The sequence below is a fragment of the Anguilla anguilla genome, chromosome 8 (genome assembly GCF_013347855.1).
Source record: "Anguilla anguilla isolate fAngAng1 chromosome 8, fAngAng1.pri, whole genome shotgun sequence".
NCBI classification, from domain to species: domain Eukaryota; kingdom Metazoa; phylum Chordata; class Actinopteri; order Anguilliformes; family Anguillidae; genus Anguilla; species Anguilla anguilla.
The window spans coordinates 27546577-27616603 of NC_049208.1; the positions used below are offsets into that span (position 1 = coordinate 27546577).

The 70027-nt window shown below is 39.3% G+C and overlaps 1 long non-coding RNA gene across 1 annotated transcript; it reads right to left on the bottom strand.

The window, feature by feature from the left end:
- Positions 1-4842: 4842 nt before the first annotated feature.
- On the bottom strand, positions 4843-54884 carry LOC118234422. Its single transcript, XR_004766664.1, has 3 exons — positions 54789-54884; positions 39661-39704; positions 4843-4994 (listed from the first exon to the last, which is right to left on the bottom strand). It is a non-coding gene; the product is annotated as an uncharacterized LOC118234422 (long non-coding RNA).
- Positions 54885-70027: the final 15143 nt, after the last annotated feature.

Below are 70027 nucleotides of genomic sequence, written 5' to 3' on the forward strand. Positions count from 1 at the left end.
ATTCTTTGGATAGGAAAGAAAAAAGCCCTTAAATCCGAGGCCTGAGACAATGTCCCAGCCTGGCCAGTCATGTCTTTGCCTGAAAAAGTGAGTCGTTGACCTCTGTAGTCTCTTATATTAGATCCACAGCAAGACCTTGTTTTTATTTTTGATGAGAAAATGTCATGCTGTCTCCTTTGGTTGTCAAAAAAACAAACAAAAAAAAACAACTGATGATTGCACTTCCCACATGTAGGTAGGGTAGAACTCTGGAAAACAAAACTAAGATCAAAAGCGAAAACAAAAACAAACAACTGTTTGACGTCTCTGAGAGCAAAGCAATTATATCACTCAACGAGCAATGCTGCATCCAGCCAGACCACCTGGGTTTGTGTACAGGGTGTGGCACCAAATGTCATTTCTAAGAGCCAAAATGATTTCTGTCTTTTGATTCACCGTATTGCTGGATTAAAAAGAATGATCCAGGTGCAGAGGTCTTTGAGCAAAGGGGACCATGGCATTTCACTTTTAATAATGGCTCATATGCAGGGTATCAAAATCTAAATACCAATGCAGGGCTGAATAATTACTTACTTATTTTTTCCCTTACACAAGAATGCAGAAGCAATGCTAACAATATTCATTGTAAGAGTGGCAATACACATTGTAAGAATTTCTATCACTTTCTAACATTCCTGTGTCCCTACCAAGGTTATGTTTAGAGACAGAAAAATTTCCATGAAATATGCAGAAATATATATCACATTACATTACAGATATGTTGCAGATGCTTTTATCCAGAGAGACTTAATGTATAAATAATATAGTCTGAAATGGTTTAAGTAGCAGTAAGCCTGATTGTGTGTGCGTGTGTGTGTGCCCGCGCGCACGCGTGCGTCCGTGCGTCCTTGATCTTGATCGTTCTTGCTCATAGACCCAAACTACTCCTTTAGGCCATTTTAATAGGTAACTATTGTTCAGTGATAGGGAGACTTTAGAACCATAAAGTGCAGAAAACAACAAATGCAAGATTGATGCATTGCACAGAAAAGCAGATAACTCTGGAGTAAGAGTACAGTCAGTCCATCTGTGAAGGATCCGTGGCTAAACTCCACAGGTGGTGGCAGTAAGTTAACCCCTGAACAAGGGAAGGTCATGCCATCGCACGAGAAAGGGAGATGTGGGCCAGATCCTTGAAGCGGGGTGTGTTCAAAACAGACCTTCCTCTAATTGGTAGCAGAAGAGAGACACATCCAGCCAGTTGAGATCGCAAATTGCCTTGACCTGCGCTTCAAAAAGAAACCTTTTATAAGGAAATATTCTATCTTTGCAAGAACACTTCTACTGGTTTTTTATGAAAAGATGAAAGGGATATTGTGACAAAGTGGAACAAAATATTCAACCTACACAAACCCCCCACCCATCTTTCCTCTCCAGCTATTTTCTTGTCAACCCTTAAGCAGTATTTGCAAAGAAAAGTTGAGGGAAAAAAGTGTCATTGTTTTAATTACCTCCATTGTTTCTTCAGAATTAAATGAATCATTTACTCTTTTAAATGTCCATCTTAATTTAACGGTATGAAAAAGGTTTTCATTTCGCCATAAATGATTTTAATCATCCCCTGTATTCTTGGAGAGAACACAGCAGAACCTTAACTGGGGGACCATGAATTTGGAGAAGGGGGAAAAAGAGTTTTTGGGATGGGGGTGTGATGGACTGGGAATGGGAGAGTACATTAAACAGTATGAATCATTTATCAGGCCCTGGAAACTGGCAGCTCCAAAAGACAGTTTTGCAGTTTTGCTCTATGTTTGGTATCTCTTTCTGTTTTTACACTGAACACATAGCAGGTGTCATGGTGACTTTTCCAAGAGATGTGACCCCTCTGGGGACATTGGGGGCCAGACTGTTCTGCAGGCAAAACAAAAGGGAAGGACAACTATCGGCCAACAGGAGTCATGCATCCACAATGCACAAAAAAACAAAAAAAACAATGCAGACTAAACTGCATGCATACGCACAAGCAATCATATATGCATGTATACACATGCATACATTCATGCACAGACATCCATGAGGGTCTTGTTGTTTTTTAAAAAATCCTGCTGCAAACCTTTCAGCATGCATTTGATCATGAAAATGTTAAGTGCAAAAATATGCATACGTGCAGGACTGGATCCAACACCATAACTTACCAACATACAGAACTATTCAAGCCACATTCTTCAAATGTTTTGAAGAACTCTGAATACAAAACCAACAATTTCTCATGTATGCTTCCATCTCTTCGAAGAGAGCACATTTTTAGAATTATTTACAAATAGTGTAAAAACTGAGGCGGTGCTCTGGGACTGCCTACAGCTGTGGTTTGACTGAAGCCTGTCAGTGCTATGGTGGTCCCATGTCTGCAGGGAATGTCATGAGGTCAGCTGACTGGTGGGGGTGTGGGGGGGGGGGGGGGGGTGTCAGTGACGGATCCCAGGAGGATGCAGTCATCAGCGAGATGCCATCTTCAATCTCCAGTGTGCCGGCTGATGTCCCTCATCCAGGCAACAGTAGCACAAGCGGAGCTCAGACCCAGAAAAAAAGCCTTTGGGAAAGATGAGAAAAAAGCAAAATGTAGCGCTCAAGCCTGTGAGCTGTTTTTGCGAGACAGACACCTGTCCCAGGGAGAGAAGGGCCAGTGAACCGGAAGCTTTGTAAGCAGAGCGTCCTGGTGTGAAAATGAATGGGTCAGAAGCAGGCAATTTAGTTCCCGAAATATTTTTCTGAGATGACAGTGGACGGGTCACGTTAAGTGGGCCAGAGTGAAAGGTTCATCGTGCTAGTTAAGGACTCTTTTCTGGGGCATCACAAGGTCCATGTCTTTAAAAGAAAAAGACAAAAAAAAAAAAGCTGAGGGACACCGCATAATGCAGTCAATCAGGCAACCCCATATAGGAACCCCACCTGTGTGACTACAGGTTTGACTCCCAGCTGTGGCACTTTCTGCACTGTAATCCACTCTGTATCCATAACGCTCATTTCACCGTCTGTAAAAATGTAAATAAGTAGGGCAGATTGTTCACTGTTCTTTAAAGAAAAGGCAAAAAGCACAAGGTTGTATTTGAACATCAAGGCATGACAGAATTCAATCTAAATGTCTTGAAGAAGCTGCGTGATAACTGAAGACACCCTTGTCAAGGGTAATGCACAGTGAAGGTAAAGCTAGGACAAAGAGCGTTTGATGTAACTTGTATGTGTTCAATGGCCACACACTATGCATGCTAGTCTGGCACAAATATTTGTATCATACAATACATTTTTAACAACAACCAGCAGTAGCGATTAGTACACCATACTGTGAACCAGAGACCTGCAGGTTCAAACCCTGGATTGGACACTTTGACATTGTATGCTTGAGGAAAGTACCCTGAAACAATCAATTCTCATGAACAAAAAAATTAATGAATAGAAAATCTGTAAATTCATACACTGGGTTAAACAATTCACTATGGACAATGACCTTTATTCTACCAATGGATTTACTTTGTAACTTTGACAGGCACCACACCCTTTGGAGGTAAGCACACTTCAGTTATAACCTTATTGATTTTGCCATGCCTTTTGGCTCCGAGGAGCCAGAATGCTTTGCTGCATTGAATTCTTCCAGGGAGGCAGATATTGAATAGCTGGAGGGAAGAACAGGGAGCAGAACTCCAGGTCCCAGGACCTCCCCTGAACCAGACCTGTTTAATAAGCTTATGAGGGTCTGGTTTAATGACCAGACAACATCATCTTTCAGGACCTGAACTGAAAACCCCAGAGCTTCGGTAACATTACAGGACTGTTACCAATGTCCTTCCCAGAGCTTCGGTAACATTACAGGACTGTTACCAATGTCCTTCCCAGAGCTTCGGTAACATTACAGGACTGTTACCAATGTCCTTCCCAGAGCTTCGGTAACATTACAGGACTGTTACCAATGTCCTTCCCAGAGCTTCAGCCACAGAAATACCCAGTTTCTTTTTCAGATCACGTTTCTCAGGGTGAGCTATTATTTCCAGTCCTCTTCTCAGATGACAAAGCAATGTTTATTTGTTGTGAAATGTACCCATTTATTTTCTCCCTGCCAGTGACTCATCGGTAAACGTGGGACTTAATTAGGTAACATTAATTAAATCTCAGCTGTTCAACTTGTGTGTTCCTTTCATGGCAAATTCAGATTTTGCCCTCCGTTGGTTTTTGATGTCAAAGGCGCATGCTGACTAATTTCTTCCACAATTCACTCCTGATGAAGAGCAGCTTTGCTATGAGTAACCTCCCTCCCATCCTGTTGCCTAGCACAACCAACACTGTCTTCCTCCTCCATCTCCATCTGCTGTTGTTGCCAAGATATGTTAACCATCTGATCTCCACTCCTTCAGATCTTTCACCTCCACACCCTCGCATGGCTATCTTCTGCGTCACTGGGGAGGTCAGGATCTCCAATTTAGGAAAGGGTGAAAAAAAAAATCTGAAGGCAGATACTGTGACACGACTGTAACCCAACAAAAACGGAATATGAATCTGAGTTAAGGAGACACAATTGATTGCTGCACTGCAAACAATAACTGACACCAAATAAACACATACATATACCAGTTTTTTTAATGCAGCAGGATAGTGGCTTTGTCCAGTGTGATGTCCAGGTTTGCAGCATTTGTTTTCAGTTTGCTCTTGCCAGTCTGCTCGGCCATCAGGATTGAATGGAAAGTCCCATGGTTGAATGTCCCATGGTTTTATGGGTCAGGCGGCAGACCCCGGGAACAGCGTGCATGTGTCGGACTCCTGCGCAGCCGTGCGCCATCTGCTGTCTCGGGGGAAACCTACACGTGACCGCACGCGGGCGTGGAGACCGCCCTCTTCCAAATCCGCACGAGGGGCCCAGACTGTGACCATTCTGTCTCATCACGTTGGGGTGACGTGGTGCTGGGGTGAGAGGCACAAATGTGACAAGGAGGTTCTGCAGGTTCCTCATGGCCAAGGGAAGCAATCTGTTGATTGGAATGGGGTGCTTGTTGATGCATGCAAGCGGCAATGTGATAGTGGCTTATGCTCAAGCTACTTGGAGACAAGTGGAACTCCATGCTGGAGCAATAAAATGGAAATATGATGTTTGGCGTCCTGGCATGTGATGTGTGTGTGTGCTGCTGTGCATGGGTTGTGTGTGAAATGTATGGATTGTGTGTCTGCGTGTAGGATTTGATTGTGTGTGTGTGTGTGTGAGAGAGAGAGTGAGAGAGAGACAAAAATAATACTGTATTTCCCTTTGGAAATGACAGGTTCCATCCTTCTCCAGGAATCCTCTGTCTCTTAGCAAACAAAGCGTATGAGTGTATGTGTTGTGCTGCCCCTGTACAGCTCCACACATTGCACCATGCTACACCCCTAACTGCCCTAACATTCAGCAGAGCATTAATCTGTTATACAGAAAACTGTTCTACCTTTGAAACATCCTCTAAAACCTCCATACTTACTTTAACTGCAGCCTCTGAATGTTCAGATGCAAGAATCTCAAGAACACAGAATTTATACAACCCTTGCCTACTTTTTTAAATGGTACTTTTTAAACGCTAGGAGGAACCTCATTAGGAATCATTCTTTTATTAATCAGCATTTCATGTAAAAGTATACTTGGAAAGCAGTGATCAGCCCACACAGTCAAGAGAAAACACTCCGCTGCAAGAGAATGATCAACCACCAACTTGCGTTGCAGTTTTCCATTAAATATTTTAATTTTTGTTGGAGCATATCTGAGGGTAAAGGCACACTCAAGAACGAACAAAGAAATCTCCATAGGCTAATTATAGTTGCCTGAATGTTTTCACTTAAAACAAATTGACCTCTGGGATGCAAGCCCTGTACATCTCTCATTAAGGCAGCGTTTTCCGCTGCAGAAGAGTTTCGCCTAGCTATCCCTCAGCTTTGTAATGAGCTCTCCATCCCGCAGACTGCCTTTTCTGACAGTGCACCATGGGTGATTGATCACATACTGAGGCACAACGTCAGAAAGTACAAATAAAGACACAAGCATGTTGCATCGTTAGGTTGCTCCCCATCTCTTCATTATTATGAAGCATCTGCGGCCTGCCCACGATTCCACCCTCGCGAAATGGCAGCCGCCTCCCACCCCCCGCTAGGCTTCGCGCTCATGCGAAAGAGATTAGTCTGCGTTTTGCGTCGCACTGATTGGACATTTAGCATAATCAGTCGAGGCGGCGAAGTTCGCCTCCGTGAACCGCAGAGGCCGCGCAATAGCGAAGCGAGGTTGCTCAATCCAGCGTGAAATGACTTCATTGGGTTTTCACATTAAAAGCATTGATAGAATACTTTCTTATTAAAGGCCTGCCTTGCCGGAGGGAGTACATTCACAGGCCGCTAGTGAAGCAGAGAGGGAAACAACATGACGCTCTATCAAAGGTGTGCAGATGCATAATGGAGACGGCAAACTTAAGAATGTAACTTCTTAAAAAACCGGTTCTGCAATATGCAGTGACCGTGGCCTGTGTGTTGACATGGCAAAATAGAAATTACATACCAACCCCCCCCACGCAGAACCTGGCATATTTCTATTTCAATGAAACATACGCAAAATCATACTTCCATGCACATAATACATTCAGACCTTCTTGTAATATAGATTCCCACTTACTTCAAAGATTCTTTTAACAAACCAATTTTTTTTTCAATGCCTAGCACAAACTGTACAGATTTCTGTACCCACTTATATATTTTTAGACCTTTTCAATTTTTAATGTTTCATTTTAATGCTGCCCTAATGATATAATTTCAGCAGTGCACCACTATCCTTCCATTCAATTTAAAACTAAAGCTATAATGATTAAAGCAATCAGGTTTATTAATAAGCCTGAGATTTGGCAATAGTCTGGCATTCCCCTTGTTACCAATTGCAGAGATGGGAGAGTCACAATAACTTTGCTGAATCAATAAATCTGGAGCAAATTACATTCATTTTTACTGTTTTACTTTTATTCTTCTGCTATTTTCCCATTTCTTAAACAGGCTTTTAAAATATTTGTAATAATATATATTTTGCACTCCAAAATGCAACATTAAGGAGTAATATAAATTTTGTCCTGAATTCACCCTTATCTTTAAAAATAACAAGACAATTTACTTATCTATTTAGTCAGTTAATTAGTCAGTTAGTTAGTTAGCTATGTTTGCTATGACTGAGGCAACTATGCCCAGCAGTGTCTTTTACTTGTGGACTGACTGCCTGGTACGCAGCGAGTAGTTGCTGAAGTAATTACAGTATGTAACACCATTAGATACACTAGGAGGCAAAAGGCCAGCAGCCAATAAGCACATTACAAGTTAAATTTGTGTTTTTTTTTTACTAAAAGCAAGTCAGGGTCATCGGAAATGTGATGCCGCAGGTGAGTGTGTTGGTGCAATTCCGCTACGAAGACTGCATTAGGGCCTGATAATGCTGCAAAGTTCTCCTTTAAATGAGGCGTGCACTTTGCTGATGACATGGCGAGGGCAATGGTGAGATCCCTCAACAAATTCAGATCTGTACTGCTGGAGGGGAGACAGTCTGGGAGGTACAGAGCATCATATGTACATTTCCCTTTGCTCATTTCAAGTATTTAAGGTGAACAACAGACCAGGCGATCGGACTAGAGAGTTAAAATAGCTCAAGGTAACCGATGTAAGCATATATATAAAAAAAATGCTAAATACAGTGTATATGTCACATCCATTCACAGTCTAAACATGCAGTACAGTACATAGCATCCCAAAATATGTACATGAACATTCTTTGGACTGGGAGACCTTCGATCAGAAATGAAGTTGTTATATGTAACAATCTCTTTACACCCCCTCTTTTTCTTTTATTTTATTACATCTTTTGATATAATACAAGAAAAATAAGTATTTTCAGAGGACTCCTGTTCAGATCTCCAGCTGGGTTATCTTAACTACATCAGCAATTCCCAGGCCTGTAATACACTTAGCCTGGCCCAGAGGCAGTCCTATCCACACAAACGGTATCGCTGTGGCAGCCTTCGCCTATACGAGTGAAGTGTACATGGAGTAAAGCTTCTGGCATCACAAGAATGCCACTGGCTCAAAGGGCACTTGACGATGTCTAGCTCCAATTTTCTGCCTAATAACCAACTGAGGAAAATTGATATTGCTCCTTCTCTTTCTAACAAGCTTTTTCCTTACTACTTTTTTGTGGGGGCTTTCATTCTGCCGGATATACTGATACCTGATTTAATCACAAAATCAAAGAGACCGGATTGCCATTGGGGAGAGTTTAGATGAATGGAGGTAAAGTTCTCCTTAACTTACTGTATGAGACACATACAACACAAGCATATTTCCACATTGACACAGCCATGTTTATATGTTCAATAGGTATCGATATGAATGCATCAGTAACTATAATAAACAGTGGTGTTGACATCATGGGGCCCCGCTTACCTTTTGGAATGAGATCATCAATTTTGTCTGAAAAGGTTTATACACAATCTACATAAAAAATGATATAAAAATGAAATGACCTTTGACAATGCTAATCAGCCATTTATTAAGATTAGAAGGTTTTAATTAGCTTAACCCAACTCTTTATCTTGATTTAAAAAATATATATATAATCTGTGTCTTCAAATAACTCTGAGTCTTGTGTGAAATATTCATTAAATTTGAATCTGACAATACTCTTTTTTTCAGCTGAAACAGCTGGGGCCTGAAATCAAGATAACCACAATTTACTTTGTCCTTACTGCTGAGAAACAAATGTACCTTATTGTGATCTGGAGAAAACATAATGTACTGAGCTCAGTGATCACATAATTTATGAAAAGTGTTGGAAAGAACGTTAAATGGCAACGCTTACTTAGATTTGTGGCAAATATGGACTAAATTGGCCTCACTTTAAAAATCGTTTTGGAAAATCAGTATCATTCATGCTTATTTGGTTTAATTCAGCTACATGCAATGCAATGGTTCATCATATTTCTTTGTGCCACTTCAGTTATGTACTCTTACCTAACTGAATCACAGTTATGTTGAAGAATTACATTTTCCATCACATTTTACGAGCTTGAGATTACTACAGCATTTCTCCAGTATGCAAAGAACAGATACTAAAATATTTAGTATTGTTTTTAAAGATTACCTGAATTTGTAGTCCATGTATTTATAACACTGAGTGAGTTTAATGGATGAACAACAAAAGCATTATAATAAGCTGCAAGCAGGATCGATTTGTATCTTTTTCACTGTCAGCAGCAGATGGGATTTGCAAGGAAATTAAATGGTCAATGTATTTGCAAACCCATTAGAGGAGTGTTTGGAAGGCAGTGAGTAGACTGTTCAGGTAGTTTACAACTCCAGAATGTGAAAATTCTTCTCATTCTTTAAAAGCTATAGCCTAAATGAAGTCCTCACTCAATAACAGGAAAACCTCTATTAATAAAAGCAGTCTAGTGAAAAGTTAAATACATTAAAAAAAAAAAAAGTAAATAAATAATAAAACATTTTTCTTTGTGATGAAGGTCTTTGCTAGTAAACTGTTTTCTGTACTGAAGGTCTTTGCAGAGCAAAAAGAAAAGGGACCTTTCTATACATTGCATTACATTACATTTTACTTAGCAGATGCTTTTATCCAAAGCGACAATAAATGCATACCGAAGGTCATTGGAACAACTACAGAATGCATGTCCGTTAATATACGATTCTCATTAAGTATCAGTTATCCATAGCCATGAACATCAAGTCTAGTTCAAGCAGTAAGTGTAGGCTAAGCCAGGAAAGTTATGACCAGTCAAACTAGAAGTGAGGTATGATTACAAGAGATATGAGAACGAGCTACGGCATCAAAATGATAGTACAAGTGCACCACAAATGTACTGTACTAGATGAAGATACAAGTGTAACATAATTCAAGTGCTAGTATATCAAAATAAAAGGATAAAAGTGATATAAGACAATGATCCAAGAATGGGGGTAACCCTGCGGAGGAGTAGTGTTAGTCAAGGTACAATCTGAAGAGATGTGCCTTCAGACCACGGTATAAAATGGGCAGTGACTGAGTTGTTTGTAGAGGAATGGGGAGTCTGTTCCACCACTAGGGAGCTATGGGTGGAGAAGCTCCATGGCCAGGACCAGCAAAAACCATTTAACCGGGTGGCAGGACGTGCAAGTCGCCCTTTCGTCTTTGTGAAAAAATCAGAACGAATCAAGAACAAATAGAGCAGCTAAAAAGTAAGGAATGACATCTTTTGAGTCATTTTTCGGCATACTGATCTATAACTAATCAAATAAAAATGTCATTCCTTAATATATACCATTATTTTTAATCCAAAGCAATAATTAATTTCTACCCACTTCAGGATCTGGCGAATCTTGAGAAACTGCATGAATTGCTAAAAATTCAATTCTTAAACCTCTTTGGCAATATTATTTTTTTTCAATTGTACTACTGTACTGTATATTGGGGTTAACCTAGTAAACACGTCTCTCAACTTAGATTTACACCCCTCTAGACATCAAAATTCAGGATTTTACTCACTGAGACATTATAGTTTGCAGAACATCAATCACAGATAAGACTCATCATCTGCAAACTGCACAAATGGTAGGAAGGGATTTTACAAAATGCAGAGAGAAGCGCAACCAAATGAAATGACTAAATGATCAATTCCAATCAATTACATTTATTTAATGTTTACTTAAATAAATAAATAAATAAATAAATAAATAAATAAATAAATAAATAAATAAATAAATAAATAAATAAATAAATAAAAATAAAATAAGAAGAATCCAAAAGTCCACTCTATATGGTCCTTTGCTCCATTTAAAGGCACATATCAATGCTGGTATTGAAACCAAAAACAAACAAAAAAAAAAAAAGACTGGTACTGGTGGCCTCCCCTCCACTTTTAAAAGGCTGCTCGTTCAAACATAGATATGACATCATTATTTGAGCTGAGTTGGCTATTTTTAATGTGCCGGTGATGTAATATGTTTTAGTTAATTGGCTTTGCAATCTGTTATCCTGAACCAGGGCCAAAGATTCAAGGAAACAGCACACACTATCAAACGGAAAGTAAGACATGGACAAATCCATGCCTGTCCACTGCCAGCCCAGGCAAACATTACCAGAGCAGCGAGTGTGAAATTATCTCTTACACTCAGTGAGAATCAACCCAGCGCCACAAATGCAGAGCAGTGCGTTTAATCAGTGCTGCACCTATGCTGAATATTAGGAGTGCTTTTGGCCCACTTTAAAATAGGAGAAAGAGGGCTGGTGCCCTGTGTCTGTTTTACTGGGGTGTTTATACACAAGCACCTGTTGATTTATGAAAGCTTGAGGTTTCACTTTGCACTGCATTTTTGCAAATAATGTTTGAATGTTTTATTTGCCAATGATCCCAGCTGACAACAACTGACTGCATATCCACTGTAAATGTAGATAGTAGCACCTGCCAAGGAGAATGATATATTGCACCTTAAAGATTAGCCTTTTTGTGCAGTTTAGTTTCATGGGAATTTCAGTGAATCAAGGAGTATAGTAAGGTTTGTTCATACTTACTATAAGTTCTCTTATAATAAGTATCATTAGATGCAACAATAATATTTCTCTTTGGAATTAGATGAAATAATGGTGTACATGCTGTGCCCTAAGGCCAAAAAATATTTCTGAAGCTATGTTTTCATTGAAAAACCTGTTTTATGACAACTATTAGAAAACAACACAGCAAAACTCCAGGACACATACAATGACTCACACGTTTGTGAAGTAAAATATTTTCAGTTGCATTATAACAAATTTTATGAAGCTATATACACTTTAATGCTAATTAGTTTGTAAAAACCAATTCGTTTCTAGCTACAGATCATCATCTAAACAGGCAGCTATCCAATGAAACATAATGTCTTGTCCAATCCTCAATGGAAAAGTGAGTGTTTTTGGTTGGACCACAAACGGCCATAAACGCGAATGTCTGTGCCTGAGTGACTGAGTGATGAAGTTACACCATTGGTCGGCCGGTCCAGCCATATACTAGGTTTTGACCTGGCCCTGTTACCAAAAAGATGACTGAAGGGTTTTCACCCGTTTGTAAAAATCCAATCCAACATAAAATAATTTTGGAATACTCTTAGTTTAATGTTAAAACGAACGGGTACATCTCATTGTTCCCTGCTGTTAGGCAACAGATCTCTGATCTGGTGACTGAAGCACAAGGAATTTTTTGTAAAAATGATGAGATGTGCAGAAGATAATTTATCAAGTCACATATCACACTTGTTTTGTTCATTTTACAAAGTACGGGAAAGGTTGCAGGCAAATTAACTTATAACTGAAAAAATGGCCAGAGACGCCAATAAATCTGTAAAAAGGATTAAGGTATGCACCTAATAATAATAAATCATAGGCATAATCTATAGCTCACTGTTGAAAATTCCAGCTAAGATCAGGGATTCTAAACTGATTATTTAATTTGTGTTTTTGACACTTGGTTATAGGTAGTCTGTGGGTAGTCAAAGCTGGTAGAGTAAGCTGGTGATCAACTGGTGGACCAGCTGACTATATATGCTAGTCAGCTGGTGAACAGCTAAAAATGTCAAGAACACAGCTTAAGCCAGCTTGACAAGCTTGAACAGCTTGCTGGTTTAAAATGGAATTTTCGCTGGGCTGATGTATAATTTAACTAATTTTCATTTTGCTTTGTATTTTTTTTTTTTAACATAAGTCGAGATGTATTCTGAAGTTTTGTGAAGAACTCCTGTGATGCTGAAATAATACATATGATGCTTATGCAGTGACTTCCAGATTTACTCACACCCCCAATTAAATAGGAAAAATGGCATTGACATTAAACGACAGAAATTTACATACTGAGTATTTTTCCTGCTGATGTCTTCAAATATTATATACCTAAATTTCAACAGCGTGATATAATTGTCATTGTAATTGCCTCACAAGTTAATGCAATTTTCAGTTACAATATCTGAATGCTTTAAATGACTTAAAGATTTGAACACCATTTTTTGGTCAAAAATCTTTGTCAGCCTGAATAATTTTATATAATTTTTGGAGTTTGCATGTTCTCCCCGTGCCCGCGTAGGTTTCCTTTGGGTACTCCGGTTTCCTCCCACAGTACAAAAACATGAAGGTAGGCTAATTGGAGACTCTAAAATTTCCCATAGGTATTAGTGTGTGAGTGATTGGTGCGTGTGCCCTTCAATAGATTGGCGGTCTGTCCAGGGTGTGATCCTCTAGCCCAATGCATGCTGGGATAGGCTCCAGCACTCCTCACCACCCTGCTCAGGATAAGCGGGTTTTGATAATGGATGGATGGATGGACATTTACTTTCTGAAATACTGAAATTTACTCATATTCTAGTGCGCAACCCTAGATAACTTTAAAGCACTGTCTGAAAATGAAATCTCAGCAATGCTGATTGCTGTAGAGTCAGATGCATGACTGAGAACAATGCGGAGGTTGGCATGCACTTCCAGCGAGGAGGGCCAGATATTCCACATTTGTGTATCATGTACATGTAAATGGTTTCTGAAGTTTTCACTACAGTATTACTGTGTAATGAACAGATCCTTACTGTAGTGCATGTACACAGTATGTAGCTGTAGACCTTTGAAAAAGACTTGGGTGTAATAGTTGATCAAAGCCTTTCAGGTTTTAGGCACTGTGCTGAAGCAGTAAAAAAGGCCAAAAGGATGCTGGGGTATATATCGTACCGAGTATAAATCCAAGGAAGTTACTGTATACTTATCTCATACAATTGTTAGACCACACTTGAAGTATTGTGTGCAGTATTGGGGATGTAACTCCAAAAAGATTTAGAGGCTCAGGAAAAGGTTCAAAGCAGGGAAACCAAATTGATTCCTGGTATGAAAGATAAAAGCTATGAGGAAAGACTTAAGATGCTTAATTTCTTCAAGCTTAGCAAAAGGAGAGTTAGGGGTGATTTGACTGAGACTTGTAAATTCATAAAGGGGATTAACAAAGTGAACTGCAAGGGATTCTTCAGGTTGAGCTCTGTTAGTAGAATGAGGGGACATAAATGGAAATTAGCAAATTTCATACAGACATTTGGAAGAATTTTTTTCACACAGAAAGTAGTCAATGTGTGGAACAGCCTGCCAGGTCACGTAGTAGAGGCATAAACCCTAGGGATTTTCAAGACCAGGCTTGATACAGTGCTAGATACTATCTAAGATATAGGTAATCAGAGCACTAGGGACAATATAGTTAGGAAAAGGTGCGTAGGCACCTAATGTAATTGTCATAATTTTCACTATGACTATTATTATTGTCGTTTTTGCCATGGCAGCCTATAGAACAGCTTGGTGGATTTCTGTGAAATTTGGCACGTTGATAGAGGACAGGCCAAAGTATCCAGAAACCAAGCTTGGGGTCAGTTCATCCACCCCTCTAGCACCACCAACAGGCCAAATCTGACATGAAATTTTGTCTATTGATTTGTTAGACTGATACAGAAGTGATTAATTATAAACAATAACCTCACAACATATATGTTAATGGTAGACGGGTCAGAGTCATGGAGTTGTCAACAGGAGATTGAGTCCACCTTTTCTCTGCATACAGTGCTTCTTTGCCGTTTTTGTTTCCTTTACCCTCCCCTACAGCAGTTAAGGTTGAAGCTAGTACAGGTGCCATGAATTCTGTCCTGTTTCATGTTCCCTTTCTTTAGACGGCAGCATTAAACACAACAGATTGTTACCAGTACAAAGCAATGACCGCATGTTCTCTTTCTCATTCTTTCATGAAGGTCACAATAAAATAACATCATATCCAACCATTCTCCTGTTGCATACAATTGTTCCTAAGACATAATTCTTTCCAAATCAATGGTGAAAATTTGTGCCAGCAGGCAAATAAACATAAATTATGAACTGAAAATAATTATCTAAGCGGGGCATGCTTGAGTAAAGGTAAAATATACCGAACAGCTATTTCATTTCTGATTTCATGTTAAGTGCCAAAGTGCTGTTATTCTAATCTATAGAGATACACGATACAATTTGTGTCTTCCCATGTCACTTCCATTAGCAACCAGCGCAGAGTTATTGCATTCAATAAATTATTTAACATGCCAGCTGTTCTGGGCAACTTGTACATACCAAATTCAGATTCCTCCCAGGTCTTCCCCCCAAAAAAAATAGGATTGGCAACCATTTCTGTTTTTTATAGCTCCACCAAAAAAAGAAAAATGTATTTCTGGAAATTTCCATAAATATTACAATTAAAATATCAGTTTAATCTTAATCACTATAACAAACCTTTTAGAAATGGATCAATCACTCACGTCTTAGTCACAGGTATTTATTAATCTGACAGATGCTTTAAAAAGTAGGATGACTTTAAAGCATCTGTCAAATGGCAGGGCCGTCATGAAAGAGTATAGTATAAAGTGCGTACCATAAAGAATAGAAGTGCAAGAACATAAATAGGCACAGAATAGGAAGTACCACATGGTGTGAGGAAGCAGTACACAGAGTGCCAAGAAAAGCATACAGTATAAGCAATTATAGAGAAGCATATGCTTCATATTAAATGATTGCAGGGAAAACCTTTCCTAATTGCATTTGCACAAAACGTGCATAGCACAGAACCACAAGTGTAACCTCACAAGTGACGTGAGGGCAACCATAAGTGCTGAGTTTTACATTCGCATAGTTCTTAACATTTTCCATTAACTACTCTTGTCTGGTTTTATGCATCTCAGGCATGTGGCCAGATATTCATGTAGACAGCATATGTCGGTAAAAATTGGAATCATATCCTTTTATAGTTGGCACTGACAATTATTTCACCTTCAAGCTCATTAAGGGACCCGTCTTTTATATAATTTATATCAGACAGGGAGAGCAGATCCAATAAAAATTAACGTTCTCTATAAATTCTGATAAATTGACTTCATTTAAAAAATAAGGAAACAAATTGTCTAAAAAATGAGTAAATTAAATCGTAGTACTTGGCTAAAGTTAGGACAGCGAAAACATTTTTTTGATTTGAATTCAATAGTGACTGGAGCTCAAATCAAATGAACAGAGCCAGCATGCCCACTGACTAACTGTGAGGGGTGGCACTGGAGGATGCCAGCCCAGAGTCCAGCACAGCCCTCCTAGAAAGCACCTTTTACAGTAGCAGCAGTGTCATTAGCTAGCATTGTGGCACCACACTCCCAGGAGAGTTTGATCAATTAAAATGTCAGGCAATCAGCTACAAATTTTCCTACACTAGAAAGTATTGTGAAAAAGTATTTTTCCCCATCCTGATCTCTTCTATTATTGCTTATTTGCGCCACTCAATGGTTTCAGATCATGAGACAAAATGTAATATTAGACAAAGGGAAACTGAGTAAACAAAACAGTTATCAAAAAAAGTTATCACCTATTTGACCCATCTTAGAAATGTAATTGCCCCCTTAGTTACTCAACCAATCAATCAAATTTAACTGATAATTAAATTCAGCTGATTGAACACAGCCAGTCTTGATTGCAGCCAGCCCTGTTGAATGTAAAGATCGTACATATTGAACCTTACCATCAGTAAGAGAGGAGTAGTCACTGCAAAGCGCACTATTCCATGGTCAAAGGAAATTCCAGAAGAGATGAGAAAAGTTAAAATGTATCATTCTAGAAAGGCTTACAAAGCCATTTCTCAGGCTCTGGGACTTCACTGAACCACAGTGAGCCATTATCTCCAACATAAAATTCTTGGAACAGTGGTGAATCTTCCTAGGAGTGCCAAAAATTTCTCCAAAGGCACAGCATAATCTTATCCAAGAAGTCACAAAAGATCCCAGAAGAACATCCAAAGAATGTTCCCTGGCCTCAGCTAAAGTCAGTGTTCATAACTCCACAATAAGAAAGAGACTGGGTAAAAATGTGATTATTGGGAGAGTAGCAAGGAAGAAAGCACTGCTAACCAACAGAAATATCAAAGTCTCACAGTTGCAAAAAAGAACTTGGATGATTCTGAAGCTTTTTGTGATAATGTTCTATGGGCGATGAGTCAAAAGTGGAACTTTTTGGTTGACACAGGTCCCGTTATGTCTGGCGTGCAGTAAATACAGTATTTCACATTAAGAACTTCATATCAACAGTCAAACATGGTGGTGGTAGCGTGATGGTGTGGGGATGCTTTGCTGCCTCGGGACCTGGACGACGTACCATTATTGAAGCAACCCTGAAGCCTGCTCAGTACCAAAAAAAATTCTTAAGGAGAATGTCTGGTCATCTGTCTGTGAGCTGAAGCAGCAGCATAATTAGGCTATGCAGCAAGACAATGATCCAAAACACAAAAGAAAGTTCACAACTGAATGGTTGAAAAGAATCAAAATTAAAGTTTTGGAGTCGAGTCAAAGCCCTGAATTGAACCCAATAGGGATGCTGTGGCAGGACCTGAAATGAAACTTACCAAGTCGTCTGAATTAACACAGTTCTGCAAAGAAAAGTGGGCTAAAATTCCTCTGCAGTGATGTGAAACACTGATATCAAATTATAGGAAGCATTGGGTTGCAGTTATTGCTGCTTAAGGTGGTGCAACCAGTTAAGTTTAAGGTTGCAATTAATATTTCTCATGAGTGATACAGGTGTTTGATGACTTCAGTTTAAGTTATTCTGTTGATTACTTTCTTTTGATAACTTTAATTTATATTATTTTGTAAATGAAATAATAATTTTAAAAATGTGTTTTGTGTTTACTCATGTTCCCTTTGTCTAATATTATATTTTGGCTAAACATCTGAAAACCATTCAATTTAACAAATATGTAATAATAGAGGAAACCAGGAAGGGGGCAAATACTTTTTCATGGCACAGCATTGGTGACAATTTCTGTGTGTTGCCTCAGGTTCTTGTTTACTGTTGCAGATTTGTATTACTTATTTCCCCTGAGATAATGCTTTTGAAAACAGACTCACTCCCTTAATGTTTAAATGTTTTGTAGGTATACTGCATCAATTGCTAATTTCATATTGTTTGCACTGAAATAAATATACAAACAGAGCACCCAATATCTTTGTTAATTAAAGTGGAAAAAACAATTCTATGAGGTGTCAATACGGTCTAGTTGAAACTCCCGTGACATAACATGGATTTTTGCCCAACTCAAAAGAAATATAAGCCTGGCTGGTACTACATTAAAAGAATGGCATTTCTCTCACTGTACAGTATATTTTCAGAGACAAAACCTAAATGCAATAAATGTCCCAAATCAACAAAGGTAATATTGAAGCACATACATTCTGAGTGATGGGATTGTTCCATTATTACACTCAGCATACTGCACTGTTATGGTCAAAACAATCTTGCTTCAGATTGAAGAGTTTTATTTTCTCTCTGCTATCAAAGTCCCTCAGCTCGGAAGCTGCACAGTAAAATTCCTACTCCCCATGGAATATCCTTCTGGCAATGCTCAAAAGTGGCTGGGGGATGAGAGATATATTTTTTTTCCCCCAGAAGTTAGAGATTCAACCAAAGGCATACTAAACGGCAATGGTACACTCACAATGTAAAGTTCACTCACCAACAAAAGGTCTCTGAAGTGAGGCGTTTTGGCACTCCCATGACTATTGCTGCAGAAGATCAACATAGCCTTCGGCTTCTCAGACTTGCATGGAAACAGAAAACACTTAGATTTGATTATGAGTGCAGCGTGGAGCAGAGAACAGGCCTGTAGGGGAAATATATGTGCATTTCCCAATCCTGCCATTGGGGGCAGACCATGAAAGTGCAAGCTTCAGGGAGCATTGCTCACAAGGGGTGCATTCAAAGGGCTGATTGTTATAAACATTTCTGATGGAGCGCAATGGGAGGTGAAATCCAGAGTAGGATATTTTTTGAAGCGTACTTGGCATGCGCTGAACTCCCATAAATCCTTGCAAAATGTTCCCACAACTTCTTGACTGGAATGTACGGTGAAAATAGAAACATATATTTTTTTATTGCCTTATCTGGTTGGGGTAGTCTATAGTTTAAAATCATAAAAATGTCCCCGAAAGAAAAAAAAAAAAAAACGAACAATTTTCTCACAAATTTTTTTTCAGATGTCAGTTTAAGCAAGTATTGTTGATGGTATATGTGCATATTTTCTTGTTTGTTTTCTTGTCTTGTTGTTCCATGAAAACAACCACAAACAAAAATCTCTAACGAGGAAAAAAGCCTGAAGAACTGCAGCACAATATGTCTGGAATAAAAATAATTTGACAATAGTTTCTACATTTCCAACCCACTCTTCACAGAAGGCAAGAATACTGCTTTTGTTGCTAATGGCAACATCCCATTAATAACTAAATATTTTTTAGAGGTTACTGAAGAGTGGTACAGCTGGTCATGAACTAAGAAGGTATAAACAATCGAACTCCCCAGAGACATTGGGTCTCCATTAAAGGCATTACTTCACAGAATTAAATGTGGAGTAGTATTTTTAGTAATATATATATATATATATATATACACACACACACACACAGACACACACAAATACACCTGGTTTACTTTTGGAATTATCTTTATTTTAATGATTACATTTGTGTATCTACCTGACCTCCACATATGTTCACTTCACATATTTCCCACAAATATGTGAAGTGAACATGTTTTGCTTTCATACAGTGACAATGGCAGCAGTAAGACATTTTCAACTCAGTTGAAAATGTGGGTTTATTTATATTCATTCCATTTTTTACAGTCTGGTCACACAATACACCATTTGAAAGTGTTAAATCTCACAGTATCTCTATAAACTATTTTACCATACCGGTGTTTTAGCGACAATGGTTCCTTATTTCATAATATGTGGGGTGGCAGGACAAGCTTGGGGGATCATCATCTTTGCATTTCGGAACTCCACAGATGACACAAATCACAATAAAGTAATATGCTTGTCAAGGCAAAAATCCAGCGAACGAAATCGTTGTCATATTTAGTCCCCAAAATGGAGAAACTAACAGATAGGTGGAGAGGGGAGGGGAGGGGAAAGGAGATGGAGTGGGAGGGGGAGGTGGAGGGTGGCCGGTAGTGGGAATGCAAGCTACTTTTAGGCATACTTCTTCCACAAGCATATAGTATACAATATGCAGAATTTTACACTTCTGAAGACCCATAATATTATTTGGTTACAGAGTGTCCTTTTGAAGTCTCCAATGGCCTTTTTGGAAATCTGCCTAGACATAACTCAGGAAAAACAATACAGAATGCTCATTTTTGGTGGTATAATAAATTTAATAAATTTAGCATACGGTGCGCATCTTTCTTGTTTCTTCAGGGCACATTGATATCCATCCATTTTCTTAACCAATTCCTGGTCAGGGTCATGGGGGGGCTAGTGCCTATCCTAGCATACTGTGGGGCGAGAAGCTGGAGTACACCCTGGACAGGTCTCGCACATTCATACCTCCAGGAAATTTAGAGTCTCCAGTTAGCCAACTGCATGTATTTGGACTGTGGGAGGAAACTGGACTACCCAGTGGAAATCCAGGAGAACACCCAAACTCCACATAGAAAGGCTCTTGGTTGGGATTTGAACTCGGTAATGTCTTGTGGCAAGGCGACAGTGATATCCACTGCACCGCTCGGCAGATTGATATTCAGTTCCAAAATGTAAAAAAAACAACACACTTCTATGTGAATCTGACAGTGGCCTGTTACATATCCGCATGCATACATTTATTTGTTTATTTATTTATGACACACCTTATCTTATAAATGTCTGAATGTGGACAAATAACATTCGAATCGTAACTATTTTTTGCTGGTTACTGGTGAATCATGTTTCCAATACAGAATATCCATAACAGCTTATTTTGCTGTATTTTCATTGTTACTATGCATCCTGGCAAATAAAATTACAGTTGTGTCACAGCTAATATGCATAATCACATTAGTTGAGTGTGCTGCTTGCTTAGTCTTAAGTCAAAAGCTGCAGTTTATAGATACGCAGACTCATAGAAATATTCATAATTTTATGCAAAGTGTTTTATTTTTGTTGCTAGGGTGTGTGTGTGTGTGGGAACGTGCATGTGCTATAATTCATTTTAATAACAATGCTGCTCATATTGCACATCGCTTTTTTGGCACAGATATTTAAATATTAAAAGAAAATGTTATGTGCAACACTTTATATTGTGTGTATAAATAATATTAAAATATGCATTGAATTTGTCAAAAGGCTTGGTATGAGGCAAGTTTAATATACAAGTGAGGTTTGGCTGAACCAGATTTGTGGTACATTTACAGCTTACATTTTCTTGGAATCATAAGATAAAAGTGGGAGGCAGTGTAGCTTAATTGGTAAGTAGTTGGTCTTGGAACCTAAAAGGTTGCAGGTTCGATTCCTCGCTAGGGCACTGCCGTTGTACCCTTGAGCAAGGTACTTAACCCGCATTGCTTCAGCATATATATAATTGGATACAATGTAAATGCTATGTAAAAGTTGTGTAAGTTGCTCTGGATAAGAGCATCTGCTAAATGCCTGTAATGTAAGTGTATGTTATGAGTTTGATTCTGCTTGTGTGTTATTCCAGGAAGAAAACTAACTCAACATTGGGCCTGCTATGGAGCTGTGGACCAGCTAGACCAAGAACATGTGTTAGAGGGTGTAGAGGCCTGAAACATATGAATATGTATGTATGTGTGTGCGTGTGTGTGTGTGTGGGTGTGCATGTACATGCGTAAGAGGGAAATGAGACCTCAGAATGATTCAGTTATCATGCAATTCACATATGAATTACATGAACTTTGTAGCCAGACCACACCCCATCCTTCTGATCTGTTTGTTTAAAAGTTACATGAGCACTCGGACCAACAGAAATGCCACTGTGTTTCAAGTTAGTTGGTTTTTCTGAACCCAATCAGCGCACTGCGGAGTCTCCCTTTATTGGTTCTGACAGTTTCTGCATTTCGTAATCATTTCTAAGATGTGGGGGGTTAATGAAACAAACATGATTCCAAAGGTGGGGGGGTCGTAAGAAAATGAAAACCATAAATATAAGATGCGGAAAGCTGTTTGTAGAAGCATCATTTGCCCTCTGTAACCAGCATCTCATTTTATGCTAATTATGGCTGTCATGTTGCCAGCTCAGTTTCTTTTGATTGAACTGCCCCATTTTCTTCTTTGGCTCAACAGAAAATTATGAGGGGAATAACATTAAGTCCTGCAGGGTTTTTTTTAAGTAGCAATGGGGGGATTCATTCTTCAATGGGCACATTACTTTCTGCCGTTCCTACCACCTCAGGACAGACTGGTAAACTGAAGAAACTGGAAAGGAAGCTAAGATACAGCCGAGGAGTTTCTAACAGAATCTGATGACTGCATGCCCGACTGGAATCGAAACCTCAAGGAATAAAATGGCAGCCAGGCTTTTGAGAGGCGGTAGGCAGGTTTAACGGCCATACCCAGGGGCACGGTCTTCTTCACTCTTTTGTGACTAACGACGGCCCCAACACCGCTCAACTTCCTAACAGCAGGCAACCACCCCTGGGCACTTTGGCTGTGTCCAGAGCAGCTATATCAGCTCACACCACAAATCCATCAGAAGTCGATAGAGAGCCCATAATGCATGCAAGTCACAAATCCGTAAGCATGCTACATACAAGCAGCTCATCTGCAGCTTGCAGCAGACTTCCGCACCAAGTGTGAAACATGATAAATCTGTTCGACAGAGGAAACGGATTTGAGGATTCAATTTGGCAGACTGGAGAGAGTGTTCCGCCTTTGAACTGGAGTGTTTTATTTGTTCTCCCCCTGTCCATTTGCTCTGTGAAACTGCACCACTCTGTACATTTAGAGAGTGAAATCCTCCACCGGTGCAGATCATTACCAGCAAAGTCATTATACTCGCCCCTGTCTATATGGGAGAGCGCATTAAGTCTGGGGGTCACGTTGAAGGAGGGCTCCTGAGATCTGAATAAAAGGGAAATATTCATCTTTGAGATGGATGCTGGTGTTAGGTGTGGGGAAGGGCTGCTCCGCCTCGGGCCGCGGCGGTGGGCGGACGTTCGCTTCACCTCGCGCCCCGGCGGTGGGAGGCAGCGCTCCGCCTCGACTCTGGATGCCGGGAGCCGCCCTGGGCCGTCACGGCCAGGTGGCGTTTAATCGATGTGTCAGAGGCCCCGCCTCTCCCTAGGCATCGTCTCAGTCTGAATACTGTTACGCTCGTTACATCAGTCAACATCCCCAAAAATGCCTCCCTGCTCCAAACACGGGCGCCGGGATGCAGCTCCATCAAAATCCCATCCGTGGACAGCGACCTGGTGATGGATGCTTGGAGGGGGCTAGTCTCTCCCTGGGAGATGCTTCCTCCCAACCACTAATGTATGGTAAGATGTATGGCTCCTCTTATTACCATCTCCATCACTGCGCCCCTCACTCTTACGATTGCCTCGGGACACGTCAAAATGCCCCTTATTAATGACTCGTGATCCGGTGCATTTGCAAGCGGGGACAGACTAGCCACCCTGGCTGTGCACACTCTGTTTTATGTTCTCCGTGGGTCTTTAATCATCAGAGATCATCAAAGTCACATCAAATGACACACTGGCCTGGACGGAGTATGATTTGCATGTGATATTGGGACACTGTGCCGACCCATTGATGGGACAAACTCCAAAGGAGATGGAGAAAGAAAGAGCGGAAGAGACAGAGAGAGAGGTGGTGTGATGGTGGAGAGGGAAGGGAGTGGGGTGGTGGAAACATACAAAATTTGATTTGGCATTTAGCAAGTAAATGGTCTGCATGTTATTTGTGTGTCTATTTTTAAATTTATTTATTTAGTTTATTTGAACAGGGACAGCGTACAAAGAACATTAACCTTATATTAAACAAGGAGAGATGTAATGTACCGGGTTATAGCAATTTGCTAATTTCCACTATGGCGCATCAAGGCAGAGACTTTTCTTTTGAAGAGAAGAGAATGAAAAAAGGACTGTGAATTCAGACAGCGGATTATTATTCAGTGTGGCAATCAGATTTTGAGAGTCCTCAGTCACGGAGCCCATGCATCACGCAAGGGAGAAAAAAAATCATAATAAAAGGCTTGGCAGCTGCTGATGGGCTGCCAGAGACTTCCGCCATGCTCGGTTCATATGTGTAAATGCTGGGCTCCTCCACCAGGCCTCTGTGGTGGGGCACATCGTATCTGGGGCCTCTGGCTGCTGTTTTCCTGTGACATCTCTGCTCACTGGACCAATGAACAGGTTAATAGTCTGCAGAAATACTGTTGCAGACCTCTGCCTTTGCTTAATGAAGGAGTATTCACTGTAGAACTTCACTATACATAACTTGACTTACAATAAATTGTTTCTGGAAATCCAAATTCAATTTGGCCCTGAGAATTTTATGCTTGGTGGCCAAACACTAATAGGAGTATATTTACCTCACAGTGTAGATGGGAGGACCTAGATATAACTCATTTACCAAAAGCCTGTTGGTGGATGTGCCACAAAAGGAGAAAAAAAAAAAATCTCTGATATATTCATACAGATACAGGAAAGAAATATGTGTTTATATATCAGTATTTATGAGCGAGGAGAGGCTATAGATGTTGTCATTTCTCATCAAGATAGCATGACTTTGTGTATATGAGATTCACAACTGAGACAGACAGGGACAGATTTGAAGCAGAGTGACTTAATAGCCAGGGTCTAATGTGATACAAAGAACACATTTTCCTTTATCCTTCATGTTCTTTTAAATAAATTTTAAAAAACTGCAGCAACCTGCAGTGCTATTCCTAAAACTTTAGATTGTGCTGCCACTGCTTACGCACCCTGTCTGTGATTTCTTAGGATTAATGTATTCATAACGGATTCTGTTGAATGTAAAAAGACCTATTGGTCATTGGTGGTATTTTCACTCTCTCACTCTCTCCATCTCTCTCTCTCTCGAATGTCTTACCATTATGAATGTCATTATTCCTTTTATATTGATATTATGGTGTTATTTTCTGCTAATTAGAATGTGGTGCACAATTAGTGGTGCTGCAGTTATAGAAACCTGTAGAAAGATCTTGTTTACCCAGTTCTGCTCTTAGAATCAGGACTGAATGTTCTATAAAACCATAATAACCAGGAACTGTTTCATTAGTGTTCCCTTCATCTGAATCAATGTGGAAATGGAGTCATCAAAGAGCTCCATTGACTTTGTCTGCAATAGTGTTTATTGCATCTATGTGTGTGTGTTTGTGTGTTTATATGACTGACACACTCTTTGAAATATATCTAACACATTTGATCTTCATTGTGTTTGTCATAGAGGCTTAAGGTTGCAACATCCTTGCAATGCCTTTAGCCAGAAGGGAATCTGTCCCAGCTAGTTAAATCGAATAAAGAATAAATTGTATAACAGCCATTCACAAGAACACTGGAAGAAATGCAAGTTCCCTACATCTGATAAAATTGCACTAAATACCCTCCTCCTACCCACCATCAAAGTGTGATCTCTGAAATGGCTCGAAAAAGCATTATGATTGGCCTCTTGCTTCTCTCCCGGTAAATGGGGTGAAAATGGTGTGTGCCCTCTTCCCTTTCAAGCTTTCTGTACATCATTGCAGCAGGACGAAAACGTATAAATGGACCTTCCTTCCACTGTAAGTACAGTACTGCTCTAAGCCATATTAAACCCCAACCCAAATCTGCCAACAAGCTGACTTTGACCAGCTTTGGCTGATTTTGACTAAAACGTGTAGAGCAGAGTGCCCAGGGTAAGTTTGCTGTCTAACAGGTAATGAAAAATTACCTTCCAAGACTTTAAATACTACAATATGATACAATAAACATATACTGAAAGGAATAATGGCTTTATTGCTCAATGTGCTTCAAAGATGAACAGTCATTTTTTAAAATTTAATTCATAAGTGATTTGATGGATCCCAGCTGGTAGTGGTTACTAAGACCTCGATGCCTGGGACTTTATCCAGACCCCTGCTGAGAAATGTAAGCAGAATGCACTGGCGTTTTCAAACTCTGATGCTTTGCTCCTGAGCAAATCCACAAGCTACTGACACTGGGCACTCTTGATACAAAGGTAGAATACCAATTACAGGGACTGCATTTAATTTACAAAGGACTTAACAGAGATCCCTTTTAGCTACAGATGGAGCGAGTAAACTAGTTAGCAGACAGGTTTTGGCAAAATGTGTGCACTCACGTGTATATGAGCATGAACACGGATACAGTTTGGTAGTATTAAAATGAAATAAGTTATAATGCAGGAAAATGGTAAAAATGGGAGAAACTGCCAGTGAACGTGAGCAGCATGCTATGTAGTTGGCCTGCAGCCTGTTCTCGGACCAACTCTGCCAAATACTGATTTACATGTTGAATTGGCTGAGATGAATCCTTATAAAAGCTGGCCAACACTAAAAACAAGGCACGCTATCAGCATCTGCATTTTTTGGTTAGTTGGGAGTTGCGCTTGTGTAACGGCCTTGAAGCAAGATGGCTTTAAATCTATCCTTTGATTCAGACCCAGAGAGCCTTCCTTTAAGGAACAAATGAGAGGGATTTAAAAGGAGAAAACCATTAGACAGCGAGCAGTCAGCTTGTAATTACAGAACATTGCAAAAAAAAAAATCTGTTTTTTGACGGTCAAAGTGGGGAAAGTTCTTTCTGTCCCATTCCCTGTCCAGACAAGCTCATCCACTTGGTTAAATAATGCCTGGGAGACTTACTGTACTGCTGTCCTTGGCTAAGTCATTCTGGACTTCAGACTGACATGTCAGTGCTCATTACGGTGGCACCATTTTCAGCCTCGACAGAACTCTTTAGTTGGATACCATTAAACCCAGGACACGCCCAAGATATTTCCATCAACCAAATTGACAGTAAGAGCCTCATCTTGCCTGTCTCCTGTGACCACTGACAAGCTGCTGCAGTTTGCCGTCCGGTCACATGGATAATTATGAACCAAAGATGTTACATTAAAGGATTTTACAATATTTCTGCCTACTACTATATTTCTGCCCTAAATATTCACATGCCAGTTAAATCAGTTACATTACAGATGTTTTAATGGGAAAGGGTTAATAATTCCAGAGAAACCTGACACTATAAAACGATTGGATCCCAATTACTACATGAGATTTACAAGGTCAGTCGTTTGATCTGTGAGGCGGATTAGGATTCATTGGTAAGAGGCTGATGGGCCGTCCCTCATGCTGCCCTCCACATGGGACTCGAGCCTGCTTTAAGAAGCAAGCATTACCTATATTCCTCTGGGCTGATTATACTACCCCCCTATGTACATGAAGGGAATGGAGGATAACGTGTCTGAAATCAAATAAAATGTCCATGGCCACCCTTTAAGACTGAGACAGGTCATCTCCCTGATGAGATTTACAGGCCGCAACATGGAGAGAGGACCTCTGAAGCAGAGCTTCTTCAGCTCATCCAAGTGCAAAGAATTCTCCAGAAACAGTAATAAATCCTTTGTGCTGCATTGAGTTGGAGTTTCCTTTGGTCTTTATTTGCCGTCTTCATCTATGCTCAAGGTTTAAGTTAAAGGTCTGTGCAATCTTGTTTATCCCTGGAATAATAGTTCTTATTTGTCAAGCATGAGTTATATTCTACACACTGATAGAACTGAACTCTTTAATGTGCTAATGGAGTACATTCTTTATCTGCATGATCTATGGTCATGTTTGGACTTTTAATATAGAACATCAATTACATCAGCAGCCATTTCCCATGAACAGAATGGCTGTGTCTGGCTACAGGACTGCGTACCTTTCCTAATTTAAAGCAGAAGAGAAAACACCTCTGTCCTCTTCCGAACTCTGCCATTGCAGTGGACCTGCTTCACTCAGAGTACGTATTGGTTTACCACAAGGCAAGAGCAAACACACTAGGTCCTGAAATGCACAGGACATGCATGACCTGAAGTATTTAGTAAAAAAAAAAAGAAGGATAAGGGTAATTTAGGGACATTGTTCTGAGACGGTGACATGCTGTCTGTAGCAACATGGCCACCGTATGGCGCAAATCCTTTTCTTGGGCATTTGTGCTCTATATGGCTTCTTCCAGTGAAAACTGTCTGGGAACTCACCACCGTGCAATAGGGCCTCTGGTATATCTTTCACTTTTCATGTTCAGCATTTTCAGCTGTGCTGAACCCTCCTTTCAGTCTCTAGTCTCCACTCTGCCTTAACACAATACTTCAGTCAGTTTCTAATGGTAAAACCAGTTTAGGTACTGAAATTGTGGCAATTGTGACAATTTCTGAAACGCACATGTAAATATGTCTAAAATCTAGTAAATATAAATCATACAAATGTAAATCATGTATAAATAAGAACTTGTCACCTCTGTTTTTGCATACAACGTCCACTACTGCATGGCACAGTGGCAATGATATACAAGCCTAGAATCTGTGAGATGTTATATGAGAATGAACAGTTACAAGTGTTATATGAGAATTTTTAACTGCTTTTGACAATTGATAATGCAAATTATTTTTCTTCCCCTTAATGTATTATCATCAATGATCTAATAAAGGCTAAGTGACAAAATTTTCATAAGGAAAGTATTAAGGAGCATAAGAAAGGTGAACATTATTTATTTATTTATTTAATTATGTATATTAGAAATATAGCATAGGCTGTGAGTTTTAGTAGAGATATTCATAAACCTAATTGGGTTAAAGTTATTTGATAGTTACAACACAATCATTTTCTCTTTCATTATGTCCACCAGATGTTTTTGGCTGTAACAAAAAATACAGTTTAGTAATTTTTAAGACTATGTTGTGAAAGTGACTTTAATATGTACAATTCTAAATACACTTTTTAAGTAACAGAGCCATACTTTTGTACTAGCTTGGGCCATTCATTTGTGGTCCTTTTGAGTTGAGGGTTTAGAAAATCTTTCAAGGAAGATACTTTGAGGCACCTTCCTTTGTTCCAGCAAGTTCCGCTGTGCACGCCGACTTAATTTCCATTATACAGCATTGGGTGGTTGACTCATGCCCAATTACCTTTATTTATATGCGATTATTACTTCAGTGATTTGCTTTTGATTCAAAATGCACCATTTCTCTACCTGCTTTACTCCACATTCTCTGATGCACTGCATCATTAGCACAAAGGCACTGATCCCTATTCATGAGACTCTCATCAGTCCGGTACTACTGTGCAGCTCCAGCGTAATCAAATGAAAGGCAGAGCACTCCGGATTTCAGGGTCCAAAACAACACTGACGTAATGGCAGATGATACACAATGGAAACTAAATCTGACAAGTGGCTGCTTAATATCCATTCCGTAGATTTTGTGCCAACGCAATGCGCAATTAGAACACGACTGGTTTTGTAGAGTGTACAATGCAAAATGCAAAATCTGAGTTTCATTGAATTGTAAGATTATAGTTGTGAATAATTGTGAATACGATACAAGCAGTACCACCTTACTATAACTACTTCTGTGTGCTAACCCTAACCCAAACCAAAATTCTTCTGCTGTTCGTCATGAGATCAAGTCTGTGTGGCTTCAAAACTGTTCCATGGTCATCATTGATTTTAGTCCCAGAACTGGCTTCAGATATAGTATGCCTTTTTGTGGTTTGTATTCTAGGCTTCATATACCACCTTTGCAAAGGCACCCCTCCCCAAGACATTTCTTCATTTCTTTACCGTATGAAACAAGGATTGAAATCAGGCCTTAGTGCTTTTGGCACATACCTTCGCTAATTTGATCAAGCAAGCAACAGAGTACCCCCAGGTTTGGTAGATCCCTGAAGCCTAATTAATTTGAAGCTTTTGTCATCCATCAGCATATGGCTGTCATTAAGGCGATCAAACTCTCGGGCAGAAATGTGTTTGGAAAATCATTCACTTTTTCACCCATCTGGTGACATGGATAATTGATCACCCGAGCAACGTGCCTTGGTTCTTCATTATTTACCTCAGAGAAACAGCCCTGAAGGAAAAATCTCTATCTTTCCCTTTTGCTGCTTGTTGCTCTCAAACATCATAAAAATCACTGGATCAGATACAACAGACAACAGATAAAAATGCCCCTTGGGACTAAATAATTTACAGTAGGATTTGGCTAGGAATGCTTTAGGGCCATTTAGTAAACTGAACAACGAGATTGGATGTTTTTGTAGTGTCAAAAATTGTGTCCCAGAAAATGACAAATATTGTTCACAACAGAGAATCAAGTACAAGAGAACCAGTGCAGCTGGATGGCTAGCTTTGCCAGGAAATAAGGTTCTGGTTTGTGGGAGAGCCCCAAGGCCTACTACTGAATCCGGACTGTGGCAGTGCCAACTCTGGCTAGCAGTCCTAGAAAGCACATCACTGGCTGTAATGACACTCAGTGACAAAGGATTTGAGCTACGTATATCAGGGGTCCCTTGCCCAGGTCCCGGACAGCTCCATGATCAGGGGTGCCGTGGGCCGCTGACAGTTCACGCGGTTACATTTTGAATTCTACAGCGTCCATGTAAAGTAAACTTTAGGGGATGGAAAATGCTGCGCTAAGTCGGCGTGTGGGCCTCATTGCAGATTTATTAGCACACAAAAAAACACTGATTGAATTCAAGGTTGGTTGGGATGAGATTAAATTCAAGTTTCCTATCCAAATGACATTGCCCTTCCCTCAACCTCCTCGACCCGGAAAGTCAATGCAGTAATGAATTCATAACGTAGCCCCAATGAGATGTTTATTACCCTCCCTGAAGGAAAAGAGGAACAGCTTATGAGAACACTAATGTATTTATTTTGACTATTTTTACACTCAGGTGAGAAGGGATGCCATGAACAGGAATGCAGGGAACTCTAATTTTACCTGCTCAAATATAAACAGAGACATGCAGACATGTTGAATATGTAAAATTTATGTCATTGTTTCATATTCAACATAAATCTACTGATGTTTTGTCTTTGATCCAGAGTCCTTATGACTGATAGTCTTTGCTTTTCTTTTCTTAAAATGTTTAAGTCAGCATGCTCAATTTAGGGGTGCTTTGAGTAAGGTTTTTTGAGGATACCATTATTGATCGATTTCTTTTGTAAGGTAATTAGTCATATGATAGGCGGGATGAATCCACTCCAAGGTGGTCCGCTATCAGAAGATAATGACCTTTGCAAAGTCAACCATTCTTCACTTCCATGTTGGTCATTATTTTTCAATAGCAGAACACCTTGTCGTGGATTATCCTTACTAAACATACAGTTCCATTATGTATTATAATAGCTTTGAAAAGGGATGCATTTTTGTGTGTGCTTCCAAAATAGTTGATCATTTCATTCAGTTGTATTGTTATTCCAGTGACTCTTTCACATATATGTAGTTAAAATCCTTCCTTTAACATTATTTTTTCACTGCTTTGTTTCCTCAGTGCAGGGATACTATAAATCAAAAGTATTGATTATTTAAAATCTAATTTTTACATTATTAAACATCATTGTAGAAAGGTGCAACTATATAGTTCATCATCTCCATCATCAGCCAGGTTGTTATTGACACACCTGTGTGTTTTCAATTATGTCCTTTAAAACTGAGGGAACTGATCTGTTTGTCACTTTTTGCGGCCTCAGACGATCCCAGTGAATGTTCTAAAGTCACTGACCTATTGGATAGGTTTAACAACAGAACATATTACAGACAGTTAATCGTCTCACAAAAGTCACAGACTTAATGGCAAGTTATATAGTCAGTATATGTGTCTTGAACACCTGGAGGGGGTATACTGACATGGCTCTTGAAAGATTTTTCAAGTCCTTGCTTTTCCCTCCCCCAAAAAATCCCTTCAAATCAGGGACTCTAAGCAACAAACATTTTCTTTTTTAAATAAAGTAATATCAAATTAAAACAGAATTTATGGTTCCTTTCCTGCTACACAGTAATAGCCTGCAATAAAAGGAGCTAAAGCATTAAGCAAACACTTCCTTCTTTATTAGGACAATTTGTAGAGAAAGCTGCAAATTAAGGTAAATGGATAACCTACGATCCTAAAGCTACCATTTCAGGGGCCAGTGAAATAGCATTCAAGATAATGGCACAAAAGCTTTAATGTGATAGCTCATAAAACTGTATTCATGCACAAATAAGAGGACCAATAAAATGACAAAGCGCATGAATAATAAACATTCCATTGCGCTTCACAGAAGTCATACATTACCTGAAACAAACAAATAACGATTAAAACTAAAGAAGGTAGTGAAGTTCTTCACTAAAATGGTAGGAAGTTCTTAGGGTGGTTGAAAAATATAAGATCAAAATTTCAGTTTAAAAAAATATATATCATCAATGTATTACAATGTATTTCAATACAGTATTTCAGTACACATTTCAAGCATAGTCTGTAAACCTGCAGACATACAAAATCCCTAAATTTGTCTGAGTAAAGTTAATGCTTCAACATTTTAAAACAATTCTTGAATTGGCACTGAAATAACCTGTTTGTTTCAAATTCCCTGCACACTGTTTGAGCCTTTCCTCAGGTTTTCATGGTGGATTGAGTAAACCTCTTACTGACCCAACATAAAAATTTCTAAAAAATGCAATACACAGAAAATGTAAGATAACTTAACTTTACTACTTTAATAAGTAGCAAATTATTAACAAACAAAACTCAAAAATTGTAATTGTTGGTCCCGAGAATGTAATCATTGTTGTGTACTCAACATCAATGTTTCTCAACATTTCTTTTTCTCCATGGCCCCATGTGTAATATATTCTAGGTCGCTCCTTATATGTTGACATTTTCCTTCCCACCTGTCTCCTACTGCGGTGACAAAAGTGCTTTATTTAAAAAAATGTGTTTATTACGACAGAATTGCTTGCTGTTGCCAGGGCCATTACATTGCTTTACATTGCATTAAACAAATGTCATCTTTGAGTAAGCTTTACTCATTCAAGTATGTTAAATTGCTTTTTAAAAAATGACAAATTAACGGGCACTACTTACACACAAGAAAAAATCTAAATGGATGTAAAAAAAAAATGCTGAAATATATATATATATATATACATACACATATTTTTTCAGCAAAATTATGAAACACAGTGGCATAAGTATTCAAGGTATATTATGCATATTGTCCTTGTAACTGTTGAAGTAGCCTTCATGGCAGGGGCAGGTGATTTTCATCTGTTCATCCAGAAAAGCTTTGTGCTGCTGGTTTTATGTCAGAATGTTGATCCGTAGTCTCCTGCCCTTCAGCATTGGCTGATAATATGCTTTGGACATTAAACCATTTAATCTTTTGAACACTGTGCTTGCAGTGTCCTGTGATGTCTCAGACCAGAGTAAGACTAAGACACTGCTCTTCTTCTCTCTCTCACGGCTCTAAGTGCTCGAAGATATTCCCTGATGTGGCATCAAAGCTGGCCAGAGCTAGCAGTGACTGAAATTATTGCGCCTTTGAAATATCTCCCTATACTTGCCTTAGCAGAGAAACTCATGTAGTAGCTTTACTTTTTCATTTGGTATTACAGACTATTCCACAAAGGCTTGTTTGGGTTCAGATCTGACGTGGAGACATTCAGTTTCATGCTCCTCTAATCGTTGGGCATCAACTCAACTGCTCTGTGGACATCTCATCGTTCACCAGAGTCACGAGACTTCCACACTGAGGAACAAGTCCCAGTCGCACAGCAAGTTCCGAAAATCTCATGTATTTCAATGACAGCTAATGTGCAGGGCTTGCATTGTTTAAATGGCAAGTACAGTAGCCTATATTCTAATATTAAATGCAATAGTGTGAAAATGTTCTATCTGTTTTTCAGAAATGATTGTCTCTGGTCAACCTTTTGACTCATCTCAAACTCTTCACACGAAAGACCTTGGTTTTACAGTGATGACAAGCATGCATAATTACAGCATTCCGTGGATCACATGACAAAAAAAATGCTCTTAATCATTTTAACACCAAGGGCTTGCATGTCAAACATATGGCAACTAAAATGGAGCAGGTAGGCTTCCTTGACATCTGTATGTAGGAATGTATAAATAAGGCTTCTCTATTTAGGGATAGAGTATGGTATTCATAAATGTATCTCTGTTGGGTGAATTCTTGGCAATTTGTTGTGGTTATTTGAAATTATATCGGCATTCTTCCCCCATTGAAGATTTTGCCAAGGATAAGTCTGCCATTTTCCCAGTCATTCATCATGATGGGAAGGGCATCATTAACACAGCAGATGTACAGATATGACTGGAAGCCCAGCAAAGATGGAGAGCAATGGAGGTTTATGATATGTGCACAACAACGCATGCACAATACAACAGTAAGGGGTTGTACAGAGTCCATTCGATCCTACAGCCGTATATATCTTCCTCGCCCTGCTTGGCATTGAGTTTTTGTGAAGCTGTCAACGTAATTATTTTTTTATGCTTTCGGATAATGATATCTGTTCCTCCTGAAAGATTCTTCAGAGCAGAGTGGGAACGGAGTGAGACAAACCAGCCGAAGACATTGTTCGGATTTCATTGTTCAGTGTTGTCATGTGTGTGTATGTGTGTGTGTGTGTGTGGGGGTGGCAGTGGTGAAGAAACACAGCCAAGCGTAAAAGACAGGCAGGAGAGAAAAACAATCTATCAGCTTGTCAAATCGACAATGATGGCATTAAACCATAAAGCGCAATAACCAAGCACAGGGCCCTTGTCCTATCTTTTGTCAAAACAGTCTCTATAAATAGCATCCAAGACAGCTTGTGTAAGCGCTCATGTTTGCATGCCAGTCTCAAAAGCTACGCTTCCAATACTCAAGCTGAGTTCCCGGGAATTGTGAGCACTTAAATTCATACATCATCATACGCCGTTTTGTCATTAACTACTACGGTGTTTTCATCTTACTTTTTGTAGAAAATATATATTTGATGGTGTAATTCACTGTTTTAGTCAAGCACACCATCTTTGATTTCAGAGAGAACAGATATATGAATGATATAGTTGGTTACAGCTGGTTCAAAGCCACAGGAAAGGTCTGACAGGTGAAAAGTAAAGTTGCATAGGCAATAACACTGTCTACCCCATATTAAAAATAATATTCTATTTTCTTCTCTACACGTATACAAAACTCTTTTAATAATTTGGTGCAAGTTAAAACTATATTTGTAACATTTCGATTTAATTTAGTACCGTACATTAATTTATTTATTATGTAAAAGGGCAACAATTAATTTTCTCAACAACATTAGTCAAAGATGAATTTGAACAACAGGGCCTCTTGATCCTTGGTATTATTTGGACTTTTAATTGTTTGACTTTCTATAAAAAGTGCTTTTATAACCAAAATGTGATATAAGCTGCACGGGTATATATGCAGGTTAAGATACATTTTGTTTAGCAATGCATATGTTTTTTCAAATATTTGGAGGTTGTAACATGTCGCAAGGCACCCACTGCCCTTATAAAAGCATAGAAAAGCATCTCTGTGGTTCAAAGAAGATAGTAATAACCATTAATGGCTTTTCTTCTTTTTTGGTCTCAATGACAATGACATGATCATTAAGGGGATGAACAGGTATAAATAGACCATAATATGTTAAGGTTTTTTATAAACAGCATGACGCAGGATGTACTGATCCATTTCCATTTTTTTTTAAACAATAATGTAGCTGGAATAACAGAAACAAAACCCCATACCATGTCCAGTGATAGGAAATCCAAATATTGCTCTAATGTGAGAAATGCATAGTCTGTATACTGATCAGGAGATTTTCAACGGCAATCACTATGGAGATAAAAGTGATCATGATCATTATTATAATATCCCATTCTACTTGACTAACTTATCAATCACTGGCTTCTGTGGGTTGCGCAAAGTGATTTGTTTGTTGAGAATCAATGATTAGATTTATAATTTAATTACAATCAATAAGATTTGTTCTGAGTTGATGCGCTGCTATTAATATTGTCCACTGCCATTAAGATCATTGATGGAAAACGTCTAAATGATGAATACTGAAAACAGGCTGGCAAATCCAGTTAAAATCCCATTGCATCTGGGACCAGGGCTGTAGCAGACGGTTTTTTTTTTGGTTGCCAGTTGAAAACCTACAACTCAAAAGCTTAACCAGTGTCTAATTATGAGCCTTGAATTCTCTGACTGTGCACATCAGACGAGGCATCTTTTAAAAGTTCAAGTGGAATTGTACGGGTGACTTGAGGATATCAGAAGAGAAACCAAGGAGGATTTATTTAAACTGAAAGGGAATCTGAGAGGTAGCACTGAGATCTGGCCAGAGATCGTGGGATTTCACAGAAAGCCTTTTCTCGTGAATTCTATCCTTCTCCTTCTTCGCTCTCGCTTTGCCTGTTGTTGCCAGGACACTGGAGTCATGCTTGTGCTTCATCATTTGTTCAGACCACCAATGCCCTTTACATCATTGCTATTTCGATTCTGTATGTGCTGCACGGCACAGAATAGATCGTAGAAGAATCAAGGAAAAAAAATATGTTTATAAATTGTAGCTGAGGGATGGCCAATGCAGTAAAACTACAACCATCGGGGACTGCTGTAAGAGCTGACCAAATAAGGTCAAAAATTTCAGGAACTCATACATTCACAAATGACAAAACCCGTAATGCATTATGGAATCCATTTTCCCGGCATCCGTTTATCTTTCAAGAACAGTAAAAATGTTGTCACTGAGCACATGAGGCGAGGCTAATGTGATTAAAATGATCTTAAGAGAAAGGAAAAAACAGAGAGACCTTTTTCTTTTGTATACATAATCCTTGCTCCTAATTTTATTTAAAAGGATCAACAGAAACCCCAGGACAGGGTGCATGCATGTAAATTTCTTGTATAATTCTGTATTGATGGTAACAGGTGCTGTACAGCTGCCAGTATTGTCAATCAGCGAACGTGAGACTATGTTTTGATTAGGTAGAAACTACTTTGGTTTTGCACTGCGGCCAGCTGTTTCATTAGCATGGGTTGAGATGATTTTGCAGGTAATTAATCAGAGGGCACTATCAATGGCCAGCTGATACACAGCCCAGTATCAGAGGCACTGGGGGCTCGGAACAGCGAGAATTTGCTCATGTGTCGCTGGTGTTCTTCCACAGCCGTTTTAGGGGAGGACACCATGTTCAAGAGTGTTCAAGTGTGGAAGCACAGCACGCATTCAAACAGGATGGACTAAACAGATAACCAAAACTCCAGCTATTCATATATATATATACACACACACACGTATATGAATGTATGTATGTGTGTGTGTGTGTGTGTGTGTGTGTGTGTGTATGTGTGTGTATGTGTGTGTGAGTGGAAAACTAAAAATTAATGTGTGTTTGTGCGTCAAGGGAGGTTGCAGAGAAGCACAGGATGTCAGAAACCTCTGGTGATGCAGGTGTTTGTCGGCAGCAAAGGGAGTGGAAGTGACAGTTAAAATGTTACTGTGCCAAAACAATAATAAATATTGCTGCAAGCAGCGATACATGGACATAACAATCATGTTACATACTGTCAAACAATCTGCCAAGTTGATAAGTCTCATTCATGTGGTTAGGCCAAAACAAGGGACAGAGGAAAATTGGTAATAGCATTCCAAAATGTGGCCAATACAAGATGGAGGCAAAACATAAGAGTTATATGTTCCAGATGACAAACTTCAGAACACTACAGAAAGTTTTAAGTCTCTAAAAGACTCAATAGCACCACCATTTTGATTTTGATCCAAGTGTTTATAACAACTGTAGTGCTCGGTGTTTCAATGCTCTGCTTACTTCTGCAATGTTAGCATTTCTGCGATAATCATGAAAGATCAAAATCAAACTAAGCGTAGCCACTGCCTGCTGTCTCCTGCAGTCCCTCTCTAATCAGTTAAGAGGTAAGTCTGGGAGCTGGCCTTTAGATTGACTGCATGCCCGTGTCCTTTGGTCACACAGAATTATATCTGACAGCTGAAACAAGGTGATAAGTGATGGCTACTGAAGGACTTATAATGAAGTATTATTCTTTCAGATGAAGTCAATGGTTTACCCAAGGACAGCCTTTCTGTTCCCCCCACTGTTGTTCTTAATAATAATCCTTGTGCTTCGCCTTCAAAAGGAAAATACTATTGTGAATAATGCTGATACAAAATTATAATAAATACATTAAAAATCCATTGGTTTAAAAAAAAAATTGTTCAGTTAATTAAGTACTCATTCCAACAGCATAAATTAATCAAATTGGCTGTTTTTACCATTTTTGTCAAGTGTGCTTCTTGATTTGTCACTGTTCCCGCGGCAACCCACACAAAGAGCGCTGCAGCTGAAGTACCTCGTCTATGGTTTTCCACAGTACAGGCCACACAGTACCAAAGACAAGAGCGAGCACAGATCAAAAAAGAGCTGAGCCTCTCACTGACAATACCTAATATCTTTGCTTAATTGGTTTTCAAACTCATCTTATGCTTGATGGGAACAGGCAAGTGTGTGCAGCAACGAGGGGCTCATAGTAAGCTAATGTCATCGTCTAGACTTGAAGCTGCAAGGTTACAGATTCTTGGCCCATCCTGTACCTAATCAGTCTATAACCCCAAAAGGTAGATTTGCAGCTCTAGATTCAAAATTTTGTTTGAACCATTTTTGTGTCTTTTTAGGGCTTGGAGATGGGCACCTGTTATCTGATCTCAGCAATTGGAGAGGAAAAGCAATAATGGTGACAATTTTTCCCAGGGAGTTTTTCCACCGTGTAATTTCCTATTTGAAACTGGGGCTGACAAGACTGTCTGAACATCTCAATGATTCAATGTACTGACTCTCTCAGCCCATCATCCTCCTCAGGTACTTCACCACTGGACTTTCTGTGTGTGCTTGTATGTGAGCGAGAGAAATTAAAAGAGAACAGTGCTGAGAATGAAGGAAACATGCTTCACATTTGCACACACACACAATCACGCGCACACACACACACACACCCACAGTGTGTCACTTTCATTTGTGTTGACCGATCTCAAATGGTATCCATCAGTACCCATTTTGAATTGTGGGTTGCAACAGCATGTGAAAGAGTGCAGGATGAAAATCAAAGGCGGTTTCACTTTATTTTTGAACTAGGGATGCTTCCAAAGCTTGGCGTGCATACTTCACATAAAAAACCTATTCTGGAATGCTTTTGTAGTTCAACAAAATTTTTGTCAGTGTGTTTTCAAACAAGATTTTTTTGGCATCCCGTCATTTCATTGTTTTCAAACCTGCACATTTGTTACAGGCAGTTCATTTGTCTGGCAGCTGCCTTTTCGTGTGCAGAATTGTGCAGGGAGAGTGCTTGTAAACCTTGGTTCCACAATGCCTCCTGTTCCTGTGGCAGAGCGCTGCTTTCTGAATTTAAGAGCCCCAGAGTAAACACATCGGCTGTCCTCTCTCCTTGCTACCTCAAAGGCCCTCCTGTTGGCATTTTGTCCATTTATCTTTGGCGATCAATTTCCTGGGCCATCTCAACTTAGTGATTTGTTTTTGTTGGTGCGCCCCTCTACCCTTTCTCCTTAAAGTTGTGCGGTCATCAGTTTTTTTTGTTTTCATTAATCATGCGGTTGTTCCTTGCGAGGCTGTGGGGATGACCCCCTGATCCTGCCCGCACCTACCAGCTCTCCTGTAATAGTTCTAATTAAGCCTGTCTCGCTGTATTAGGCTGCTTTGCATTTCACTCACCTCCAAACACTGCCTCCACTGCCCGGTCTTTCCACTCACCTTGGAAATTTAATTGGAGCTCAGCGTCGAGTCTGGCAGGCTACCTGTGACAGAAAGAGTACAGGGATGAAGGTGGCCTGCTCTGGCAAAAAGAAGCACGATTAAAAAAGTGAATAAAAAACACAGCAAGATAATTTAATAAATGTTTCATTATTTATGAGAGGATACCATATGCAACTAAAGCGACATGCAGATTTTGCTTTAAAGGAGCTATACTTCAGTGGTTGAGGATTATAAACCGCATCTGCCCATGTATTCCAATAAACATCATTGCTGTGGGGTGCACATGTGGACAATAGTTTTTTCTCTTTTTTGCTCACACATTGGAACTTGTCAGTTATCTAAAAAAATATTATTATTATTATTATGGGCAGTGCCAGTACTCATAGGCGCAAACTGTAGAAGTTCCAGTATGGCGTACCAGTCCATTCTGGAACTTTCCATTTTTGCACCAAGCTATAACATTGAAAAGGCGGGTTGCATTGCAGCGGCCAACATTTACTGGAATCTATTGTTGGGTCAAGCAAGTCAAAGTCGTTTAACAAGAAGTAATCTACAAGCAAGTTTGTAAATCACATCAAGTGGATACGCTCAGAATTCTAAATCCAGTGAATGTATCCTGTGGCATCAGCTGCTGTCTGAATTATAATCCCTTAAACAGGGCAATAAGAATTTACCTTTATTTTAGTGGTAAAAGTTCACAAATACAAACAGGCAGCCCAAAACGAATGGTCTTATTGTGGTAAATAACTATAGCATGCATACCTAGATCCATTAACAAGTGGCAGTACACAATAAGAAGTAACGCTACATGGGCAAAAAACAAAAGTGAGTATCAGCACAATTCAAGCACTGATGGGGGCAGAAAAGAGTATCAGGAGCTTAAAATAAGGGCCAGTATGCAAGAGAAAGTTTGAGTAAGTTAACCTATACATGAAGTGACATTAACTGATCTTGTAGTTAGCATCAACTGATGGACCACAATGGACAGTAACACAAAACCAATGTCACCAACCAGAAAGTCAACATCTTGATAATTGTATTGAATTGCCTTACTTTAAGTTAACTTTTAAAGCTATTAAGGCCGTTTGGTGTACCCCCCACCGTTAGTTTTTTCCCTACCCATGGGGTTAAATGTAGCATTTCACTCCAGGTACTTTTGGTCAGATTGCTAGTTAGCTAGCCTACATGTCCGCTTGTCATTGATTTGCTGGCATAGGGGTCTAAGAACAGTAGTAGGGTTAAGCTGTTGAGGGGGCTGAATCCTCACCTTCGCTTACCATGTGAATGTGATGTGAAGACATTTTAAGCACTCTGTTTAATCTTCACATTTATATTAATGTTAGCTTGTTTCAGAGATGGCTACATCAGTGAAAGGACAACTGTGAATGCACAGAGGATGGAATCTAGCAATCAAATTCACTGTTACATAAAAGCTTGTACCTGTGTTTTTGTATTCTTTATGGGTCACACTCAATAGTCAATGACAGGTTAATATGTAATAATACTGAAAGCTGATTAGACAATTCAGCTTTGACCTCAAGTTGACTTCTCATTAATAAGCATTATTTTAATAAAATATAGCAACCAGATGTTCTAACAGCAGCAGACTCTCTCAAAACAGTGGCCATCTATTCAGAAACAATTGCAGAATGCCTCAACTGACCAATCAGATTTGAGTATTGCACAATAACTTCAAATTAAATTCACTGATCATAGAACATAAGTCTTTGTTATGTAAACATGGGGTGGGCCATGACACCCCCCCCCCCCCACACACACCTTGGTCCAGAACTGAGACAAAAATGCATTTTCCCCCAAGTACTCTGTTCAGTATCCTGCCTGTTGGCCCCTGAATTAAAGATCATTTTTGTAATGAAAGTTTTTAAGGTGAATCTCTATGATAGATTTATGAGTTTATCACAGTTGACAAGGGACATTACACTGGCAGCATTAGAACTGGCAGCATATCAAACAGCCCATCGTAAAATGATCAGGAACCCCTGGGAAGAATACAGAGAAGCACTCTGCTCTGCAGCCACAGGCGGGCCAACCCACCACCTATGCTTTTTATTATAGCAGTGTGTGTGTGTGTGTGTGTGTGTGTGTGTGTGTGTGTCTCAGATAGCAAGTGACTCTGAGCCGGATTTGGGCCGATTCTGGCCCAGGGTCAGCACCGCCGGGCCGGTCTTTCCGCACATCTGGCCCGGAGTTGCTTGCTGTCTGGGGTTTGTGTGTGCGCGCGTGTGTGCGAGTGCATGGGTGTGTGGTTGCAGGCCGTGCATGTCTGTGCCCGGCTACTTGTGCATTTGGGCCGGGGGTTATTAACAATATGTACACGCTGAACCTGTAGTCTTTTAAAGAGCGAAAGTGTCTTCGTCTGACAAAGTGAGTGTGAGACGGCTTGTCTGGACGCAACAGAGAAATCTTGATCCAGCAGCCATAATTCCTCAGGCCTCCCATTCCCTCGCCTCCCCCAAAACCCCACCCGCTCACTCAGAAGCTCCAGAATTGACACAAAGACATTGTCATAGTGGCCACCGGGAAGACATACTCCACCATTTTGAAATAAAAGGAGTCCCCCATGGTGGCACACAATGCCACTCTTATCTCTGCACCGTTCTCCCCAGGTCTGTTTAAGATGCCCGGTTTTCTTGTTGTCAAACTAAAGCAGTGAAAATCAAGCAACTGGAAAGTGTGCTGCACGATGGTACAAAGAGATAAGCAATGGAGCACAAGCATGTGCTTTGTCTCTCCACTCCGATAGCACTAACAAAGAGCCCTCATAGCCTGGATGCTAAAAGAAATGGGTCCCATTCTGGAATCTACACCTCTATGTGCAAGTCCTCTCACTGATAATGACCTTGGTCTTAATTTCTTTTGTCCTGGCATAGGGTGGGTTTATGTCACTCAGACCTAATGACCATTGGCTGCTGTCTTTGGACTTTCCATTGCCTTTCTAGGGCTGTATTTAAGCCTATTGAACTAAACCTTCTAGCATCTCTTATCCTCTGACTATATCGGAGTGTTCTGTCCAAACTGTTGCATTTTGGAAGCAGTACACGGCATGTCAATTAAAGGTCTCACTGTACTTACTGTAAAAGAATAGTGTTCCTGTGTTGACTGAGCCAAAATTGGAGTCGGGCAATGTCCATCCTCCAGTTTTAATTGGCAAAATAAATCCTTTCCTCTCAGCTGATGTGCAGGATCCATTTTAGCAAATTATTTATTACTTTGGGTCAGTTTCATAAGCATACCAGGGCATGTTGTCAGGCTAAGGAGCACGTTTTTTTTTCAGGGTGACAGAAACAATTTCAGGCAAAGCAGGACATTTTTAGATGCTTACCCTAAACAAAGATGCCATTTAGCAGGGATAGAAGATATAAATAGACTACAAATAATTTTCATCCTAATCATCATTATCATAATTGTCATTGCCATCATAATCATCCTCACAGCGATCTTTGATCTTTGAAATCAATTCCCTGATAACCCCAGTTCTTCTGATTTTCAGTTAGCTGTGGATTCTTTTACCATATTATTTTGTGAAAATCATAATTTAAAAATCTTTGTAAAAAATAGCATTTTCATTTAAACCAATCCAAAATTAATGATTTTTTAAAAATATATAATTTGAATTATATGTTTGAAACCATTCATTTCTTTTATGTCAAGCTATTTTTCAATTTCCTTTCTTCATGTGCAGGGACTGCAGGAAATGTAGTCATTTATTTGCACTTATTTAGCCAGGGCATAGGTATGCTTTGTTATTTTAATAATTGTTATTTTAATGTATTTTCATTCAATATCAGATGCCTGCTCTCTGACTTCAATTCAACCGAAAGTTTCCACTGGGAGTTAAAATTGTAATATGTCACAGGAAATGTATCACAGCCCGCCTTATTTCCTTCACTGTCCTACTTTATCCTCATCTTATTACATAACACCTTTTTATTCCTTATAGTAATCATGCAGTTCAGATGGAGGATGGGGTGGTAATGGGGAGGAATCATGTTTGTATATAGACGCGCTTTCTTTTTTTTTTTTTAATGCATATGACTCTGGTGAGGATTTGAGAGTATAGAATGATAATCATCTTAATTAAACTTGATGTCATTGGGAAATGTGCACAAATAAGTAATAAAATACACAGCCCTGATCCAAGATACCCCCCTTCCAATGAAAAAAAGGGTGGTCTGATCATAATCCTTTGAAATATCAGATAATCAACTTAATTATGCTGCCGCAAAAGAGAGGACGAATGCAATATTCTGGACGGGCTGCTGCCTGGCCTATCCTTTTGTCAATATTTGCCAATATTTTTTAATCTCTTGTAGGGACTTCAAAGCTGCATATCGAATAGCATTTTTGCTATGCTAATAAGCATATTATGTCCCCTATAACAGAAGAGCCCTCTGCAGTAACAGAATGCCATTCGCTGGGGTGGAATTATACAGGATTCAGACACTCTTATCCCTTCTTTTGCCATCTATTGTATTCCTGAGATTAAATATAGTGCCCTGTTGTCTGGAAAAGAACCTGCTGCGGGAGATCTAATTTTATGGCCCAAATAAATATCTTATCATTGAATACAATGGATTTCTAATTTCTGACAGCAGTTTTAATAAGGAAAGAGGAAATATTTCAGCACTGGTGTCCTTTTTCTTATCCTCTTTTTAAAATTAGAGGCCTTTTATTTATTACGTTACATTAATTCACAAAGCGATTCAATAAACCAGGAATGAACCTCTGCAGATATGGTATTCTCCAGTAGCTCTTACGTTGATTGCCTGTAATAATTAGAAAAATATAAAAAATCCTGCTCTTATAAGTGCCATCCGATAGCGATGACACTTTCAAAGCTGTAACCGGAGCGTGAGACTGTTACGATGAGCGCATAGCGGGTGTAACGATTAGAATCATGCGGTTAATCCCGTTCCACCGCTGTGCGTTTCCATTGTCGGGTGCGTAAATGAGGCAGCATTCGCTCGCATAAAAGGAGAGCAACCAGTGAATTCCAGCTATCTGAACAAGGGAGGCCAGGCTTTTGTGGGCTACCCCATCCACCATACATCTCTCTAACATCTGTGATTGGGTACGCATTCAATTATAACAGAAATTCTATTAGATTATTTAAAAATGACACGGAATTGCATTACATTGCTGCATTTCCAGATGCCATTGTCCCTGGAGTGGAAGGCTCCAGTCCTGCTGATCAGCAGTGCCATCAGATGAGCTGGTTTTCATTCAGCCACGACTTTTAATTGTTTCATTGAAGTTAATCGGATGCTAACCGAGAGGCCTGTGGGACTTTGGCCCGCCAGAGCTGAAAGATGCCCCATCTGGACTAACTTACTCGAGTCAAAGTGCATATAATGCTTGGTCTAGTGTTATAGTGCCATTGGTACCACACACAACTGAATTTCTGTTCATAATTGACAAAGGCATCAAGACCACCATTTTTAGTCCATTTTATTTGTATCTTTCTGGCATGAAAATCAACACCTGCACAAAAAAGGTAGGCTGTGTATAAGTGGGTCTAAGTGGCTAGAACTAGCCAATTAAGTCCAGTTAAGGAAAGTGAGTTGCTCTGGATAACAGCATCTGACAAATTATGTGAAGTTATGAGGAACCATCAGTACTTAAATTTGTTTTTCAAAGTCAAGTAAAAAGTTCTAGGGCAGTTTGTTTGAATGTAACCATAGTGTTTCCATGATAGCTTCATTCTTACATGTACTATGCATCATTATGATGCAGGAAGCATTGTTGAATTATGCAAACACAGTGATTCAGCTGGGGGCACAGAGAATAAGATATTCCTCTACAAATATGCAATATAAAACAAAAATGAATGATAGAATTGAATATGGAGAACGTAATATGGGAAAACATGCTGGCAGTATATTGCTTGATTTTCTCTAGGTTCACACCAAAACACAAACCATTTTAAAAAGTTTGTCTCGCTTTTTGCCCACAATCTTGAATACACAGTTGTAACTCTCAATATACCTCAATATACTGCTGTTTGATCCAGACCCTACTCATGCAGCACAGTAGCTACAGTGAGTGCACTTTTCTGATCAATGTCTACATGCTAGAGACTATTTTCCTCACTATATACAACACAGCATTACAAAAAGACCTAGTGCTGATTGGTGGAGAGGCATATCATGCACTGGTAAAAACTGCTAGCTCATAGGCACTTGGCTCATTGTTGGAAGTAACTGATGGAGCAGTAACTGGAGGAAACCTGGCTAAATGGAACCTGCCCAACTCCTGGCATAATGAAGCCAACTGTTCCTACTATTCATGATGCCCCAGGGCTATGATGACATAGCCCTGGGGCAAACCTACAGTGTAATATAAGCAGCCCAATACTCTTGAGAGCCTCACATACCTCAACATTTTTGAGGTTTATGAAAATGAAATACATTCAGTTTTGATGTTCTACTATTAAGAAAGATTGTAATATTGCGAGCAATTATCTGCAAAATTATGTGTTGTGTACAAGGCCATCAAACATTTTACACTACTAGCTCTGTGGATAAAGGAAGAATAAAATTCAGTCTGTGGATGTTTACAAGCTATTTTGCCTTTACTTACAGTACATGTCCTTCCTTTTTACAAAATGTCAAGTGTCTTCTGAGGTCATTCCGTCCTTTGATTTTTTCTCTCTCTCTCTCTCTCTCTCTCTCTCTCTCTCTCAAGAAACAAAGCAGAATAAAATATTCACTTTTGTGTGAAAACATGGTAGCTTTTCCAGAACGTACTCTGACTTCAATAATTTACTCATATCACACAACAGTATCCGAGTTCTGAAAAGTCAATAACTACTGAAAGGTTTTGCTTTTTAAGTGTGAATCATTTATGCATGCTTAATTTCTAAACAGATAATTATTAAGCACATAAGCATAATCTATGTGTTGACAGTAGGGTGAGAGCAGTAGCATTACATTCAGAAAATCTGAAACAAAATCTGTTGCACCCACACACATTTTGGAGAGTAATTCATTATGATGCCGATACCATTTTCTTTAGAAAAAATTCATAATTTGTGGTGAATTGTGGTAATGCCTTAATTAAGTAGTACCTAACATTCAAAACAATTTGCACATTCAACATTTTTTAAAGAATCTTAAACTGTAAAATTTAAATAATTAGACTACCGTGCTTAAAACCTTTCAGAGACTGTCATTTTAATTATTGTGACATTTACTGTTCTTCCAGTGTGGAAAGGTATTTTGGTTTTCTAAGGTAACTTCAAATTAAAATCTTTCCGATCACTGTCTAAAGGACACTTTCTAGACGTGGTCCAGTAGAAGCAAACCACCCATTTAAAGGTGCACTGTACTCCAGATAAGGAAGTGTGGACATGAGTAGACAGGCTGTACACTTTAGGTTCCACTCTCTACAGTGTCTCAGTCTAGGCCGGGAGAATCAATATAGAAACAAAATTGAAACTATAACTGCTTGTACGGTAAATGTTGCAGGTTTGATTTCCAGGTAGGACGTACCAATGTTGGAAATAACAACTCTGTGTCTTTGAGCAAGGACTGGGAAAAAAGTCTTTTTTTACAGAAGAACAGGAAGAAGTTCAGAGAAAAAAAGGTGTGTACAGAAGCCTACTGGCTGGATACATCCATTATGAGTTTATCAACCACAGGTCCACCAGATCCATTCACTTGTTATGAAGTTAAAAACAAATCTTCTCTTGGTAGGCTAAGTATCGAAATGGATGCAATCTACTATAAACAATCCAAGGTTTCAAAAGAAAGAATAAATTCACAACAGGATCGTATAGTCACATACTAGCTGGCATAAATATGAAACTTCCTCTTGAACAAACACAATCAAATTATAATATTTCTTCATAAAGATATATGACAAAACGCTGTATCATAAAATCTAACTGAATGAAAATGAAATTAACTACAGGAGCAGAGTAATATTGCTTACAATAAATACATAAATAAAAACATAATGAATGGAAAACAGCTTGAAAATGAATATTTAAACCATCCCTCCATGTCAAAATGCAAGGACCGGCTTCATTTGTTATGAATATGAACATTATTATTAAAGTACATAATGAGAGTGCAATTCGACATGCTTAATTTCATTTAGGGATGAATTATTCTAAGTGCCCCAAAGACAAAATCTAAATTAGTGCGAAAATCACTGAAAATAATTGGGGTGAGGTGGAGTGTGTGTGTGTGTGTGTGAGTGAGGTGGGGTATATATGTGTGTGTTTCTGTGTCTGTGCGTGGGGAATGTTTGATTTTGTTTCGCAGTGGAGCACAACATAAAGAGAAAGAGAGGTTCGCCGTGTTCTGTGACTGATCAGAACACAAATTTCTCTGTAATGGATCAGGGGACTGAACTCATAATAATTTTTCATGATTTTTCAGTTTATGTACAATTAAACTTTGGAAAGCAGGCATGCCGAGCATGCCAGATATGACCACAGCAGGGGAGTAAGGGAAGAGGGGGGACGGGGGTGCTCTGGGGGGCAGAGGGGGGAGTTTGTTAATGACTCATTATCTCATATTAATGGCCAGGCAAGGCTGTTATACCAGCTGATCAATCACAAGGTCACAAGACTGCTCATTTATTACAGCCAATTTGATTTGAAATGTATTATGACTCCGGTCCCTCCCGGCGAAATCTATTGGGGTATTAACAGGTCTGATGCAAGGATATTGGGGACAGCTTGAGGTCAGCAGGCCTCATGATGTATGGGAAGAGATACTGTAAACATTCATTTAGTGGAATCGAATCCAGCCCTACCCTCCACAACTGTCGGGCTGTGACTGTGCTGCCAGATTCCCTGCAGTTCTCCTGTCTCTCACTAGATGGCACTGTTACCACTTCTCACTTGCTGTAATGAGCTCACACCCAACTGGAGAGGGTTGGAGATGTCCAACATCTAATGTCCTGTTGCACCATGCCTCTCATACCTGTCTGTAAGCCCATCTCTGTAGCTCAGTCAGATGGCATTTTGCAACTTTGGGGACATGACAAGACATGACAGTTAATTTGCAGAAACACAAAAGCTACAGTTGGTAATTACAGCTTTCATTGTAAGATGAGGAGCCACTAGAAAGATTACTAGAGTGATGTATTATTATTATTCTTATTATTACTATTATTATTATATGGCTGAGCGATGGTGCAGTGGGCAGCGCTGTCGCCTCACAGCAAGAAGGCCTTTCTGTGTGAAGTTTGCATGTTGTCTGTGTGGGTTTCCTCCCACAGACATGCAGATTAGGCTTTATGGAAATTGCCCATAGGTATAAGTGAATGGGTGTGCGCCCTGCGATGGATTGGCAACCTGTCCAGGGTTTATTCCTGCTGCTCATCCAATGCATACTGGGATAGTCTCCAGCACCCCTGTGACCCTGAACAGGAATAAGCCGCTTATGAATTTATGGATTATTATTATTATTATTATTATTTTAAATAAAAAATGCAAAAGCCTACAGAATTTGTGATTGAAATGTATTAGTATCTTCTCCCTTTTGGAAGATAAAAAAATGTGCAGGCAAACCAATTCTCAGTGAAGGAAAAAATGCACTAATAAAGTGAGAAAAGGAATGGAGAGTGTGGGAGAGTTGTACAGAAAGACATGTGGCTTTCTGGGCTCTGTTCTGGGCACAGAGGGAAAAATATCATACCAAAAACATTCTGTAAGACCAGAGCATTCCTTCATTGGTTGGACTCCAACAGAAAACCAGATATCACAGCATCTGATTATGCTGCCAGTGATGAGCAACTCTTTAGTGCTGTGTGGCTCCAAAGCAAATTGTTAGGCATTCTTACTTTTATATCTCAGGTAGAAATGCAAGTAAATGTGGCCCCTTTTTGTGTGAAGTGAATTGGGGTATCATGTCATGCTAGTGCTTCAAAACGTGCTTTGAGTTCAAAACACAGATACACACTTGAAAACACATACGAACATGCACACATGCACACACGCACACACACACACAAACAACACTGGGCTAGTGTGGACCTGACCTGATATATGTGTTTAATGGGAACAGCAAGTTAGCCCTGTGATGGAAAGTGACACTGCCAATTGAGTTCAGTTCTACATGAAGAGAGGGTCCCGTCTCAGGTCAAGCACTCAAAGCAGGCCCATCTATAGCAATGAGAGAGAGCTTAATTCCCTACACACTGCGGTCACCTGGCTGACATACTCCAGTATGTCATTACTGTGCTTTGTGGAACTTCTCTGCACCAATGTGTAATCAGGCAGGTGTGTCTAACTTTCCAACCCCCTACCCAGCTTGGTATATGGGCATTTAAAACTTAATGACTGTGAATGAATAAAATACTACAAAATTAAAGACTGGTGAATTAGTACACCAAACCAAAATATGCCAAATTGATTTTAAATTAACAGTAGTAGTAGTAGGACAGCAGTAGGATTAACTTTAAGAAGCCTGCTAATAAAACACTTTTTAATATAAATATTGAATATGAGTATCATCAAAGGAGCAGTCATTAGAGTATGAACGTAACCACACACAGGAAATGAGAAGTCTTCTTGGAAGTAAGCTGTAGAAGCAATCACCACAGGGGCGTTCTTAAAATATGTGCCTGAGAGTACCCAACACACCCACAGCGTACCTACAGTACCGCAAAATGAATAGACACTGTAAATGAAAATCAAATTAAAATATTTTTCCGTGTGCTACATTTTTAGGGGATGTCAGCTTTCATACCAGAGAATAAGATAAGCTCTCCCAATCGTCTGCTGTTCTCTCCTTTCCTCCACTTGTCTCCTCCCCTCCTTTCCTCTACATATGTCTGGGTAGGAGAAAAGAGGTAGTGGGGGGTGGAGGATAGGAGGTGAGAAGTACAAAGTAATAGGACACAGAGAGGGAGACCATTCGATTGGCACCCGAAGGAGCAGGAGGACATGCCATTCCAATGGAGTTTTATAGGCCATTAGTGAAGAATTTAATATTAGTTTTGCATAGATTTTTTGTGCTTTTTTTTGCTCTACAGATTCAAGCTGTATATGTTGCTATTTATTTTCATGCACTTAGCTAGTTTAAGACCTTAGTATGTCTTCAGAAAAATGCACTTCAATTAAAACTTTTGCATTTCTTGAATCTACTTCATTATTCATTATTGTGCACATACAGTGAATTCTGCAAATTACACACATTACTAATCTTGAAACTTGTTGGTATGCAAATCAAGATCAAAGGTCTAATAGTGGAACGATTTGACAGTTCAATTTTGTTTGATTTTAATTACAATTAGCCACATCTTTCAATGTTCTTCATCTAAAAAATTACCAAGATGAACATACAAATTCAAATTTTTTATCAACTTCTAGGGGTCGTTTTAGGGGTGATTTTTGCAAAACTTCACTCCAGCCCCCCCAATCTTTTGAGGAGACACCCACACACGCCCACTGCACCCCCCCCCCCCCCCAATTATTGGACAAAAATTATTTCTGTCCTTCCATTTCCACACCCTCACTAGCCACCACTGCACTTCAAAGTAGTGAATCACAAATAAAAATGGGAAAGATTAATTCGGTATTCCCACGAACCAGAAATCCAGTAGCATTCTTACCAACTTAGTTTGAAATACAAAAATATACACATAGCTCCAACCATATAATCAAAAGTAGTGAAAAATATGAAAAATTTCAAAACAAGGCTTATGAAAAAAAAAAAAAAACAATTCAGTCAGCACGGCAAATGCTACACTGACTAAAAATCAAACCAACAGCGCTCCTTTGGTGTGAAACACTCACACTCAAAACAATCATCTTTAGTAAGCGTGACAAAAATGTTAGATTCAGTTTTCAGCAGACAGTGATGTCTGCACTCTACATATACTGGTGGTTATGCTAAACTCTTGCATAAAACTGTATTATACTTTCACTTGCAGACCAAAGTAACAACTGGATGATTTGCTGATTTTCCCTACTCAGCCTGTGCAGAAAAATGCACCTTCCAATGAGCAGACAAGTAAAATGTATTAGCAATTGTAAAATGTTACTGTGAATTGTATCTTTGTCAATCCAGGCAAGATTTCTGTTGGACATTGGCCATCTTACCAGGAATCAAAAATGATCCCATTTTAGCCCCACCTTGTTGACTCCTTTATTGTAAATAATGAAATTTCACGGAACTTTCACAAGAGTGAGTAGTAGAGTAGTCAAGATTCAGAACAATTGTAATTAAGTTTGAAGTGAAAATGCTTCCCCCAAAGTTCTGCAATATTATCTGGCTAAACTGTTAAACAAAAAAGTTACACTTGGATTAATCTGTAAGTCAACATTAAGGACAAAGATTTATTTGATATATACCTGCGTCATCACAACTCAATGATGTGATATAAATTTTAATTGAAGTGACAGCCAAAAACATACAAAGAGTTGACAAAGCCCTGTGGTGCACCATGGCAGACAGATGAGAGCAACGAATGTGTGTTATTACCTGTACCTTTAACCATCTGTAAGGAAAGAATGATGCCAACGGACAAGATGGGGATTGATGTCTAACTGTTGTGAATGGGAAAGTGGAATGTTCCGCCATATGACGTTCAGCTCGGAGGAAAAATCAATATGACGTGTTCTGGCATGAGCTTTCCACTGCTGCAGGTGTTCAGTGATGAACCGAGAGGGATTGAGACACAGCGTGACCATAGCTTCAGTGGTGAGCCTATTCTTGTATGCAAATTGTATCTGTCTAAAGTTTCAGTTGCAAAGAGCTTATGATCCACTGTTCTTTCAAGTGATTTCATCACAGCTGTGGCGAGAGGGACTGTTCACTACGCAGTGCCCTTTGTTTGGTTATGAATTCTTTGAAGTTTTTCCACATCCTAGTTATTACATATACAGCTGTCAAGAGACATCTGAAATAGCCTATAAGATGCCAAACTGGACTGAGTTCTACTGAAAGAGATTTAAGAAGTTTGCTGTGGGATTTGGCCTAAGTTTGATGCATTACATGGGTTATTATTTCTCCTCTTCTGGTTCTACAGCTACAGGCTAGCCATATTAGCAATTTACATAATTAAAATTGCTACTAATAGTTACAAATAATAGTAATAATTTAATTTCTGGGAAAGCTAGCAGGCATTAGATTGTAACATGTTTGTATAGCTGCAGTTAGAACGCGCTTGGTAATCCCAGATAGACCTGGTAGAGTCGGTCAATCAGAAATCCATTCGCTCTGTTCATGAAGGCAAATTTGCAACAAAAAAAGCAAATATCTGTTACCAAGGACAACTGAGCTGTACAACAATCTTGGATACAGCTGGTTCAGATAGAGCTGACATTTATTGTGCAGGAAGTTAGACGTACTGGGTTTAATTTTCCAAGAAACTACTCCAGGTGTTCTTAAATAAACACAAATGACAGCTGCTGCAAAAAGTCTGTGGGATGCCTGGAACAGCAAGAAAGATGTTTCCTATTCCATTTGAGATGTTATCTGTTCCAGGAGAGACTCCGGAATGAAATGAATCTCTTCTTTTCTTTCATTTGTTTAAGCTGCTGTAGGTCTATGTATGTGGTGATAGAACAGAAATGATTTCTTTGTTTGTCATGGCATCTCAGGCAATCTGAGAAGTCATTATCTATTGTGATGGTGAGGGCACTAGTTCCACTTTTAAGTGGATAAACATTCATCCTCACTTTGAAAAAAGAGAAAGGTGGCATGCAAGTGTGACCTGAACGGTATTGTACCGGAGTTCAAAGAGGGGATATCGTACTGTACTCTCATCTCCATAAATAATAATAAGAACAAATCCCTTTTATGATTGGAGAAGTGTGTGTGTGTGTGTGTAGTGGGGTTCTCATTGTTTCATTACCCTGGAGTTGTCCTCCTGAATCACTCTTGTGAAACTATAGTGGATAAAAAAGTTTTGCTTCTTCAACCACAGGTGGACTGTACTGTAGTATCATTTCTATTTTCATGTATTATTCATATTTCCATAGAGACCAACTTTTATTAACCCTTCACAGACATATAGTGCTAATTGCTTTTCTGGCCATAATCATACTGTTAATCAGACGCACGGACACACACACAAACACTTGCTCAGGGGAAGTAGATATTTCACATATGGTGCAGCAGATACCCTGATCTGGGTTGAGAAAGAGACGGTATATATTCTATGGGGCAGATTGATGGCTTCCCTGGGGAACATCAACATATCCAGTCTTGTTACTCAGCTCAGACTTGCATTTAATCTCTGAATTCATTTTCTTTTGAAAAGTGCCTTCGAATGCAATAATGTGTGAGAAGTATTCAAGAAATGGCTATTGAAAATTATTGTTATTTTTGTAACAAGTTTGGAATATCCAATGCTTCATCACTGGTACACACACACTGTCAGTTCTGGAGAGAGCAGATGAGCACACCCTCCCTGACCCTCCAAAGCCTACACACCTGTCTACCACTTCACCCTGCACTGTAAGAGCTGAGCTACCCAGCCGTTGTGTCTGAGGAGTGCCCTTCAGCGACTACACATGCCCAATCAGCCAGAGGAGTCCTTCATGCACATAGGGACAATCATATCAATAGAGAAACAGAAAAATCTTGCCACAAATTCACAACAAGGGAAAGTTATCTAAATTGAACTTCCCCTTCCTTGCATAAAGGAAGATTGGTTTGCTTGTGCGTATGCTTACCCTTTCGGTTACAGCTGCACTCAGTACTTAGTAAAAGACATGGAGACCGTTTCCAGAGGTTAGTTTTTATCGCACTGTTATTTGTTAAACACATCAATAATTCCAGGCAGTATGTTTGGGTGAGGGTACATTTACATTTTTTCCTTGACAGAATTCCATTATATTGGAGGTTGTAACGGAGCGAACCCTCCGTTCCTGCTAGGACACTAATTTTTAAAACGATGAGGTTTTAACTGTGTATGTGCTTAATGGTAGCGGTTGTTTGGCGCAAGTACGTCGCTTTCAAAAATGTGATGTGCAGCACGTTTTCCGGTTAGTCAACTCAAACACATTCGCTACTGTACATCTGTTCACCACCATAATGTACTGCAAATAACTTAAACATACACATCTTGTTTCAAACATGAAATAGATTTAGTTTAGTATACCATGTTCTATAAACGCAATGTTAGGAGTTGCTACTAACCGTTGTTTATCCCGTTTGTTCCAACTTCCACGTTCAAACTGGAATGACGTAATCCGAATGTCACGATTCTGTGCAATTTTATTGGACGCGCTGGACAAGAAGAATTGGCTATTTTAGACGGGGGGAGGCCTTACAGTGTAGTTGGCAATATTTTAACGTACCCAATTAGATACGTGATTATTAGATATAAAATAACGCCTGATAATATATCTAATGATTTCTATGTGTAAAACATATACTGTCATTTCGTCTGGGAGATAATTGAATATAGTATGCAAATGGTATAGTCTGGATAATGTAGAGTACATAAGCAGGTTATTTGCAGTCGCTCTGGTGGCTGGTAGTAGGTGGGTGTAATTGAATAGGAATAATTGATGTGCTGATTCTTTTGTTTTGTATACATTACTGTTATTTAGCAGACGCTTTTATCCAAAGCGACGTACAAAAGTGCATATCAAGATCATTGAAACAACTACCTTATGTAGTTGTTTCAAGATCATGGAAACAACTTCATAAGGCACAGTATGTATATAAATTTTGTATGATAGTTGAAGGCAATTTTGTAAATGAAACGCCCCGCTTGGGTCGCACAAGTTCGAGAATCATTTCCAAGTATCAAGTTCGCTGTAAGATCCACCGACCGACCATCCTTGTAACAGAGGTATATGAAAAATGTGATTATCAGATATATGCTAAAGCAGTTTTTATTGGATATACGAATGAAACGAATTTCCTGACTGATATCTAATTAGTTTAGCACTAATTATTTGCTTTAAGAAAGCAATGACCTAATGCATTTGTTTATTCTTGCAAATGTCAGCCAGTGCATGTGAGATTACAGCATAGGTAATATAATGAGAAATATGATTTCTCTTAATATCTCTCTAAAACAATGATATCTGGTGTAAGCATGATAATAGTATATGATAATGGTTTTGTGTCCTGTTCTAATGAATAGATTAAGGGGAAATGGGAAAAAATGTAATTCATGTACTTCACCTGAAATAATGATGATGAACATTTTTATTACTGTTATTTCAGTGCTTCTAATTTGAAAAGATTACTGTTCTCCAATGCTCCCATAATATCACATACATTATACATAATGTGTAACACATGTTCGAGTGATGACGACCTTAATTTATATGATGCTGGGTTTTTCTTTTTTCTTTTTTGAGAGATGGGGAGGGATAGGTTAATCTTATGATATGTTTCAATAGAAAGTAAATGGTTTTAATTATTTTAACCCCTGAACCTTGATGTGACAGTCTGTCAAGCACTCTCATTGCTTTTATCAGATGTGCCGGGTTAATTAGAAACTCAGTGGACTGTTTAATCAGACACATTAGAAATGGGGCGGCTTCCTCTGTCGGTCTTTGCACACTCTGATGCATTCACTTCCTGGCCTCTTTCACCCACTTCCTCCTTCAGATCTCATCATCTCATCCTGCTGGAATGCAGATGTGCAGATGCTTAAATAATTGTCAGTTTAATTTGATTGTAATCATGTAATTATTAGTAATGCTGCAGTGGAGCATGCATATACTGTGTGTGTGTGTGTGTGTGTGTGTGTGTGTGTGTCTGTGTATGTATTAGGCCACCTGTGTTTGTTTTTGAGAAAGAAGAATTCAGTTCATTTATGCGCATTTATTGAATAACAAACCCAAGTACATTTATTTTTCAATTTCTGCCTATAATAACCTGAAAAGATCAGTTTAACTTACAAATAATCTTAGAAATGACTTTCCTCAAAATATCCTTTGACAGTAGCCTTTCCAATCCAATCAAGGGACAGTTAATCCCCTGAGGTCTACCTTGTTGCCGGCGATGAAAAAGGGGGGATATGGTATTTAATTTGTAATAACTTAGCTATTGTTTCACGTGGTAACTTATTTTAAATTGCACTGTGAAGCTAAGCTCTGTGGTTACACAGTCCCCTGCTTGAAATTTGGAAATTGGAGTTTCTTGTTTGATGCATACTATCTCGGTACTTATAATTTTCAACACAAAGGAGCCAGCTATGTTTGTCTCACACTTGTCTCACACTGGTTTTTGCTGGCGCTAGGAATGTCACACAGACATCCAGCCACATATTCTCAGTCACCCTCTTATCCAGAAAATGCAAGATTCAGACACATACAAGCAAGGCATTTTCTTTCCTATTCTTTTACTCTTTTTAAAAATTTTATTATATTATTCCTTTGCTTCTTAGATGGTGACCAACAAATTACGACCCAGGAGGCGCTGGACACGTGTTTGGAGAGGAGGTATGTTTGGAGCGCTAGGTTAAACGCCAGTTGAAGAAAGTTTATAGCTTGCAGTGGAACTGTTTGTGAAGAATGGCTAAACCCATTTGTTAAGTAGTTGTTTACTAACTTACTGTTTGTGAAATGAAAAAGAAAAATCTATTGCTGTTCAATATACTTTTGCGCATTTGGAAACCAGCTGGATTGTAGTTCCAAATATATATAGATAAAGGTGCCAAACTCTGCATAAAATTTATTACAATATTGTCTAGCAAAAATATATTTAGTATATTTTAGTATAATTACAATCACGTAGTGTAAACAGGAATTGTGCATGTAGTAAGGATTAGACAGCAGTACAGTTTTCTTTTGCGGCTGTCGAGATAAGGTACTTTGGTTGTTTTGTTTGTATTTTTTGAGTGATAGTCTATTGTTTTGTGTGCATTAGCTGGTATACTAAACATTCAGAGTAATAACAGTAATGAAGTGTCCAGGGGAAAACCATGGTGATGCATGGAGACTGTGTGTCCAAATATATAAAAAACTGAAAAAAGCTCTTAATGAAATTATCGGACCATAACTCGCTTGCAAAATGTATATTTAGTGTAATAATCACTTTGTGAAAAAAGAAAAAGTGCAAGTGGGAACGTTTCACACAAAACACTTTTGGTGATAATGAGACCGTGCTCCAACCTCCCCCCTTTCACCCATTGTCACGTTAGAGGCAGGCTTGGAGAGCTGTATTTTACTAAAATAATCTAAAATATAAATAGTGTGATGAAGAGTGAGATATGGTGTGTGAAAATACAGTGACTCAAATTTAGGCTGAAATATTCAGTTCACCTAAAATTTGATGGATTCTTAAATACATTCACATATATATATATATATATATAGACACTGCCAACATTGCCAAGTGCCTGTCTGCCTCATTTTGGTCAGAAACAGTTTTGAGCATTGGCATAGCTAAATTCTTATATGATTATGTTTTACATAGTTATTGTTTTTGTGTGGTCTGTTGTATTTTACATTACATTACATTACAGGCATTTAGCAGACGCTCTTATCCAGAGCGACTTACACAACTTTTTACATAGCATTTTACATTGTATCCATTTATACAGCTGGATATATATACTGAAGCAATGCAGGTTAAGTACCTTGCTCAAGGGTACAACGGCAGTGTCCTTACCCGGGAATCGAACCGGCGACCTTTCGGTTACAAGCCCAGTTCCTTACCCACTGTGCCACACTCCGTCCTACTTTATTTGAAGTGCATTTCTTACCAAAGGCCATTAAAAGCAATATTATGAATGAAAAACTCTTCCATCTTGTGTGCTATATTTTATCAATATATTGAGTAAAATTTCAGTTTTCTTGGCTTTTCTGTCCGTTTGCCATATTACAGTCTTCTAACATGACTCTATGATGAAATGGCAGAGAGGACAATTTTGTACTAAAAAAATATGCAAGACCTGATGTGCAAAAAAATAGAAAAATCAGAGGGATTCTAGGGCCTATTTTCACCCAAAATGGGGAAAATAGGCCCTAGAACTCTCAGTGTTAAGTTGAGCAAAGTCTTATCTACCTTCACCTCACGGACGGATGACTGGACATTCTCCTTAAGAATTTTCCGGTACAGAACAGAATTCATGGTTGCATCATTAATGGCACATCATCCAGGTCCCGAGGCAGCAAAGCATCCCCACACCATCACATGACCACCACCATGTTTGACTTTTGGTATGATGTTCTCATTCTAAGCTTACCAGTGCTCTCTTTTGGGGGCCTATTTATACGAAAGGAGGCTATTTTGAGGAAAAGTTGTGTCCAAGATTATTTTAATGTTTAACTCATCTTATTGTTATTTTAGGCACAGATTTTAAATTGTGTATATACTTTGGTTTGTTATTCAGTAAATGCACATATATTAACTGAATTCCTCTCTACTTAAGGTTTTATATACAGTATATACATATATATTTATACATATTCCTCCATTATATGGTTGGAAGGTCACATAGCAGATGCTACTGTAAGTTTCCCCTCTGCCCACTCACAACATCCACAACAGCAGCTGTAAACTGTAATAATTTGGCCAGAATGTAGACTTAAAAAACACACATTTAAAGGAAAAGACCAACTTTTTGGAAATTTTGCTTTTTGGTTTGGTCAGAAAGTTATGGTAAATCAAACCAGGAGGCATGACGACTAGCAACAAGAAGACTATAATACAAGTGAAATATAAGTGCTGGATGAAGATACAAGTGTAACATGAATGTGCTACAGGAACAAAGTAGATGGATTCAAGTGATAAGAGCGATCCTAGATAGGGGGTGCCCTGCAGAGTAGTGATAGTCCAGGTACAGTTTGAAGAGATGCGTCTTCAGACCAGAGTGGAAGATGGGCAATGACCGAGTGGTTTGTTGAGGAATGGGGAGTTTATTCCTCCACTGGGGAGCTGGGGTGGAGAAGCTCCGTGGTTGGGATGAGCAAGAGCCATTCACTCAGATGACAGGGAGTGCGAGTTACTAAAAAACCAAAAACAGAGCACAGTGGTCAAGCTGGCGTGTAGGGTTGGATCATGTACTGTAGGTAGGTGGGAGCTGTCCTGTTGGCTGCAGTGTAGGCTAGGATCAGGACTTTGAACCTGATCCTGGCAGCGACCGGGTAGCCAGTAGAGTGCCCGCAGCAGGGGTGTAACACTAGCAACTCTAGCTTTGCTAAGTGAAGTGATGGAAAAACCCTTTTCAGCATCTCCAAAAGCTGAATTATTTACACATGCACAGCTGTGCTGTGCTGCCTGAAGTGTGAATTTGGGGTTGCCAGGTATGCAGTACTATTAACTGCCTTGGAAGTGGCAGTGGAACGTTTACAGTCAGTGACACGCATACCTGGCAACCCCCAACTCAGGCTTGTATTTCTGTCACTTCACAAATATTGCTTCCATTGACAGCCATTTATAGAGGTAGTGCAGTTAGCATGCAGCCTGTAGATATTGTCTCATATTTTTATACTGAAGAAACGGGCATGAAATTGGTATCAATGTTATCATCTGACCATAGGTAAGATAGCCAAAAATTGGACTATTCCTTTAATTGATATTCAGTATCTTACAATACTAACTACAAAACTCCATTAATTCCAGCTCTTGATTTAGGAGAGCAAGAAGCTACAGCGTGCATGATTATATCATCACAAAAAGAACACATTCAGTCACCAAGGTTAGTGAGAGGGATCTTGAGGCTGTGACCCCACTTTGTGTTCATGCCTTGGCCCCTACATAACAGAGGGCGGGAGAGGGATGAGGGTTACGCATGGAGGATTTGGGTGGCGGGCTATCCTCTAGTGAGTCTCAGGTTGGTCTCATTATGAAGGTAATTCCTTCAGCACATCTACAGCATAATCGAAGATGATGGTAATGATGTTTTAATGGCTTGTGCAGTGCCCGGTGGCAAGATTCTAATACCCGATCTGCCTTTGCCGCTCTGTGAGAGGAAGATTAATAGAAAACGAACGGCCATTATATCTGAGCAAGAAATCAAATCAGACTGCAGTCCCCTTCTCCTCCTTCCCTCACTCCCCACCACTCTCTTTCCCTCACATCCCTTTGTCTTCTTGTCCTGTACTGTAGCTCTCTTCCTTTCCAAACTTTGAAAGAAATCAACAGATTTGATCTTATATATACTGGCATTTGAACCTAATGAGGAAAGACACTTGGTGAGCTGGACTTATAATTCATCCCAGTGTTACCGAGCAGAGCTTTAGAAGCTAGCAGGCTCTGTACAGGCCTATTACAGTACAATCCTGCTTAGAGATAAGATGACAGGCAGTAGTGACATGGGGAATAAATGAAGACCCTTTGTCTCTGATTTTGCTCTTTGATGTCTGTTTGCCATTGATCAGAATCAGTTAATTTTTAAATGTGTGGCTATCTCTTATCTACAGTCAACAAACGGGACATGTTATTAAGTCACATTGATATGTGGAGGGCTCTACTTGCATTTATTTTAAGGGAATCTATCAGGATTACCACTTCCCAAAAATTCATGGTTGAGGAATGTCAGCCTGGGCTATTTTTAATCTTTAAACCACTGGTTGGGCAAAGCAGATGCACAGCAGGGTTGTGGAAGTGGCATCATGAGAAAGTGTGGCAGAGCCTTTTCGAATAGGCCTCCTCTTCTTGTGGAGAGCAGATGCTTTGTAGACACTTTCTTAGATCACATCGCAAAATATGGGAAAGTTTTATAACATTATTAAATCCCAGGGAGAAACTTTCTGTTGCCACTTTTCTACCCAGAACACACACATGAAAAGAAACACAACATTATGATTCTAAATTAGGGAACCATGAGGAGGGATAATAATCAGAATCACAGAGCAAGTGGGGATTTTCCATTTTGAACCCAAAAGTGAGTATCAGTTGCATAAACTTGTTCCATTTAAAACCCTAAACATATCAGAGGCATTCTGTCATCTACTATTGACTACAGCCATAGATCAAGATTTAATACATTTCTGTTACAATAAGCTGCCATTATACAAATATGACCTTAGATTTGTTTTCACACCACACTGTTCTAAGCTTATCTCAAATACACCAGACGATCCTTATTCGTGTAGCTTTATTTAATGGTGTATTGGCATGTCCTATTTGTTTGTACAAAGTATAAATATATTTTCAACAGAAAGCCTGTAGTACTTTCAGTAGATCATCTAAAGTATAATTTTAAGAATCAGTAAAATGTACATTTCCCCTAACTTGTCTTGACATTTTGTAATATATCTCTCTTTGGTGAACATATACCCCTGGAAAATCTGTCAAAATTGCATGGCAGATTAGCATTAGATCCAGATCCCTTGGAATATGCTAATATTCCATGATGGTATTAACAGATTGCATTCTTGTCAGTGATGTCACTCTCCAAGACATTGATTGTCACCCGTACAGGTGCAGTCAACCTTGTGGATACTCAATATTGAATTATTCAACCAAAAGCATAGGCAATCATTACTGAGATGTCATTATTTCCCTTCAATACGCTAGACAGGCTGACAGAGCATCATCATAATCGATTTCTTGAGTGGGACTCCGGATGGTGTCTGAAATGAGGGGTGGTTAGTGTGTGTGTGTGTGTGTGTGTGTGTGTGTGTGTGTGTGTGTGTGTGTGTGTGTGTGTGTGGGTGTGTGTGTGTGAATGAAGGAGGACTGATGGACATGCAGACCTCTTCCAAAGGCCAGAGGCTTGCAAATTCAAATTGTAGACTTGGCAGACTCCCCTTCTGTTTAATTAAAGAAAATGCATTTGCAATGAGAGAGAGAGAGAGTGAGCAAAAGAGAGAGGGAGAGAGATGTGGTTAAAAACAGGCTTTATAAAGCTCGACCTTCTGGAAAAAAAATCTCTCACCACTGCTTCCTCCAACTCCCAAGACGCTATGAATTTCAACATGGCTGAACCCAAGACCTCCAAGTTTGAGGCTGCCAAAAGTAGAAGTCTAGGAAAGTATTCTTAAGAAAGTGGACTGCAAATAAATAATGTGTGCAGCATATTCCCCTAAAACATTTATATACAACAAATCTATAGGTAGACAGGTAAATGTTTAATGACCATGAATATTGCTTCCTAATGGCACCACTCACAAAGGAATCTGTAGACATGACTTGTAAAGATGCTGGGGAAAACTGCAATATGTAACAGGAAAATAGTCAATTTATAAGGACATATCCAGGGGAAAATGCTGTATGTTTGTATCAGCCATTTTCAGTCCAAACACTATGGGCTCTATTTTCCGACTGGCGCATAGCGTGTTGTGAGCCATCGCACTGACAAAGTGGTATTTTGACACGCATGAGCCGTTTGGGGAACTTCCTGACTCACCGTGCGCTGAAATGTGAGTCGCTGCTGGGGGTGTGTCATTCAAGTTCGAGCAGCGGGCTGCAATTCCGGTGCAGCTCATTGCAATTCTCCGATCTGTATGGTCTGCGATTTGCGCCCTCGCCACCCGCCTGCTCAGACCAGAGGCTCTTCATGAAAGTTGCAACGTGTGTGCAGAGAACTGCGAGATTTCATCGATTTCTCCTGCTCTTTTTTGAGCAGGTCATGTAGGCACACACTTTTCCGCACATTCCCAGTTGTACTCAAAGTAAAGGCTCAGAATTGCCTGTCTGGTCCCTGGGTCATTCCCTGGTTCATTCATCAGTTTGGTGGCTGGTGTGAGCCAGAGCAATGTCAGTTTAGTCATTCATGCAGTTTGTTCAAGTCTAGTCCAACATGCCAGTGAGTACATTGTTTTTCCTTCATCACCTGGAGCAAATATAAATTTCCCAGGGTTTTGCGTGCCATCATTTGCAGACGTGCAGTTGCATCTTCCTTCTACCCAACCACTCGCTTCCATGAATTGAAATGGGGTCCAGTCCATTAACATTCAGGTAATCTGTGGAAGCAAATTACCTGATGACACCGCAGGAAAGTATCAAGATGGATCCTGTCCCTGTTATGCCTTTAGCATCAACTATGTGTGCATGTACAACACTTGCACAAGGTGGGCATAAAATTGGCACATACACTATATGACCAAAAGTATCAGGACACCCTGATGGGGTTGTTTTTCATGGTTTGGGCTAGGCCCCTTAGTTCTAGTGAAGGCTAATCTTAATGCTACAACATACAATCACATTCTAGATGATTCTGTGCTTTCCCAAAAGTTTGGGGAAGGCCCTTTCCTGTTTCAGCATGACAATGCCCCTGGGCACACAGAGAGGTCCATATAGAAATGGTTTTGTAGAGATCAGTGTGGAAGAACTTGACTATATCATGTAAAAAAACAACACTCCATCAGTTTTGTTTTTGGATACATATGTCATCAACAATGATACCTCATGATGTTCCTTGGGCCTTGATTATCTCTGACCTGTATTTTGGCTGCTTTTACTGAAAGTTACTGTGATTCTGTCTCCTTCCCCTGTACTGTTGCAAATGTCCCTATATTAAGACTAGAGTCACATTGAAACTATATGCAGCGCCAGAGATCACCTAAGGTGGGCAATGTACTCTCAGGTAATAATGAGAACTTGCTCTCATCTGACCTACCTGGTGGCACAAAGTTAATAAATAAGCATACTCTGGGCTACCCAAAACCTTGCAGACGTATTTAAACTTGTTTTATTAATGTTTTTATTGCACATTGGCTTGGCACACAAAATGACTTTTCTCCAAGGTGAATTGTGTAGTTTGCCTTTTACATACTAATAATTTGTACACCTAGACATAAACATATGTGGTTCAGCTTGCCAAAACATAACATAACACACAGCACTACATTATTAAACGTGGGCTGGAAAGGTAGAAATGGGTGCATGGATGTCTTAGGGGCAGAGCTGAGAGAGAGAGAGAGAGAGGGAGAGGGAGAGATCACATGACAGAACAATGCATCACACTGGCAGAGGTCAGAAAGGGCAGAGCTTATAATTAGGTATAGAATAGGCTGGTAATCAAGCAACTAATACAATGTTTCAGGAGATAATTAGTCACAGTGCGTGGAAGGCCAGGGAGCATCTAATTCACTGAAACAAGCAGGAAACAGAGATGAGCTCAATCTGATTCCCTGTCTCCCTTTCATTTTCTCTCCAACCCCACTGAGGAGAGAAACCTCCTGAGATGATGCTAATGAGGGAAACAGAGCGATGGTGTGTGTGTGCGCTTGTGTGTGTCTGCAAGCGTGTATGTGCGCATATATGTGAATGATTATGTGCATGCATTTGGGTTGTTCCAGCCCTTTCCCAAACCCGACTCAATTTCCTCTCATCAGAAGGCACACTCAGTTTTAAGAGAGATGTTACAATGCTCCCCTAATTATGCTTTAATTAAAGGGAGAGCAGACCTGCTGTGAATCACACTAAAAACTGTCTGCAGCTGTCCACTGTGACACACAGGCATGAAAGCACACGTGCACACACGCACACACACACACACACACACACACACACACACACACACACGTGTGCACACACATCAGCTAAACAAAAATGGCTGATGAGCATTTGTATGGCACATGATGCATCCTGGGCTGGGTCTTGTCTGTTTTCAGAACTTGAACCAATATTGTGAACAGTATGAAAGACACATGAAAGAATATTATTTTTCTGTAAATTGCTTTATGTATGCTACAACGAGAAGGCAGCACTTGCTAGTTAAATATATTTATTTGTTGGTTTATTTTATGACACTTCCAAACATTGTGTCTTCAGAGCACTGAAGTGAATTTTTAATGTTATTTGCATGCCCTTTACAATGAGATTCAGTTGATCCTTTCAGAAAATAAAGTTAGTAGGCTTCCGGAATGTATCTTTAAAGTAAGATTTCATATTTCTCCCTGTGCCCTTTGAGTTTTTGACCCCTGGTACAGAGAAGGGAGATTCCGTCTTAATTAAAATACAACCTTGAGAAAAACAATAATCATGTGACACCAGACCAGAGCAGCAATGCAGGATTTGTGGCCTACCGAGACTCTGACCGTGTTTTTCCACAGCAAGTCAATTACAGATGATCCTTAACATGAAATCAGCAGCGATGCCTTTATCTGTGTAACGAAACCAGAGTGAGAGGTTTGGCCATGTCCCTGTGCTGTGAACACTGGGGGGGGGGGGGGGGGGGGGGGGGGAGGCAGCATAATGCGGGCAATACAAAAATAAATTTCAAGGGGAATCATACATTGTCAGCCCTTTTCTCTTCCCTATCGTTATAGATGGTGCCTGGATGGTCGTTGTTACTGTGGTTAAGACAGGGGGCCTCACTGTCAAAATAATTGATGGTAATCCTCTGCTCCCCAATCAAATGGGAATTTTTTAAATAGCTGTCATACATTTCATACATTTGGGAGATATTTTGAGATTTGGGGCACTATGTTCATCCTGTAACTCTACAATAATATTTGCATTAATTAACATGAAATAATTCCTTAGTTAGCATGAACAAATAAGTTATGCATCTATTATAAACAAATTGTTAATTTTACCTAAACTACAGCACATGTTTTGTATGATCTTTGTTTAGGCCTTGTTTAACATGAACAAATTATTTATCAGTGTATTCACAAAGCATCTGTAGTACTTCATCATTTTAACTGATTCTTAATGTATTAAAACCTGAGTTCAACATCCAGCTGCCATCCTACTCTGTAAAACAGGTTGTGGAATCTGGGCCCCATCTGTTGACATCCAGGTTTTTTTATGTCAGAAAATTAAATGAGCCGAATGTGTGCACACTTTGTAAAAACGATTCATACCTTACCAATGGCTTAGTGATGTGTGATGAGTGTTATCCTGGTCTTAAACATGAGTTAACTGAGTTTGCAGCCCTTGATGCAAAATAAGCAATGCGCTACACAACTTAAAAATGGCTAAATAATGTTTGCTCTAGTGTTACATCATGATGTCAAGCATTAGTTGATTCACTTTGCAGTGCCCGTATTAAAGTATACATGGTTCATGCCAAACAAATGGCTTCATATGTATTTAAGCATCATGCCACGGGCTCAACAATTTGCTGGTTCACTTTGCAGTACTGTGAAGTTGTTTGCTGTGAAGTAGGCTTAGTTCACATTTTACTAATGTCTTAATAATCTTTGTTACACCTTATTTAATGGTGTCAAACATTAGATGGCTTTCTGTAGTTTCTGTTGTACATGGTTAGGCAATGGAAAGGGGAGATTTTACCATCTTCCTTTATGCAGTTGTCATTTTCACTGTTAGAAAGTACAGCTCTGTCCCAGCCTCTGTAAACTGACAGTGTGAGTGGTGTGCAGGCCAGTCTTAATGGCCAAATGGTGCTCAGTGAGTCTCTTCCTTGTCAGATGTCTCTCAATTTTCTATCACTCACCATGGTCAGGTAATCTGCCATAATATTCTTTCTTCTTAGTGTCTAACAGCACCCAAGTTTGTGTGGTGCATTTGTGACCATATGCTATTGTCATTTTGCTTTTTCTGCCTTACAATTTGATTTTAAAAAATGAAGTTTTTATTTTATTGGAACAGGTCCTGAGACCATGTGGTTAGTGGGAGTAAGTACATGGATCCTCCGAACCATTCTCTTGCCTACTTTGCCCTTCCAGCGTGTTTGGAATGATGCATTACACTTTTAGGATACTTCTCTGTGAAAGATTTCTGTAGGGTGTTTGTGAAACTTTGCCCATTTCAGCCAAATTTGTGTTCACCTTGGGTACTTTATGGCCAATACTGCATGTGTTTCTTTTGTTAAACTATAAACTACTGACTTTAATTTATAATGGAGCTGTGTGGGAGTTATTAGGTACATCTGTATGAAATGGGTTCAGTAAGATGCCTCTGTGTCACTACTGATATACGACAGGCTGTACTTCAGTTGCTTATCAGCTTTCCCCAGTGTTTAGAATACCTGGCATGTATTATTGCTATCAATATACAGTAAATACTACCACTGTTACTACTACTACTGCTGCTTTTAGTACTACTACTGCTACTACTGATAATAATAATAATAATAATAATAATAATAGTATATGTATAATTATTTTCTTTCCTAAAAGTATATAAATGATGGATATAAAATCCAACCTTCCTTGTCTGCATTTAAATGCTTTTTCACTGCTGTCTGGCAGAAATGATTGATGATGAATGAATGAATAAAACATAAAGCAAAGTGCAGGGGTTTGTATTCTGTCAAGCAGATGCAAAACGTGCTTGGTAAACTACCCTCCAACATGACCCAACTTTAATAAACTTTTTCTGAGTGACTCGATGCCGTCATTGGCTTTGTCTGCTCCAATCTTAGGAAAATTGACTTACTACCCAGGTTTTCTGGCTCACCTGTGTTTATAAAGTGTCTCACAGAACCATTTCCAAACTGTTCTCCTGGATGGGTGATCAAACATGAGAATTCACAGCGTAAAATACTTTACCATGTTTAAACATGTATGCATCCATTCACCTTTTCAGACAAACAGGTCTTGACAGTTGGTCAAATAAGCAGTGTTAGCACAAATACTGAAAGAAAACTATATCAGTATGCTGAAGAAACAGAAAGAATCACCATAACTGTCAGTGCAACATACATATATTACACAGTTTTTGATGCCCATTTGTTCATGTTGTTGCTATGCTGACGGTTATTTAATTTTCTTGCAAGTAAGTCGAACAAACGTCTGGCTTCCATGTTATTCTTAAAGTATTTACTGGCCTATGCTGCCAACCTATGGATAGGAATACCCAGCAGTGGGATGATTTTTTTGAAAAAGGACAAATTTAATTTGAAAAATTGAAGGATCAGTTTTGTAGGATCTGCGTTTGCAGTTCTGGTGGGTGCTGTCAATCAAAAATCATTTACCAACATTGTTTTATATGTTTCAGTGTAATTCTCTTCAACTGAAATAATGCATGAGAACGGGAAAAAAAACATGTGAAAGTCCTGTGCATCACTCAGTATTTCTCTAGTGTCAGAGATAAAGAGATATCAAGTTTAAAAAAATGTTTTAACAGATCCTCAAAATCTGGCCTGCTAAATGTTTACAGTCTACAAAGCTTGTACTTAAAAACAAAATAAGTAAATAAATAAAAATCTCACAAGGCATCTACAAGTATGGACTGTGCATAAGTGTAAGTTACATCGCTATCCTTGAAAATACATGGCATATTCTATGGATGTTTCCACCAATGTCATTTAAATTATCCACTACACATGTGAGTTAACACGTAGCAAGACATGCAGGGCAGAAGGTTGTTAATGTCTTTAAAAAATGGATGCATGGAACCAGTATATTTATTTATTTATTGTTTTTAATTAATTTAAGTATAGCTTGAATCACTTTTTGTGACCAGGCACATGTGCAAGATGTGCCAATATTCTGCCTGCTCTTCCAAAATAATTAATCATAGATTAATTCATTATTAATACATTATTAACTTTTATTGCAGTGCCTGTCATAAAGTAGACATCACATGCTGCTTATAAAAGGTTTTAAGACAGACAATGAAAAACAAGTACTGCTGCTTAACAGCAGTAAATAATGCTCAGTGAGCTTTCAAGAGCAGTTCACATGGGGTAAGTAGAGTACTGTTTTAGGACACAGAAAAGCAATTTGTTGATGCTAATAGCATCAATAATTGGAAATAATGTTTTATTAATGATTAATTAATGTGACCTTAATGTAATCTGTTACCCTATTTTGTTCCCTTAATTAAGCATCATGTAATAAAACAGAAAGTTGGCTGTGATGCTAGTGGCATTTTCCTGCAATTCCATGCTTTTTTATGTGCTGAGAACTGCAAAAAGCCTTTACCCCCACGCTTCCAGCCCGAACCACGAGAAAAACTGGGCCCACAGTGTTAAGCAGAGATTGTTGAGTCAGATCATTAGACCCCCACGGCCATCAATTTTCGAGAAAATAAGGTGCATATTTATTTAATAACCTACAGCATTGCCATTGACTGACTGTGCCACATGCTGAGTCATGTGTAATGGGCGGAATGCAACGCATTGGTGGCGGAGGGCCCACTTCTAAATCTTGACTCTTTGAGTTAAAGTTGTTGAATTTTTTGGCGTGGCTTCCTGTATCCTCGCCCACAGACACCCCTCCCCAAATACACATGCAAACACATTCAAAACTAACACACAAACTCAGCAGCATATGCCCACAGTCATTAGGAGCGGTTGATTTATTAGACTGAAAAAGCTTTATTGACAAGAGGCTGCTGATACATACAGACACCGTGGGTCTCCATCAGTTGTTGCTGACTGCTGCATATCTCTATCTCTCTCTCTCTCTCTCTCTCTCTTTTGAGCCTGCAGAGTAAACAGAATTGATTTTCTTCCATGGATCAATTCGATAAGCTCATTTCAAGTCAAAATAATTAGCTGGCATATTTTTATTTTCTTTTTTCTCTCCAAAGGAAAACAATGAGGTAGCAGCTGGCTCTGTGTGCATCTCTTTGAATCCTGCATGGTCTTTACCCATGAGCCC